General features: G+C 45.0%; 2 protein-coding genes across 4 annotated transcripts; both read right to left on the bottom strand.

Moving 5' to 3' along the window:
* Positions 1-3,716: 3,716 nt before the first annotated feature.
* SELENOO (selenoprotein O) lies at positions 3,717-16,428 on the bottom strand. The gene is made up of 9 exons (XM_032203257.1): positions 15,836-16,428; positions 14,736-14,939; positions 13,591-13,771; positions 10,124-10,254; positions 9,493-9,773; positions 8,994-9,144; positions 7,240-7,425; positions 5,993-6,149; positions 3,717-5,359 (listed from the first exon to the last, which is right to left on the bottom strand). The coding sequence occupies exons 1-9, from the start codon at positions 16,426-16,428 to the stop codon at positions 5,165-5,167; spliced, it is 2,079 nt and encodes a 692-aa protein (XP_032059148.1). The 3' UTR covers positions 3,717-5,164.
* A 12,093-nt stretch (positions 16,429-28,521) lies between these two features.
* On the bottom strand, positions 28,522-57,606 carry TRABD (TraB domain containing). Of its 3 annotated transcripts, none has more exons than XM_032208002.1 (10): positions 57,551-57,606; positions 47,375-47,437; positions 45,219-45,297; positions 42,463-42,629; positions 41,423-41,563; positions 36,409-36,519; positions 35,341-35,480; positions 32,952-33,124; positions 31,352-31,463; positions 28,522-29,105 (listed from the first exon to the last, which is right to left on the bottom strand). In XM_032208002.1, exons 2-10 carry the CDS (start codon positions 47,396-47,398, stop codon positions 28,928-28,930), a joined length of 1,125 nt encoding a protein of 374 aa, XP_032063893.1. In that variant the 5' UTR covers positions 47,399-47,437; positions 57,551-57,606; the 3' UTR covers positions 28,522-28,927. The 3 variants fall into 3 exon arrangements, with proteins under 3 accessions (XP_032063893.1, XP_032063894.1, XP_032063895.1); XM_032208003.1 differs by lacking the exon at positions 57,551-57,606 and adding an exon at positions 53,874-53,900; XM_032208004.1 differs by lacking the exons at positions 45,219-45,297; positions 47,375-47,437; positions 57,551-57,606 and adding an exon at positions 42,768-43,384.
* Between the last annotated feature and the right edge of the window lie 3,889 nt (positions 57,607-61,495).

The raw sequence follows: 61,495 nt of genomic DNA, 5'->3' as shown, positions 1-61,495 counted from the left end.
TATCATCGGATGCCACTGAGAAGACCCTAGCTCCATCCTCCTGACACTCACCCTTTACATATTTATAAAGGTTAATGAGGTCAGTCCTCAGTCTCCTCTTCTCCAAGCTAAGAAGATCCAGCTCCCTCAGCCTTCCCTCGTAGGGAAGATGCTCCACTCCCTTAATCATCTTTGTCTCTGCATTGGACTCTCTCAAGCAGTTCCCTGTCCTTCTTGACCTGAGGGTGCACTGGGTCTGGCTGGGATGTTAACTTTCCCTGCAGCAGCCCATACAGTGCTGTGCTCTGCACTTGTGGCTAGAACAGCAGTGTTATCACACCAGTGTTGTATCTGCTGCTGAGCAGTGCTGGCACAGCATCGGGCCTCTCTCTAACCCTCCTAGGGGGTGGGCAAAAAAGTGAGAAGAGAAACATCACCAGGGCAGCTGACCTAAACCAACCAAAGGGATATTCCATACCATGTGGTGTCACACTCAGCAATAAAAGGTGGAAACAGGAAGAAGAGGGGAGGGGTGGGCTCTCGTTGTGAAAACATCGGTCCTCCTCCCGAACACGGGCTGCGTGCGTTGAGGCCCTGCTTCAAGGACATGGTCTATCATCGCTCATTTGTGGGAAGTAGAGAGTAATTTCTTTCCTCTGCACTTCCACATAGCCTTTTTTTTTTTTCCCCTTTCCCCCTCCCTTTTCTCCTGTCCCTTTTTTCCCTTTAGTTAAATTGTTTAGTTAATAATAATCTTTCCTTAATAATAATTATTATTTTTCCCTTTAATTAAATTATCCTTATCTCAACCAGCGAGTAGTTCTTTACTTCTTCCCTCATCCAAGTCATTGATGAATATATTGAACAGCACTGGTCCCACCCAGTACTGGCCCTCGAGGAACTCCACTGGATACAGGACTCCAACTCATCTCCATCTCATTAACCACAACCCTCTGGCTTCTTCCCTTCAGCCAGTTCACAGTCACTCCCCGACAGTCCAGACCACACTTCCTCAGTTTAGCTGAGGGAGATGGTGTACGGTGTCAAAGGCTTTACTGAAATCAAGACAGACCACATCCACTGCTTTACCATCACCTATTCAACTGGTTATGTCCTCAAAAACAGGTACCAGGTTGGTCAAGCACAACCCTCACCCTCAACCATGGGACTGCTCCGCTGGGCTCATCTCTGCAGAGCCTCATTTCATCCCTGTCCCCCTTCACACCTAGTTTAAAGCTCTCTCAACAAGCCCTGTCAGCTCCTGGCCTAGAATCTGTTTCCCCCTTTCAGACAGCTGGGACCCCTCTACAGCCATCAGCCCAGGTGCTGAGTAAACATTCCCAAGATCAAAAAATTTAAATAAAAATTCCTGCAATGCCACCAGCCTCTCAGCCACGTGTTGATCAGCCAGGCTTCCCAGGTCTGCTCAGCATCCCTCCCTGCCACTGAAGGGATGGAGGAAAACACTACCTGCACGCCCACCCCACCCACTCACCACCCCAACCCCCTGAAGTCCCTTTTGAGAGCCTCCAGGCTTCTCTCAGCAGTTTCATCACAGCAGCCTGAATTATCACTAAGGGACAACAATCAGAGGGGTCAACAGGGACAGGCAGTTTCCCCACAACTCTTGGGGCCCAGCCAACCCGACGCTTTTTAACCCTACAAAGCATACACCCATCCAAACCTTGAGCAGCCAGCTCCTTCAGGAGAATGCTGTAGGAAATGGTGTCAAAAGCCTTCCTGAAGTCTAGGCAGACCACATCCACAGCCTTTCCCTCAACCACTGGGCACGTCAGACAGGCTTCTCTTCTTCTGGCACTCCTCCAACCAGTCTCCTAAACAGGCAAGGGCTGCCCTCAGGAAGTCCAGGGTAGCAGTCCTGCTAAGCCCTCCCCCTGCTTTTCCAAAAGTCAAAACCACTATTAATTTATGATGGCTATACCCAAGACAGCCTTCAATCCTCACATCACCCACAGGTCCTTCTCTGTTAACAAGTAGAAGATCCAGTGGGGTGCCATCCCTAGCTGGCTCTCACCAGCTGTCAGGAATTTATCTTCCACACACTCCAGAAACCGCTTACACCGTTTCCTCTCTCCCGTGTAGTATTTCCCACAGACATTTGGTAAGTTGAAGCTCCTCACAAGAACAAGGGTAAGCAATTCTCCCCCTTGCTTGCAGAATATATGATCTGCCTCTTTGGCCTGGTTAGGTGGCCTGCAAGAGACTCCCACCGCGACACACGCCTTGTTGGCCTTCCCTCTGATTCTTACCCTTGCACACTCAGCTCCGTCATTGCCACCGTTCAGCTCTACACAACCCAAACACTCCCTAAAATACTGGGCTACCCTCCCACCTCTCCTTCCAAATCTGTCCCTTCCAAAGAGTTTGTAGCCATCCATTGCAGCACTCCCACCGTGTGAGCCATCCCACCGTGTTTCTGTACCAGCAGCTGTGTCACAGCTCTCCTGCTGCGCAGGGGCTTCCAGCTCTTCTCTTGGTTGCCCACACCACCTGCACTGGTGTAGAAGCACTTCAGTTGGGCTAGTGATACCGTCATCTTTTTTTTGTGGGGGAGAAGGCTTAATTCCTGCATGACCATTCCTGGGCTCTTTTGTGATTTCTAAATCATCAACGTCCCTTGTGCCTTTGCTGCTGCATGGCTCTCCTACCCTACCTCAACAGGGGCAGCAGACCAACGAAGTTGGTCTGAAGTTTCTTCAGGTTGAACTCTAGCAGAAATATTAAGAGTGTAGTCACAGCTGGTGAACGTGCTGTATTTATTACAAATCATAGCATCATTAAGGTTGGAAAAGCCCTCCAAGATCATCTGGTCCAACCATCCCCCTACCACCAATGTCACCCACTAAACCACGTCCCTAAGCACCACGTCCAACCTCTCCTTGAACACCCCCAGGGACGGTGACTCCATCATATCCCTAGGCAACCTCTCCCAATACCTAACCACTCTGAGCAGAAATGTCTCCTCATTTCCAACCTAAACCTCCCCTGGCACAACTTGAGGCCATTCTCTCTAGTCCTATTGCTAGTTCCCTGTGAGAAGAGGCCAGGCCCCAGCTCCCCACACCTTCCTTTCAGGTAGCTGTAGAGAGCCGTAATGTCTATATTTTGTTAAGCCAAAAGCTTGGGCAGAGCTTCTTGAAAACATTGTTCTTCCCTGTGTCCCAAAAGGAAAGATATAAACTGAGAAACAAAATCAGCAGTTATGATTATCTTGGAGCAACTTTTTTTCCCCCCCTGCAACTAATTCCTTTTGAATGCAAGACACCCTTGGTTCTCCAGATTTGTCAGGAGTATGCTTGAAATGCCTTTCGAATTGCCAGCATATACCTTTCTCAGCCCTCAGTCCTATTTACCCAGCACTGACTTTGTTAGATTTTCCATTAAATAGTTTGGCCTCAGTAGCCCCCAAGTTTGGAGGAAAGATAATCCCTGATGACAGTCATTTCATCTGTCAAACTCCTACAAAAATAGATTATTTCTGGCATACTAGATTATTTCTAGCATACTGCACCAGCAAGTATTATTTATTGTTGCCCACTTCTTAAAGCAATTTCCTCGTTCAACTACACCATTCTTCCGTGGACTAGATGAAGACACCTTCAGGTTTATCCTTTTCAGTAAGGAAATGTTGCAGTGAAGAGTAGTTAGAGAGATTCTGATTTGTCACAGACATTCATCATCAGCTTCTCTAGGTCAAAGGCAAGATAGAAACAACGTTGACATTCAAAACATTGCCTATTTACTGTGGCAGCAACAAGAACAAACTGATTATAACAGATGGATAAGCACAGGCCAACTGTTCTCCCTGTTTTTCCTTAGCTCATGCTTTGAGGAAGACTTACAAGAGCACAATTCAACCTGAGCTAATACCAAACTTGCGCAGGGTTGGAAGAAAAATTTACCAGAGTGCACTTAAATTCACAGTGTAAAAGAGTAGCCTCTTTGGAGAAGAGAAACCTTTGCACTAAGCCAAACTTGCCCAAGATTTCAGGTATCCGAGAACAAAGCCCTTTAGAAATAAGTTCAGAAAGCTAACTAATGCCTTTAAACTATGGATATTTTGCTGACATTGCAATAATGACAACTGAATTCCCCCTGACATCTCAACAAAAGACTATCAATAACATTTTCAAGCAAGTCAGCTCCCATCCTCCTCCCATTATCCACTATAATCTTTTACACAAGCACAAATGGTATGTTCCAGTGTAAACATTTTCCAAAGACCATGGAAGCAAAGTAAGTGACCCCATTGACCAATGTGAACAGACAGCTACCCCACCTGCATGCTTTTTGTACAAGGAGACTATATTAAGAATACACAGACAACCAATCTGTATCTGAGTACTAGGGTCACTTCTATATGGCGTTGACGCTAATGGGGTAACTGCCTTTGCCTGAGTCAACTGCCTTACAAATTGCACCCATGATTTTAGCAAATGTTTACACACGCATTGTATGCAAATGTAAAGAACCTGAATGAACTTCACTATCAAGATTTTCAAGTGCAAATATACAGACTCCCTTAGTTCTGTTCTTTATATATTATACCTAAAAAACAAACAAACAAAAAAAAACAACCAAAGAGTTGATTCCCCCCCAGTCTCCTGCTTGCACACACTCTAAAATCAAAGATTAAATATCAATCTAAGTGTTCACAAAAAAATGAACTACTTAAATGAATCATGGCTTAAAACAAGCAACACTGAATCTATTCCTCCATTAAAGAGGACTGAAAGTCCCTGCATAGAAAAAAAGCAGCAAATAAATGTTAGAAGTACTATTAGTTAAGACATCAGACAAAAATACATCAGATTCCTGACTTGCTATTTTTGTCTTCACATAACAACTCCATTTGGATGTTCAAAAGTCAGTGTGCTCCAAAACAAAATATTGCTTTCTACGTGCTGTGTGGTATGAATAAAGCAAAGACTTTGTCTCAAAAATAAATATTAGTGACATATACAGATGGCTAATTGTTTTTGGTTTGTTCTGGTGACCCATAATTGGTCCAAAATAAGCACAGCTGAAGACTGTTTTTTAGGTGCATCCAAACATGGGGTTGTTTCTATAACCTAACAGCACTTTGACGTTCGCCTTGCTGAATTCTTCACTGCTGAAGGAGAATCAGAGTCTTCAGTTTACAGCAAAAAATAAAACAAGGCAGTTATGAAGATCATGTAACACAGAGCTCAGAAGCCCACAGTGGAGGTTTACTGCAATATGGCAGTCTGCTTCTGGTTGCTTGAGCGCAAGCAGCTGCCGCAGCTGTTGCTTCCTCCTCTTCCGTGTCTCCCTTCACCTCTGTGGAACTTTCAGTTTCTTGAAACGGATTCTCCAGGAGTTTCAATACATTTCTTACCTAGAGAAGAAACATAATATGGTTAAGAGAATTTAGAAAACGAAGGCAAAATGATGTAGAAAAGAACCTCAAACCAAGTAATGATCAAGTATATTGTATTTAACACACAAATTCCAGACATGCCAAATATGAAATGGATGAACAATATCTATATAAATAAACTGAAAGTAGTACCTGGCTGAATTTGTATCTGCATGGAACTCAAGCTCAAATAACTTAAAAGCACGTCTTAAGTACAAATTCTTTTGTCATACTTCTCAGAATATATTAATTCACCCTTACTCAGCATGTAGCAATCCACATACTGAACTCCACAGATGAAAGCAAAGGCTTTTAAAAGATACCATTCGGCAGTAAGGAAGTTAATCCCTAGCCATCTCCCGAGATAAAACCTTTGTCTTCACTGTCTTTAGAATGGCTAAGTGACCTGTCTTAGGACCAGGTTCAGACTCAGATTTTCAGTTCCTTTCTTTGCTCTGCAGCCATTAAAACCACAGCTCACTCACAAATAAGGCCAATTCCCAATGCCCTTACAAACATGCTAGAATGAATCTCACCTAGCATAACGTTCAGCAGCAGCAGCACCACCACAAATCCAAGCAAACCTAAATAGATATTAAACAGTAATCTTACCTCTGAGAAATCCCCATTTTCAGCTGCTTCTATGGCATTCTGAGCAATATAATTTCTCAAGATATATTTTGGATTGTTGGAATTCATAACCTTCACACGATCAGTATTCCAGGCATCAACGTCACTAATGCCTTCTATTTCTTTTTGTAAACGGACTCTGAAATTAAACAAGTAGAAACAACTGGTTTGGTTCAAGAATCACATGTAGAAGTCTCCCTGTTTCCTTGTCTTGAGATCTGTAGTTTGCAGTTCTTAAGTATTACATCACCTATAATCCTCTCAGTTTATAAAACTCAGCACAACAACAAAATAAAAAATGCCACTTCCTGTATCATTTGAAAGCAGCATTATGATCTATCAGCAGGTCATGATGATGCTCAAGCAAGTGGCACACACACTGCAGATTCCCCAAAGAGACATCGAGACACCTTGCCCCACACTGGTGGTCTGTTTGGCACTGCTCTGAAAAAACCTTCACATTGAAAGCTTGGCTTTTAAGTATTTCTGTGCTTGTTTATTGGTTAAAATGTTTAATGTTCTGATAAAATAAAAAGGACTTGATACAGCTAAGACTACCCGATCTGCCAGGTATACTTGCTAAAATTCTCAGACCCATAGGAAAATAAGATCACAGCCAACCAGGTGAGGAAAGAAGTTTTGCTGTGTAGATTAGGTTAGAAACAACTAATGGTCTTCAAGACATTTTCTGAATAGAAAGTCTCCAGCTAACATTGAGCTCTTAAGCTTCTAATTTATACCTGATAAAATAGTCTTAACTTTTTCTGGCCTTGACTTCTTTTACAGTTACTCTTTGATTGAGAATACTTCTATTTGCTTTCTATATTAGTATATACACTTTTTTTTTTCCTTTCAGAAAGAAAAAATGCAAAAGAGTAAGACATTTGGGTCAGCCAATTCTAGTTCCTGAGCACTTGATAGCTCGCAATTGAAATCAGGCTCCTGTGAGAATCAAGACCAACATTCTCAAAGTGCTTTTAATATCAACTTAATGCTAGTTCTTTTCTACACCGCCCCCCGTCCCAAAATATAGAAAAAAGTACCATGAAAACACACAGATGTCCTTTAACTTTCACAGATACTCATTTAGAGTAGTTAATAGCATTCTCAGTTGCCTGCACCCCACTGCTGTTTGTATACTTTCAGACAGCGTGTTTTTTGAGACATATACATTGTTATCAAACGAAATGCACAGCAAACATACTGCTAAGAATACTGGTAAACCTTACTTGTATTTTTCCAGCCATTCTGTCCAGTGTCTTTTATTTCTGCTGAGTAAATCAGCTGCTGTTAACTGCTGCAGTTTAGTGAATTGTTCAATGCGCTCTAATTCTTTATTTATATTAGCTTTTGTTCCAATTAGTGCAAATAGCTGAGGATTAGACTGAGCCAACATCAGCATCATTGACAGTTGTCTGGGAACAAGAGGAAAGAACACATTAAAGTTAAGCTGCCTGTCAAGAATCATCATTTTGCAACCATAAAGTAGATAAACATTCACAATAACCTGTGATTTAAATGGATAAGTTAAATACCAGCACTTCATAATTCACAAATTTATAACAGATTATGCTTGTTTCACTGTTCCCTCCCAGCGTTTAAAATTCAGTAAATTCAGTGTTTAATTCACAATCCTGTGATATGCAAAGCACAGTCAGTAGATCTGAAACTCTACCAGTTGGATTTAGATGCACAGTTCTCATCAAAACACCCTAATCTGAAAGGAATTTGGAATAAGGAATTTGACCTTGCACCTAGGTACCAAGATACCAGAGAACGCATACTTTTTTTTTTAAAAAATGTGTTTTTCTAACTGTAACAGCATTCAGTAACATACTGTAACATCACCTACTAATTTCACTAATACTAAGAAAAACAAATTATATGGAGAAAGATACCTCATTTAAATCATGAGACAAGTCTTTCTGTTTATTTACTTATCTAACCAACCTAAATTGGTTCAGGGAGGGTCAGGCTGGGTGTTAGGGAAAGGTTTTGCACCCAGAGGGTGGTCAGGCACTGGGACAGGCTGCCCGGGGCAGTGGGCACAACACCGAGCTGCTGGAGTTCAAGAAGCATTTGGACAAAGCTCTCAGACTCATGGTCTGACTTTTGGGTGGCCCTGTGTAGAGCCAGGATTTGGACTCCATGATCCTTCCAGCTCAGGATATTTTGTGATTACTTACTCCCTGGCATACAGCACAACTAATTATATCCAAATCGTATTTTCCTACTTTTAGTAAACAGAGATAAGCTGAGTGCTTTGATTTTTTTTTCAGTTACACAAAGTATTATCCAAATGCGACCCATGCATCTTACACACCCACATCCATGATTCCCATGTGTTGCGATAAAAGTCAGTTGTGCATTCAGTTTAATGTAGTACTGTGCCCCCCGCCCCAAAGTTTTACCTCTGTATCACATGATTTGTAGCTAATAAATAGGGGAAGAAAAAAAAAGGACAAACTTACAGGGTCAAACACATTTTCCATTTTCCACTGCTCCAAAAAGCAGAAAACTGCTTCAACTGCTTTTATAGGGCAGCAGTTGAACAAAATCTCCTACTTTAGTACACTCAGAACAGCTGAGCTGCAGAACATGAAACAGGACATGGACAGTACCAAACAGGTTGCAGAGTCTAAAGTGCTCATTTCAGTTATACTTGGCTCAGAGCTCTGGTGGCTGAAAGTGATTATTGGCCAACCGTACACAGGACAGTACTCTGGCAGCACACAGGAGTCATTATTGTTTAAACCCATTTCTTCTATAAAATATTTCTGTATTACTTCACTATCTGGCACTCTCTCATTGGCTCAGTCAGCAGGGAAAGGGGAGAAAAAGAATTTACGTTGCAGTTGATGTATCTGTTTAACAGTGAAATTCCCAAATTTAATATTACTAGAAAAAATAGTATTACAGTTTATTATAGTAATGATGAAACTTTAAACACTGGACAAAATATTTAGGTAAACAACAGTATTACCTTGGATCCATCTGAGGCTTGAAAGCAACTTTCAGTTCTTCCATAGAAGCACACTGACTTGCAAGCTTTTCTAAGAAATCTTCCAGTCTTGAAGGATCAAAATCTACTGAGAATGAACTCAGCAAGTAGAAAATATTTGTGAAGTCTCCACCTAAAAGAGGGAATTCTGTGGGTAATGGAACTGACAAATGGGCAGGAACACAGGTCCCATAATTCCTTCCTAACCCCCCGCAGCAGTGTGGGTAGCCGGGGTAGAGAGACAAATACATTGGTCCCTCAACGAGGGTGCAAATATGACACATGGAGTGCCCTGTAAAAAGGCAACAACTGCCACACAGGTCGCAAGAATGCAATTATCCTTCAGTCTTTTGATCTCTCAGATGACAGTGTAGTCATGCAAGGCTGCTTTCTTGTAAGGTCAGGGTGAAAATTACAACTTGGTGCAGTTATAAGGTACTTATGGTCTATGAAATAATAACTCGATGCAACCTTCACCAACCTGTGAGATGCATGGTTTCGAGAAGTTCAGACACCAGCTTACTATCTTCTTCTAATTCCAACCGAATGAGGCCTAGTTTCTTCCTCATCTTCTGCAAATAATGTTTTTCAAATTCTACATCGTATTCCTCTTCCAGGATGAGTTCGCTGATTTCCAGGGGCAGCTCTGGAACTAAGGCTTCAGCGAGCTTCCCTAGATTCCATTTGCAAATCTCTGGCTGCTTGTTGTAAGCATAGCGCCCTGTATTATCAGAACCATTGCAAATGTGCTCGGGGTCGTATCTACAAATGAAGAAATAGTTAGCATTCCTCTTGTTATCTGGACACGAATACCGTATGAAGCCCTCTAGGAGGCTAACAAGCCCTGAAAGGGAACAGTCCTCCTTGGACGGGAGGAACCCCACATGCTACAAGACCACTCTAACAGTTAGAGGTGTTGTCAACACAGTTATATTTCAAGGTTGAAAAGAATTACAGGGCAAATAGGACTAGCTTAACCTACTTTGCTGTAAAGTGGGTCCATAAATCTACTTGACAGCTAAGGTATTAAAGCAATAGTGAACATCAGCAGGATTGTTCTATACAGCAAATTGATATACACATTTTGAACACTGTCCACAGGCCACACTGACCTGTCCATAAACCCAAAAGGGCCATAGTCAATAGTTAGTCCAACTATGCTCATATTATCTGTATTCAGCACGCCATGGCAAAAGCCAACACACTGCCACTCAGCAACCAGTCTTGCTGTCCGTTTCGTTATCTAAAAGAAAAAACATTTGCATTTTTCAACACAAGGTATAAACATTCATACATTTACACACATTTGCTAGTCTGAATGAATTTTTCTACTGTGGGAACTCTGACTGGAGCAGACTCTGTGTACATGTATATGGCTTACAGACAAATATCTTGAAGACAGCTTGCCTCTCTCCTCCATTTATCAACTGCCTGGTTCCTAAATCTCCTATTTCTGTTTGTTCCCTCTTTTACCTACCAAACTTAACTTGAACGTCAGTTGCAGTGCTTCAAAACACACTGGAGACAGAACACAAAAATATGGTAAACCAACATCAGACTTGTGCACTTTTCTAGTCATCATGCAACGACATTCTTTTGCTTACTACTTATTTTAAAGACCCTTTAACTACAGACAGAACACAGCAAAAGTCAGAGAAATAAAATGAAGAACTATGTGTGACAAAACTCAGTGTAAAGTCAGCCTGCTGCTTTACTTCATATGTAGGAGTGATTTACAAAAAGGTAGGCTGCTCAGACAATAATGATCCTTTGCTAACAAACTTCAGGCCTGATAAGCACTTACTTCAACCTGCCAGGAGTAGAAAAAAAACTAAGAGCTCACCTTTTAGCTAAATACATACTCCAAGAATGGCAATTTTATTGAAATCTAATTCTTCACTGAACGCATGCTTTACCAGAGCTTTTCAGTTGCTTAACTGAGTGTTATCTTCTGTGGGAGCCTCAGCTGTAATCAGTGCATGTGCTCCAATCGTCAAAAATAACAGAGTAATATTTAAAAGTTATTTAATTTAGCCCATTTGTCGAATGCAACTGGACGTGTCCTACAAAACCTAAAATTCAGGAAGTTAATCTGGCTTTTATCTGGGTATTTCCAAATACCTTACTGAACTGCCACAAACAATTTTATGTAACCATTAGCTAGAGTCTTTAAATCCAACTGTTGTCATAGCTAAAATCACTTATCTTTCTATATAGCTATCAACACACAGAAATTTAAGGTGAATATTCTCTCCAGGCTGTGGTGCGAGTGCATTTTATTAAGGTTTAAAAATGATCTTGTTAACAAAGAAAATGTTAGTTTTATGCATCGGTGTCCAAACCCGTAATTCTTCCACTTTTTTAAAAATATGTGCAGTCAGATGAAGAAGGAAAATCAGAAAATTCTTGCTGTGGGGTGATCTAACAGGTAGTAAAAACTGGAAGTGATCATTAGAACAGGAGTTTTTGGTTCACTTTGAGATCTCAGGCTTCTACTTTTTCCAATACAAGGTACTCTGCACATTTCTCCTGAATTCTGCTTTACTGGAGAGTTGAAAGTCAGTTGCCAGAAGGCACTCCAAGTCACAACATGTGTACAAAACTGATTATAAACCAGTAAGGGAAACACACCCTATGTGATGGCGCTGTGCCAGAAAGATGATAAAGTTTAGGAAAAAGAAAGAAAAAAACAGGCAGCCACAGATAGGATAAAAGCATTCCAGCAGTAAAGCAATTTGTGACTGCTGGATGCCTTTCTATGAAGGCATCACACTGCCAACGTTCTGGTCAAAATAAATGCGGCTAACGAGAGCACCTGAAAGCAATTAAAGCTTGGATGCCACTCAAAGATGGGTATATTGATTAGAGACAGCTTTGTGTTCACTTTGACCTTCAGCTTTTTTTAATCACATTTTTCTACTGCTAGCCATACTAGAAAACAAGTATGGTATATATAAACAAGAGCACTCTCTTAAAAAACACATTCATGCAAGTTTAAACAGCATCTACAAGTTATTTTAGAAGTATAGATAATGGTGGTTATTTTCTGGTCAGCACTGCCAAATGCAATCACTTGGACTTTTTTCCTCCTGTTCTTCTACAGTACAAAACGAAAAGATAAAAGCATGGCAGGGAAGGGACAGCACTACCCTGCTATTAAAAAAGACACCAGTGTTTGGTAAATCAGGCGAGGCACTGTTCAGATGGAGATGGCTATGGAAAATCTCCACTTATGGAGACAAAACATGACAATACAACGCTGGGACAGACCCAGACTGGGGGAGCACAACAAAAAAGATAAGAGATTGAGGAAAATAAGGAAAGCATGCCAAGATGAGGGCAAGAAATCAGTAGTAACTGGGCCAGGGAAAGAAGTTAGAGGCAGAAAGAGGTGGGACTGACTTGTGACAGTGAGATACAAGGGGATCTGAAGGGAAAACTATCTTTGTTCACACATACTTCTGCAAAGATCCTGAAATCCCATGTGTTTTTTTCCTACTGTCAGAAAATGAATGTGCTAACAGCTACAGAGCAGTACATGGTTGGTGACAATCTGCAGTCATCATTGACTTCATTAATTCACAAGTGAGAGGTCTGTCAGCAAAGTTAACCTCTTCAGCACCCAAAGGTGAACTAAGCAACTGCTTGCTTTTTAAAAACTAATGCAATTATGCACAAACTCAAAACTCACACAAGTTAGAGAAAGCCAGATTTTAAGCCTGCCTTTCATCTCCTCATTGCTCTGTTATGAACATGCATCACAGTGCTGTCGCTCTCTAACAGAGCATTTCAGATATCAAAGCATCACAACTGTTTTGACTTAGACTAGTCAAGTATGTTAGACTCCTACAAGTATTCAATAAGCAGAATAATTTTAAGTATTACCTTCCTATTGGGATAGTAATATTTGAATGTCACCTGAACTTTTATGAATGGTTCTCCAGTAATTGTTAAGGTCTAAACATATACATTAATTGAAAATGCTTCAAAACCATTTCTGAGAAACCATCCAGTCTCTCCTCTGGGCACAACAGAATCATCCATCACTACACCACTTCTGAGACACATTTATCTCACTTGACCTTACTGTTCCCCAAGTTGGAGGTTTTGCAACTTCACCAGGAAAGCCGTCTCACTGCTTGACTGCCTTTAAACATTCAAATTTTGAAGTATGAAGTTAAAGTGACATGCAGTCAGCATTTCTGTCTATGATTTGGAAAATAAGAGACAGGAAGTGACTCAACATCCTCAAGGTTTTACAAGACAAAAACCTCAGTACCATTAATTCATCACCTGACAGTCAGGGCTAGGATTCCCCCTAGCATCCTAAAATGCTCTTAGCAAAATGAGAAGTTTTGGGAAGCTCACCGAGAGCCAAAAAATCATGCCTTACTATTAAAAAGGTAAATGATTAACTGTTTTTATCAGTTTGGTCAATATCAGCACTGCTTTCATCAATAAATACTTGTATTAAGAGTGTTTTTTCCTAAGAAAAGAGCAGTTCAACCCCGGTGCCTGCGATCATTTTCTGAGTTTTTAAACAAAGAGGAATTTTTGAAGAGCAACTTATCTTTCTTACCTCTTTGAAGAAAGCAGCATTCCTCTGAATATTGTTGTCTGAATAAGCCTCCTGGATTTCCGGATAGAAAGTGCCGATCACATAATCAAGCATTTGTATTCGAATATCATTTCTGTTGACACTAGGACCCTTGCGTCCTGTATATTCATCAGTAGGTTTAAAAATTTCAAAAGAACCAAATCTGTTGAAATAACAAAAACATGTTTTTAGTATTACTTCTTAGTATTATTTGATCTTATTAGCTTCAACTGATATTAAACATAGTAAAAAATTTACTGTCATTGCAATATCATCTTCAGGGTTTAAGACTAATTCTTCAGCAGCCTGTGAGAAAAGACCTGAAGCATTCTCACACTGAAACTAAGGAAACAAAGTTACTCAGTGCGAGGAAGCAGATACATCCACATGTAAACAAACAGATTAAGACCCTAGCTAGTACTGAAGACCAGTTCGCTAGAAGTTTCTTAAAACTGCTTCTATAGAAAAATCCTTATCCTGAGTGAATACACAGAAACATGACTTAAAATACTAAACTTTATATCATGTACATATGATGCATTTTTCCATACACACGTGCACAGACATACATGTATTGATGTGTATTCCTTATGCCTCACTTTTCCCTAGCATGATGTTGCCTCCCAAGGAACAACACACCATCCCAAAGTCCTGCTTTGCATTGGAGCAGGAACTCTGCACACATCTCAGGCAAGGAAAGTACTGTCTTAAGGCTTTTACAAGATACCCCCAAACCTGGGAAGTACTGTATCATTACAATAGCTTGTAAAGTAAGGGTAGAGCTATAATCCACCAACACTACCAATATCTAAAAAAAATCCCCTACATCTACATATTCCTCGCAGGCATAAACATGAAAAATCTCTTTTGAGATCTGCAGAACTTTCTACGACACTCACACCCCCCTGGTCCCTAGTTAATGTTTACCTGCCAGTGTGCACACATCTCATCCACTGGGCTAAAGCAGCAGCTTTCTACAGCCTTACAAAAAAGTTACAAGATTCAACAACAAGAAACATGCAGGTGCTGCAGGTGCTGCTGTTATAGAAATACACTTAAAATTATATTTTTGTGCTTGACTTTAGAAGAATAGTAAAAAATAAAATAAAAAGTAGGCTTCTCTCTACCTTAGAAATGTAGAAGCTATTCTCAGAACAACTGTACACTTTTCTTTTTTTGGATTTCCATCATAAAATATGTCGCGAACAACTTCCGAGTCAGATGTCACGCAGGTTCCAGCCCTCGTTGTTGGTATTCCTAGGTGAAACATGGCCTCGCTACACAGGAACTCTCGTATGCTTGACCTCAGGACTTTACGACCATCGGCTTGCCTGCAGCAAAGACAGTGACAGGACTCAAGTCTTCTGGCTATAAAGGAAGGAGGACTCCTGCTTCCCCCTTAGCCATGGAGAAACAAGAACTAAGATGTTAAGTGCTCTGCCTGAACTCACACAGCAAAGTAGTGGCAGGTATGCGATGAAAACCAGATCCTTAGAGATCTCTGAGGATCTCTAAGAGTTCAGATTTGATAAATACACTAGCTATCAGGATCACATATACCAGAAGAACGCTTTTCTAATTACAGATATCCCTTCTAATTGCTAACTTTGTTTTTATACATGCAATACAGACTTCCCAAAACTTGATACATTCTGGACGAATATAATGTGTCCTATGGTATATAAACTTATGGATATATTACATAACACATCACTAAAATAAATTCAGACCAAAACTGCCTTTCAACGCTAGTAAGCTTTTAAAAAAATCAATTTTTGTAGTATTTACCCAATACTTTAGCAGTCCTTAATCAGTATGCTGCAGAAATTAAACAAGCACTGCAGCTGTCCGCTACCAAAACCCTGTTTTTTATTGATCACGGTGCAAGAAGAGCAAAGCAGAAAGCAACCAGTGAAACAAGTGACTTACAAAGTTCACATCATTGTTTCCTATTAATAAAGCGGCTACCACTGGGCCTTTTAGACACTGTTTTTTGGACTTTTCAGGATGAAACACGTAGGAAAGGATTCAGGCCATTCAGGCCACCTCAGGAGCCGCAGCGTGAGAGCGGACACTTTATGCTCGCATCGCACCGTGAATTTTCGCTGAGTTTTGCTTGGAAAACCCTCCCACAGCATCATTTCGAGACGCAGAAGGGCTGGGAGCAGCCCCAACCCCTTTCCATCCCGGGCTGCGCACCCCCAGCAGCGGCCGGGGCTCCTCTTACCGGGAGAAGGGGGTGAGGCCGGCGCCCTTCAGCTGCATCTCCCAGCGGCCGCCCCGCGGGCCCAGCACCTCGCCCAGGTACATGGCGGCGCCGTCGCCCAGCTGCCCGGCGAAGCTGCCGAACTGGTGGCCGCAGTAGCAGTGGGCGGCCGGCTCCGAGCCCGGCAGCAGGCGGTTGCCGCTGAAGTACAGCGCCGCCTCGGCCTCCTCCCGCTCCTCCACCTCGGCGGCTTCCAGCCCCAGCAGCGCCAGCGCCGGCAGCGACATGGCCACCAGCCGCGGGTTGCGCAGCGGCGTGGGGCGCACCCGGCAGAAGCAGGCGCCGGGCACGGCCCGCGGGGCGCTGTCCTCGGAGGGCTCCACGGGCAGCGAGCGCAGCGCCAGGTTATCGAAGCGCAGCGCTCCCAGCCAGCCCCCAGCACCACCGCCGCCGCCGGCCCCCGGCTCCGCTGCTGCTCCAGCGCCGTGCTCGGGGCTGCCCGGCCGTGCCGAGGACGCCGCGGGGTGCTGCATGGCGGCGCCGAAACGCCGAAGAGACGCCGGGAGGAGCGACGGCAGCGAGCGGTTCCTCCCGGTGCGCAGCGCCGCCGCCATTCGGCGCCTCCCGCCCACGGGGCGGTCCCGCAGCCATTTTGCACCTCCCCCAACGGGGCGGGGCCGCCGCCATTTTGCACCTCCCCCCTGCGGGGAGCACCGCCCGACGGGGTTCGTGGTGTTGTAAAAGTGGGTCAAACAAAATACCAGTTTTTGGGAAGACAAAGGCTTTTTCAGAAGACTCAATTTTTAGGGAGCAGACATTCTTTAGAAAGCAGGCGTTCTTTAATTGCGGCGCTGGACGCATAGGGGATGACTCCACTTAGTGCGTGTGCCGAATTGCCCAGTCTCCAGGGGTCAATTATACAGTCAAAACATACGTGTGCGTTCGTTTTCCAAAAATAAAAAATAACATATCCACGCTATTTCCCAGAACTCGTTTAAGTAAGCGTGCGTGTGTGTTTCTACTGGTGGTCCTTCAGGTTTTTCCCACGGGGGTGTTTAAGGAGAGGTTGGACGTGGTGCTTAGGGACATGGTTCAGTGGGTGACACTGGTGGTAGGGGGGCGGTGGGACGAGATGAACTTGAAGGTCTTTTCCAACATTAATGAGTCTCTCATAGTCAATTTATGCATGCGTGCTAAGCTAGGTCCTACACACATCCAAGGACGTGCATACCACGAGTTCCTCGCCTATCTTTTCAGACACATCCTCCAGCCTCGGGACATCATTTACACCCAGAGAGCTTCTAAACTTCTTTTTAACTAAACACTGTAAAGGTTTGGCCTCTCTCTTCATAAAACATACCAGATTTGGCTCCTTTATCATACCACGACGAGACCCATCCGTCAGCCCGGGGGGTCGCAGCGAGGGCGGGCGGCCGGCCCCGGGGGAGGCGCTGGAGGTGGTGCTGAGGCGGCTGTGCCCCGGCACCGGCACCGCCACTCCCCGGGGGTACAAAGAGCCGTGATGCGGGGCCCGGAGCCGCCATCTGCTGGTGGAGGAAGAGGAGGAGGAGAGGAGGAGGACGAGGGGGTGCTGGGGACCGCTGTGTGGTGAGTGAGCGAGGGGCGGCGTTGGTTGTGTCCGGGGGTTTCCTCGTAGTGGTGCAGGCAGGCAGCGCCCTGCCCTGTCCCATCCCATCCCATCCTGTCCTGTCCTGCCCTGTCCCATCCCATCCTGTCCTGTCCCGTCCCAAGTGAGGGGTGCAGCAGGCCGGTGACCCCGAGATGTCGTGGCTAACAAGGGCGACGAAGTCGAAGGAGAAGCCGGAGTCGGAGAGCTCTCAGGCTCCGGAGGAGAGGGGGCTGCTGGTGCAGGCAATGCTGGAGCACGGGCGGGATCCTTGGGATCCCAAAGTGGTCAGCCAGGATCCCACCCTCCAAGCTGCCGAAAGGCACTGGTTAAGCTACGTTGCTGTGAATCACCCTAAAGGAGAGAAGAAGTGCTCGGCCCTGCAGTGGCTGCTGTTCGATCTGGCCAGTGTCTTGCAAGCCACGGTGGAAGAGAAGGAGCAATGCATAAAGAGCCTGCAGAACAACCTGCAGGTGGCCCAGAACGAAATCCTGGCGCTGCGCTGCGATAAAGCCCTGCTAAGCGAGCAGGCCGAGCAAGTCAGAAAAATAAAAGAAGAACTCCGGGCAGAGAGTGCCGATAATGCCCGGTTAAGAAAGAAAGTGCAGTGCTTGGGTAAGCTGTTATCCCTCGGGAAGGGCTTGGACCAGAGGAAGGTAGCGGCTCTGAGCGAGACAAATGGCAACCCGGAGACGTTGGATGGGGAGAATGTGGAGAACCAGGAAAACTTGGCGGGGCAAGGGGTGGGGGCCAGAAAAATAAAGCCGGAGGAGGGAGATGGAAGCCAGGGAGCGGGGGATGTGTCCAGAAAAGAGAAAGTTTGGAAGAAACAGAAGGAGGGGTGGCCGGTGTGGGTAAACAGAATTTGGGCTTTAGAACAGCACACACCTTTCACATATGAGGCGGCGAAGCGGGTGGTGACAGCCATAGGGCTGCCCTGGCCCAAGGTGGGGGCGATCATCAGAGCCTTGCCCCCCGAAGAGGCACTGGGGGGAGAGATCCTAAGGCTGGTGATTAGAAATCTGGGAGAATATGAGCCTCTCAAGGATAACATGGAAGGGGCACCCTGGGCAGATGTCCAGGAGGTGTCAGCCTACGTGTGTGGGAATGTGGTACTCCGGGTGCTAAAGCAGCAGGAGAAGCCGGTGACCGCCGACTTCGACATCCACGGGGTGAACGTGGAGCAGGCAGACATAGGGGTGCTGGCCTGTCGCGCTCCGGAGCTGCATAAGGGGTTTTTCATCAGCCTGGGGTCTACTTTGATCGGCCGTCCCCTCCACGAGTGCATGGACACGTTGGAGAACTTGGGGACCCTGGTGGGAGCAGAGGGCAAAGAGAAGGCAAAGAAGAACGCGGTGGGGGTAAAGACAAGGACGTACATCCCTAGAGGGATAATTTGGAAGTATTTAATAAATCAGGGAGTGAACGAAAGGGAGCTGGATAGTCAGCCCACGGGAGTTTTGCTTGCCAAAATGAAAAAAATCCTTCAGGAAAAGGGGATGAAACAAGAGGAGATCTGGGAAAAACTGAAGCAAACGAAGCTGTCACCTCCTCCTCCTGTCCCAAAGAGAAAACTATACCCGTCGCTGAGGGACCTTAAAGATTAGGGGTCCCAGCCCCTGGTGTCAGTGGGATTAACCTCCACCTCACTGACTTGGTATTCAGGCGGAAGAGGCTGTGTGGAGGTGCGGTGTCTGTTGAAGGGGAATGGGAGGTTACAAACACTTTCTTAGTTGATACGGGATCAGCATTAGTAGATTGCTGGGGTCTCCCGCTCCTGAGTAAATCAAGCTGGATGTTGGGAGTAGGAGGGGGGAAAATGTGGGGGGGACAAGAAGTAGAAGTGCATAAGGGAAGATAAACTGGATGGGCGGATAATCCTGGTAAAAGTAGGGGGGAAAACGCTTTAGGAAGGAATTTCCTGTCTTAGTTCACGGACATCTGTCCAAGGGAAAACTTACGGTACTGCTGCTTCAGAAGATGAAAAGGTGATGTGGGTCGTGAAGTACTGGCATGGAAGTCAAAACAAAATTAGAGGTGATAGGTGAAGTTGTTCCAGCTGGAGACCGCCGCTTCCACTCCCAGTACAGTGCAGAAGCTCAGAAGGGTCGCAAGGAGGCTCAGGAGGCACAACGAAGGTGGAAGAGAGTGGGATTTAAAATCCCGATTTTCATGATCCCTGTAGAAATCCAGGGACGTGGGGTATGTGGACGGTGGAACCCCCTTGCACTGAGTTGTAAGTTTGTGTTGGGTTCTGTCTTTTACCCTGGGAAAGGGGAGTGTTTGAACAGTGACAAACTGGTTGTGTGGGCCCCTTAGAGAGGTGAAGGAGGGGGTTGTGTCAGTTTGTGTTTGCTGCCGCCGATGCAGCAAGAGGGGTAGAGGCCGTGGCAGTCTGTGCAGCTGCTGCTAATACCCGTTTGGTGTCTGTGTGAAATACTGAACATGCTTGGTCCTCCGTTCTTAATTAATTTGGAAGCCACTTGATGGATGCACCAGTACAGAGTTTCCTTGTAGGGATGCGGCTGTGTTGGTTGAATCTTATTTCCTGCTACCTGCAGTCCTTCGGGATGGTGGGAAGAGCTGACAGCTCCACCCAGGTGAGACTGCAGCTAATGGACAAAGGAGGAGGGCTGAGGAGGGCTGAGGTGGGACGAAGTGCTATGTGTGTGCTGGGCCATGTGAGCAAAGAATGTGCTAGGTACTGGTGATGGCCCTTGTGAGCTGGTATATGGCTGTGGCCCAGAAATGGAAAAAATGGGACAGTAAACGGGCTGAACAGTGCCTCAAACACCAACTCGATCCTGGAGCAGTCAGCTCAGCAGAGCATGGGCTCAGGCAGCTCCCTGGAGTTACACAGCTCGTGAACAGAATGCCCATATAAAAACCCACGACAATCAAACCCCACTGGGAAACGTGGTCCAAGGCACACCCCACATACCAAGGAGAAGGCCTAGAGAAAATTCAGGGGTAGTTGTGGCTCTGTTCTGGGGAAACACAGTACTAACTGGAAACAAAGAAAGAAGTTTCGTGGGTAGATGGGACTTGCTGCCAAGGAATCAGAGTGTTTTTAACTAACTAACAAGGGAGATTGAATTTTTTTCAGAGACACAGATGTTGCTGTGGGATTGATCACAGGTGTGGAGCACAGACAGCCTCTGCAAGGACCATCTTCTTCGTGGTGCCCATCGTCGTTTTAAGGAGCATCACAAAAACCATTAAAACCATCTTCTAGGTGTAAGAGCAATAGTTTGGACATGGAACATCACTGCTGTTAATAACTTTAATTCCTTCATGAAAGATGTCAAAGGAATCTTAATGTGAGACCCTGAGACAATGGGAATGCTTGGTTTCTCAGTAATCATTTGTTAGCAGGCCACTTACTTTCGGCCACTGAGCATATCCAAAGCTAAAACCACGCTGTCCATAGGTAACCACAAATTTTAGTTTGAGAAGATAAAGTGAAATGGGCCAAAATTAATATTAATCCTGTAATTTGGGGAAAGAATTAGGGAATTGACATGTGAGGCATGCACAGTTCTAGAGTACATCCAGAGTGTAACCCATATAAATGTAGGTTGTGCCTCTCGTGGTGGTGGAGTCTCCATGCTTGGAGATACTCAAAAGCCATCTGGAGATGGTCCTGGACAACTGACCCTGCTTGAGCAGGGGTGTTGAGCAGGATGACCTCTAGAGGACCCTTCCAACCTCAGCCCTTCTGTGATTCATTGTATGAAACTGGAGGGAGTTTTGAAGCATGTGCAAGGTAAATTGTATATAAGGTTCTACCTGGAGAAGGGAAGGCACTGGGGAGACCTTACTGCAGCCTTCTGATAGCTAAAGGGAAGGATTGAGGGACTTCTTGCTGAGTAGTGACAGGACAAGGGGCAATGGCTTTAAACTGAAAGAGGGTAGATTGAGATAAAAGGAAGAGATTCTTTACTATGAGTGCAATGAGGCACTGGAACAGGTCGCCCAGAGAAGCTGTGGGTGCCCTGGATGTGTTCAAAGTCAGGTTGGATGGGGCTTTGGGCAGCCTGGTCTAGTGGGAGGTGTCCCTGCCTGTGGCAGCAGGGTTGGGCTGGGTGGTGGATGAAGGTCCCTTCCGACCCAAACCATTCTATGATTCTGGACTGGTAACAAACTTCAGGCCACTGTCTGATGCACCAACAGTGGTAATTGCCTGCGATGGCCAAATTTGGCATGTGGTAAAAGCAGCCACCAAGTTTAAAATAAAACAGCAACAAACTGAGGGATTGAATAGCATCTCCGTCCATCTATTGCACTCCAGCTCAGCTGTTAGCTACTGAAAGAACAAATAGGTGGTCAGGTGCCTTCGTAATGGTTTAGCTCCTTTCTACAAAATGTATGTACCACTTTTGTGCAATCTGCTGGGGACCACGGGAGGGTATTTTTATGTGTCAGTGGAGCAAGTCTGCATGGGAACTGCCGTGGTTATTAGTAGGAGGGCAGGTTGTGGATGTGTTGCCTCACCTCTAGTGGGACAGAGGGAGGACAACGCGACACCTGTGGCTGCAGTTGAGCAGGGGTGAGGTGTCGCACTTGTCTCTGTGCCTGGCGGTGTGTGTTGACATCCTGTTCTCAAAAGCTGGGTTCTGTTCCAGACCAGAGGACTAATGACATCTGTCTGCGAACTGATGGTCCTTGCTGGGATGAGGTACTCGGACAGCAGGACAGCACGCAGAAGGATGCCGGGAAACTGGAGAGCGGACAACAAATTGCAAGTTGAAGGATTACCTTAAAGAACAAGGAACTGTTAGAACCAGACTGATAGCAGATTGTTACCTGTACATTATTGGTATGGCATTTGCATGGATGGGTCACCAAAAGCTGATGCTATGCAGCTCATCATCACAGAATCCTGTACTTGCTATTAGTTATGACAGCATTGTCCTTTATCCTTCTGCACATGCTCTGCTTCTTTCTAAAGGCAGGAGCACACCGACGTGCCCAGGTCGACATCTCACACACGCTGCTGTCCTGACAGCCGTGGTGGTTTCCAGCCGGAAGGGACTGAGCTTACGAGCATCCAGAGTGGTCTGCACGTCCTTGGAGAAGGTCGGTCAGGCCAGGGGGTGACTTGTGAGTGAGAGGTCCCGCTGGAGCACACGGCCCCGTGCAGCAAGTGGCCTAGGGCAGTGCACAGCCAAAGTGTAGAAACTAGGCACCTCTGCTGCAGCTCTCTGGTGTGTGAGCTGCCAGACAAGGTCTTGCTTGTGCTTGGTGTGAGCTTGCAGAAGGATCAAGGCTAAAGTGGAATAGTTGTGTCTAATAATTGAATGAGGATGAACCCAGTGGGAAAACAAAGAGGTGGAGCCATGGGGAGCTGGGCTGCGGCAGCAGGAATGCCCGGCTGTAGCACTGCGTAAGACTGTGCTTGCCTCAGTGATGGTGTCAGGAAAAATACGTTTGGGTGTGGCTGTAGCAAAACCGGGACCAGTGGGGAGAAAGTTGGGGGCAGGCTGTTTATTTAGGAGGGATTCGGGTGGGGGAGAAGCAATGTGAGGGTGACAAAAAGGTGGACCTGAATGAAGGAGGAGGTGTAAAACCCACCAAAGACGACCAGAGGGCGTGTGCCAACGGCAGCGGAGTCACCTACAGCTGGTAGCAGACCCACGCACTGGAGGACAACTCCTGGGATCACTGCCCGGGCTCTCCATTAGGTCTCGGACGTGGTGTGGCGGAGCAGACCTGCACCTCAGGACGTACAGAGCTGTGCCCCGTGCTGGCTCCTCGGCTCTGAGATCTACGGCTCGTAGCTGTGCATAGCGGTCTGCGTACCCGTGTAACTGAGCAGTGGTACGTCACTTGGATTACCCATTACTCTTCTGTTTTGCCACTTTCCTTGTAGTGTGTTTGTCAATAAACAGTTTGCCTCGGGTATGGTGTGGGTAGCTGCTCTGGAAAGGGATATACAAACCTCGGCACTCTCAGAGTGCAGCCCGTGCCACGAAGCGTGGTGTGCCACAAGCCTTCTAATGCACCTGGGCAGCAGGAGGCCTGGACATCCCAGGAGGCACGTGTAGGGCAGTGCCCAAGAACGCTGTGGTTAGTGGGCCTGGATGAAATTCCTGGAGATGGAGAGGAACCATCTGGGCTCAAAACCATCACGAGAAACGAGCTAGGGCATCTCCCGAGGTTAGGCCTTACACAAGGGGCAAACTAAGCCTATCCTTGACACATGACAAACGAAGCAATCCACGGTAATTCCAAACGTGTAAAACAATGATTTAAAAAAATAAGTAGAATTCAAGTGTAATGAGGCAATTCTCTAGCAGTGTAATCCTCGTGTAAACGGGCACGCCAGGCTGCTCCCTGCTGTGGGTTTTCCTCGCGGCCCCCCAGCCCCCTGCACACAGCGGCTGCGGGCGGCAGAGGGCACTAAGCCATCGCTGTTGTGTTTTTCAGCTCCAGCAGAACGTGAATAAATCCGCAGCTCACAGGAGGTGAGAGACAAGGCGGGGAGGGACGTGCAGGGAGATGGAGAGAGGATGCTCGCTGGTAGTGCACGCCTACAAGCCATCAGCGCTCATCCCTTGGTAAATCACAAAATCGTAAGGGTCTGAAAAGCCCTCTGAAATCACCTGATCCAACCATCCCCCTGCCACCAGTGTCACCCCCAAAACCGGTCCCCAAGCACCGCGTCCAACCCTTCCCTGCACACCCCCAGGGACGGTGACGCCACCACCTCCCTGGGCAACCCGTTCTTGGCCCCAGAGACTTTACAAAAATTCCCTGGGGCTGGCAGGTGTGCGCGTCACTCCCTGCAGAGACACTGCGTGCTAATAGCACGCACACGGATCAAAACATCCCCGTGAGTTACGGTGCCCAGTTTGTGAAACCAGCTTTGTAGCCAAAAGGAGGGATGTTTTACCAGGGAAAGGATATTGCTTGGCTGGGAGGAGATGCCACTTACACTGAATTCATGGTCTAAACACAGCCTTTTTTCCTAGAAGTCTGATTGCACGCCCCCGCCCCCCCCAAAAAAAAAAAAAAAAAAAAAAAAAAATTCTCAATGCATCAGTCCTGAGGATTTAGGATGAGAGAAGTGTGAAAGTGGTAGCATTTTTTCCCCTTTCTCAACCTAACACCACTAGAGCTTTCCTGGCAGCACTTCCAGGGACAGGCAAAACCCCATAAAAGCAAAAGCGAACACTGATTGGGGACGCTCCCGGTACAGAGCAGGGCCCAAGGGGAGGTCCTGCCAAGGAAAAGAGCACACACACCACCAGTTGCCACTCTTCTGCTTCCTGGGAGCGAGGATAAGGCCAGCCCCATCTTTGCTGCTGTCCTCTCCACAGAGAGGGGAAGCTTCATTTGCCCCACATTGGTAAGAGCGCAGCACGCAGAGGACAAGGGGCAGCTGTACAGGCACTGGACCCATTTCAGGTTTTTTGAGCTCCTTGTGTTCTGTGTTTGAACTTTTCAGTGCGCATTTCAACAGCCTGAGTTCAGTCCATCAGTCAGAGCTGGTGAAGTGACCCTTCCCCTGCAAATACTTCACTACATGCATCTTGCAATAAAGCCACTCCCAGAACACTCAAGTCTAAAATTAAAGTTTATTTCAGGCTTAGGAACAGGAAAATATGTACATGAGATCTTTGAGTTACACAGGTGATGGTGCTTCTTTTCCCACTGTAGCTCCCCTTCCTGCCTGGCACTTTGAGAGAATTAATTTGAGAGATTTGTCAGCGCTTTCCAGATGCTTCACAAAACACACAAACAGCCTCTGGGGAAAATCTGGGCACTGTTAATTCACCTCAAAATCAAATTTTTAACACGCTTGAACATAGAAAATAACACATCATAAGCACAGCCTTGGGCAGCCGTACGGGGGCAGCGCTGGTGGCCACGCAGGGTGTGGGAAGGGGGCTGCTGCCCCATCCCTGCTGCCGGCTGGGAATTCCCCGGGAGCCAGCCTGCTGTGCGGTGACACGTCAGCCACCAGTCTCGGGGGCAGTATTTGACAGTAACTAAAAAAGAAAGTGTTTACTCAGTGCTTTTTTCACAGCCGCAGCTCAAAGTGCAAGTGCTGGAAGCTTTTGCCAGGTCAAGGGCCACAGAACTGCACCCGCAAACCTTGCTTCACACTTGGGTACTGGCAACAAGTCCGGCCGCTGACCGAAAAGTGTGCAAGCAGCGACTAATGAGCCAGTGCCTTGTACGCACAGAGTGCTGCCTACTAGATGCATGCTTCCAGTATGAGCACAGGGTCTTCTCATCAGCAGCTCCCCACCCCTTCAAAGCTACCTGGCTCCGTTTGGAAGCTCTGCTCCCAACCCCACACCTCCTCCGCTTGAAGACTCTTTGATCGCCATGCAGAGGGCAGCACCGCGAGCACCAGGAGTGGAAATATGGAAAACAAATGCCTTCAAGAGAAACGGTGGTTAAAATATTTTATTTTTTATATCATAGAACATACTGCTGTTTACTTTAAATCACTTTAGAGTAAAGGCACACATTGTTAAAAATACTTCAGATTTACATTGCATGTACAAATGCGTGAGCAGGTGTACATGTCACCAAAAAAAATACAATATGGCTTCGTAAGGTTGAGGTGGGGCTGGGACAGTTCAACATGTATTTAAGTTTTACAGGATGCTCTTAACACTGAAAGGACTGACTAGAACAGAAAAGAATGGACCTAAAACACTGATTGTTACATAGACAGCATAACACATTGAATATACAACGCCAAGCATTCGTGTATGGATTCGCAGGACCAGTGGTTCTGCAAATTCATCAGGCTTTCAAGTGCCACTGAGTAAACAGGGCAGGCATATGGTCTGCCAGTTCGCGATAGTGGGAAGAAATCACAAATTCTGTCCACAAAACAGCCTCCTTTAAGAATATGCTGATATGCTTTGAGAAAAAAAAAAAAAAAAAAGAAAGAAACGGACTTGAGATATTAACTGCAGAAAAGGACTGAATAACAAACGGATAACTTACACTTCTGGCTAAAAAACGTAACGCATTAAGCCTGCAAGAATGCTCCATGACAATCATTTAGCATTAGTCCCACCCAAGTTTAAGGCTCATATCTAAAGTTTACCGTAGATTTGTTTTCTTTTGTGTAAAATTACCTGAGCACAGATATCAAAGATCTACAGAGCTTTTAAAATATCTGCAGATACCTTAAAAATCTGTAGGTATCTTAAAGCGAGATATCAATATCTTGATCTCTACACCAGTTTAAGAGATCTCAAAAAAAAAAAAAAAAAAAAAAAAAGAAAAAACAACCACAAAACATCAACCACCTTTTGGTATTTCAGTAAAGCCAGGAGAAGAATGAGCTTAAGCTTTTGCTTTCATCTCTTAAAAACGTACATAAAGCGTAATAGAGTTCTTCAAATAGGACCGCTTAATTGTAAACAATACATTAAACCTTTACAAAAATCAGGAATCAAAAGTCAGGCAGTCACTCTTGTCTTCTAGAAATTGTTTATAAACGCTACTTTGCATCTTGCTAGAGAAAGCTGGTGGTTTCTGAAGCACTGACAGATGGAAAACAAAAAGGACCTGACTCCACTCCAAGAGCGTGTTACCATTTACACTCCTGTGCTGAAGCAGTGTGAATTGCTGCTGTCCTTGTTTGCTGAGGTGTGTTCCCTGCACACCACTAAGGGCCCAGATCCAGAAAAGCACCTTGCATTGTCTTAAGAGCTCTGCAGGATTGGGTTAGATTTAACAGGTTTAAAGACAAACATGCGCTTAAATGATTTGCTGCACAGAGACTCGTAAAATTTGCCAAGTGCAAGGCAGAAAAGCATCAGGTTGCATGGACAGACCAGCTCCCAGCCATCACGGAGAGGGGCATCAGACCCTTAATTTCATTTAAAAAGCCTGAAAACGACAACACTGCGTGGAAGATACATGTACATACTTCCAGCAAACAACAGACTGTTTAGGATGATTTCTGACACAAGGCTCTGGAAATTCACCCTACTAAAAACCGTTCATTGATTTCATCAAACCAGCAAAGAAATACAAAGCACACGATCACCTTTTCCTCCTCTTGCCTCAAACACCGGTTCTCATTTTCCAATCCCAAAAGAAATGAATATAGATTAAAAACCCCACTTCAATCAACGAGCAACTGTATGTGAGCCTGAGGAGCAAATGGGCTTCTTCCGTTCAAATACACCAGGTTAAAACTTTGATATGACGATTAAAACTATTCGCACTGCTGAACTGGGACTAGCTGATTGCAGAGGGCACTTTACAATCATCGACAATCCTCTATAAAGGGTACCAAAACCTCCTATTAAGTATGAGCCTAGGATTCAAAAAAGACAAAGAAATAGATGGATGACAGATGGCTGTTCTGGAAAATTTATAAACATCACAGCAGTTTGAAGTACCCATAATTCTATGTATAAATAGCAAGTAACCCAAATAAAATGCTACAGCTAGTTTGAAAAAGCTAAGTTGAACATTGCTTTTCTATTAAATAGATTAAAATATTCATCCACTGAGAAATCACATCGATAAATAAAATATTTTCATGTATCAAAAGTGAGGGGCAGGTACTGTCAATTCCAGACTTCTTGTCCCGGTAATGGAAGGTCCGAGAAACAAAAGTAACTTGTACAGTAGTTCTAGCCTCTTAAATTTACAACACTGAATCCAGCAGGATTTGGCTAAATAATACAATTTAAATAACCTAATCTAAAGGAACAGAGTGTCCTGTAAACATCTGACAAACCACATTGCATTCTGATGGTGTGGCTGTACCTTCTCTACGCAGGAGAGAGACGATTCAACTGGTGGCGGGAATGAGGGATGCAATCGAAAGGCAACATTTCTGTTCTTCAGTAAGGCTTGTAAAAATTGGAGCAGTGTACGTATGACAGCCTGTAAAATTCTGACATTTTTGGAAAGCTCTTAAGTTTAAAAAAAGCCTAAATGTTTTTAAGTATAAAACACATTGAGAAGACGTCATCCTAAGTTATGTTTAAAAGTGTCTGGCACCAGAAATGACCACTGAGTATTATTATACCCACGGGAAAAAAACAAAAAAAAAGAGAAAAACCGAAGAATCATTCAAGTGTCCCTGAATTTCAGAGCAGACACAGCCAATTTGGTTACTTTGTGTTGTTCTGTTCCTCCGGGGAAAAAAAAGTCATGAACATACACTCTTTAAGCTGTCTGTACTACATCATTACTATATATTATATATATAGTAATTATATATATATATAATATATATACTCGTGTACCTATTTCATTTGCCTCAATCTGGAATCACGTGGTTTCATGCAACACACCAGGAATCAAGCTTACTCATTAGATCATAGCTGGTGTAACATCAGTATCAAATCTTTTACTATACAGCAATTCAGCTTTGCTCAGCAAGCACCTCTGGGCTAGAATCCTTATTTCCCTCTTCGTTCAGTCTGGTTCCCATCTGTTGCCTCCATCGCTCTTGTCAGCCACCTTCTTCACATTGTGCCTCCACGAGGCGTTCAATGCTGAGACCGTATTTCTGTCAGCTTCTGGAGATAGCTCTGTGCTGCTGGCATCGAGAGAATGAACTGAACTGTCCTTTGACCTATCCGGTAGCAGCCATATCCCATCAGTCCAAAAACTGTTGCTTTTACGACAAGTTTGAAAATCTTACTCGAAGCTGATGGAGGAGGCACGCTGCAGCAGAAGATGCAAAACAATGTTAACGCCTGCACAGCTGGGAAGAACGGGCATTTCCCAACCAAACCAAGAATTGTTTCTCCCCTCCCTCTTAGTGCAGGAGACTGGGGGATCAGACGTGTCATGAATGAGCAATATGCCCTTTCTTGTTCAAGGGCTACATCCAAATTAAATAATAATAACAGAAATAATAATAAAAAACAAAGCTATTCCCAGTTATGTTAATATAAGCTAATATTACCTCCAAAAGAGCTGGCTTGAAAACGCAGCCACGTGCACAGGACCCTGTACCTACACTAACAGGCTCCACGGTACCTCAGCTCACCCCACACCTATAGCAGGCAAACATTGCAACCCGCATAATCCCCTCAGTGACAGTTCTCTGCATGACATTTCAAGGGAGTTCTCACCTATTTATGTTAAGAAAATGTTCCTAACGTATTTAGAAGCAGTCAGTTATAGTAGTACAAAAACATTATGGGCACAGTCCAATCCTGTCTGATGTGCTGACATTAGGATGCAAGGGAACCGAGTTTAGATCCATTTGCTTAAATTAGGGCAAAGTTATTAGTGGTAAGATTTTGCATGTTGAGGGAATATACAGGAAGAGCTTCAAAAACATACACATTGAACAAAGGATAGAGTAAAGGCATCCCTTTGTGCCTTTGTACATGCTTTTGTATCTACTCTTTGCCATTTCCAGTCCCTCAGTGCAATCTAAAGATCAATTCAGAGCCTAAAGTGAATAGTAAGATCTGCTCAGAGTCAGGTTCAGTGACAGAATCCAAAAACTGGAAGTCCGGGAAACGTGTATGTTTTGATTCAGATGATTCCCAAGACCATTTTGTAACACATAACACAGACTGTAAAAAAATAAGTCTTTAAAACTTCTCTCCTTAGGCAGATGAAAATCACTGACAAAAAACATAAATGCTCTGCTGCTGCACTGAAACAGCATAAAAGGAAAAAGTGTTTAATGAGAAACAAATCCTAATATAGTAATCTTCTCTGCATAATTTGCTTTTTATTATTTTAGAAAGTCAAACTAAAGCAATATTCAAGTCTTGGGGAAGATACTGGTAGTTCTTCCACTTAGTTATGCCTTAGCATGGTAAAGTCAGTCAAGTCAAAGAGCATGAGCTTTGATGAAACAGATCCTGTAGGTAAACATTTAGACGCGGTCAGATTTGGGGCTGTTCAGTTCTGAAGTGTCAGCAATACAACCAACGTTAACCACATAGTTACATGTATTCTTGCAAGTTAATTTTACAGGTTATTTGAGAAGGTGCAGAGGGATATGGATGTCTAGTTTGTGGGCCCAGGCTCGGCTTAGCCTCAGGAAAGACTTTGGCAAGGCTCCTGCACTCTTTCCATTTGTGGATCCAGATACCCCAAGTACCTGGATTTTACTCTCTAAAGCTTATTTTAGATGCCCAGGTACTCCATTTAGCCAGGGCATGCTATTGTATTTCAGAGCCTCTGATGAAACAGGAACACTGAGGTGCTTACATAAACACAGCAAATGGCTGTGATAAGATAAAGCACTAATATTTGAAAGGCTCTGCTATCCCAAACCACTGCAGACCGGTATTACCAGATCGTACTATAACCCCTCCTACATTTCTGACGTGCTGACCTTCGTGGCTTTGTAGGATACAGTCTGAACATTTTGGTTCTTTAGCTCTTTATTTTATAGAGCACACAGATCTATTTTAACAGCTACATTGGAGTGAGTTCTGCAGGCACGTGGCTTAGATCAGCCCGTGTTGAGCATATTCATTAAAACTTACTATTCCTTGATATCCAGTCAAAAAGCAGGTGATAAGCAACAGCAATAATCTTGCCAGAACCCACAGTGCCTGGCGCAACAAAAGCTTTGAATCTCACAGTTTGTATTTATCTAAGCTAGACTGGAAGCCTCGTTTTGTCACCTTCTACAAGTCTCATCTGAAGCCTCATTTGAAAAGCCTTACACGTGGATCAATAGGTTTTCTTCCTAAACAAGGGCATTTTCTCATCTTATTTCCCTCAATAGCCAACCAATTACATTCTTTTTTTCTTTGACAGTTTCTTTTCCTTTGCTGCACGCACAATCTGCACAGCCTGTCAGTGAGCTGACAGGGCAGGGAGTACAGCAGAGACATTTTTTTAAGCCACAACAACCAAGAAAACCCCAAAACCACTCACTGCAGACTTTCAGCAAGAGACGCTGTTGTGTCAGGACACAGGAAAGGACGACATACCTCATTATTTCCTGGATGTTCAAGTCAGAGTTCCAGTTCTTTTCAATTCCAGGTACGTGACCCATCCCAACCACACCAACTACAACAGCAGGGATGTATCTTCTAGGTTCAGCTAGGAAAGAAACAGAGACAATGGAATGCATCAGTAAAAGGACTGGTTTCTAGCTATAAACAAACAGTTAATAAGCAAGATTACAGAACAGCATTTTTTAAGCAGCAGGGGCTCCTCGTCCTACATCTTAGCAGCCAGCCACCATTAGACCACTTCAACACAGGCCAGTGCTCGCTCTCACTTCTGCTACCAACAAGATTTCACAACAGCCAGTGAAGTTGAAGTGTTCTTTCTGAAAGTTTTGAGGTTGGTTCCTCTCCCAGTGGAAAAATTGGCACCATGTCACAGTGAAAATAATTAACAGAAAAGCTTCTAAATAACGCACATCTTAACAAAACCACCTCTGGCACTGCCTCATTTACTAAGAGACTGAGACAGAGGACTTATCAATCAGATGATACACTTACGCTATTGTCTTTTGTGGCCCCACCTTTTATTTCAAATCCTTTTACTGCATATAAAACCCCTTCGGTTTCACAGACATTCACTGAACCAGTGATCCAGAGACTTTGATCTTAAGGCAAATGTAACAAAATTAAAGAGGCAGGTAAATTGCTATACAATTTTTGTGGCTCATGACCCACCAAGGACCAGCAACTAAACAAATTTTTCAGTCTGCTCCTTAGATCGAGTGACTGAAGGCATCCATGCCCACTTCAGCCACGCCACCTGCACTACCAGTGATATTAGTGTTTGGGGAAATCTCATTAAGGCAGCACTGAAGTAATGCTAGACAAGGGAGGTGCAAGAACACAAATTCAATCCCCTCGCTTTTTTGTGATTTTGCAATCACAAGACTGTGCCAGAGGTCTGCACTGAAGTGATTAAAATCAGTAACTACTTGAGTATGCATATATACACACACACAAATATATAAAGACAGGCACGTATACATGAATAAAGGAGATGCAGATCACACATGGCAGCAAATTACTTCCAAAGGCTAGAGAAATAGAATTATTTCTTATGCTTACAACTCGCTGAAACATGCAGAGTCTGTATTTGTCATAGACTCAGGAGCTCCTAGGAGCCCAATTTATCATAAGCAAAGCATGATGAATGCTGAAATTAGAGATAATTAGTTTAGCAGGAAATCTGTGCCTGAGCAGCTATTGGTGACAGTGAATTTGGTGAGACAGCGAGACAGGGAACACATGCCTTGTCTGTCCCATGCTGTGCTGCAATACCAGACGCCTGCCTTTTGAAGAAGTTGTCAGGCTAATCAGTGTTTTCCACTTTTCAATACCATAATGAGAAAAGAACCATCATTTAGAGCCTATTGCTCCGTGGAATTTCTTTGCTTCTATAGGAGGTTGCAGCAGGAGTAATACGCCTTTTAACTTTTCGAGCAGTGTCAGCTTCTGTGACATGCAGCATCTGTCTCGGATAAACCCACAGAACATCACAGATTTCCCAAGAACAACTGAAATTTGTAATAGCACACAAAAACCACATTGCTGGTTATGTTATCTGCTTTAAAACAATTACTTTCTGAAGCTCGAGGTAGTTCTATCTGCTTTGCTGCTTGCTTCAGCATGTAGGTCAAGTAAATATCCCGTTCAGAGACAATCGTTCGATGAAGATCAGGGAATTCTCCAATCATTTCTGCCATCATCTGCTCCAGCAAATCCTTCTGCTTGCATTTCTCCACATCATCTTTACTGAAAGAGAGGTAATTTTTCTCAGTATCGATGTCACACTTCCAAAGCCCAACACACACCAATAAATGAAGTGTTGCACACATCCACATAAGCCCACGCTGGACAGTTGTCCTCTCCCAGAGCAAAGCAGTCCGCACAGGCCTGCAAAGCTGGAGACTGATCAATGCCTCTGCAGCGAGGGCACAGGAAAGAAGGGAGGTCACCTGCCTTCAGGCACTTCAACCGAGTATTCACCCTTCCCAGTTTAAAAAACTGACTGCTCAACTGAGCAAAAGCACCAGGGCTTCAAAGCACAGAGTTATCCCGGTGCCCCACTTCCACTGTATATTCATAAGCTTAAAAAAAGGCAACGCAGCACTCCTGAGGAAGCAGATCTGATCGCTGAACGCACAGAGGCTCTATTTAAGGAACAAAACCACACGCTGTCAGGCACAGTCTGCAGGGATGGAAGGAGTTCTGCAGCCCTTCTGTCAGTCACAGCCTTCAGCAGGGAAGTAAAAGCTATCAATCAATTCCCTGAACGGAAGAATAGAAACGGGCAGGAAATAAGAACTGCAGGAGTGAATTTAATGAGCTTTTGTGTTATTATTGTTATTATTTTACATAGGTGCTGTTAACCTTCTGTTTGCAGCCACAGCTGAGGTCCAGTCATGGTTTGTGGCACCAGGATCATCTGGTTTTGCATCACTCTCTATTCAAGAATGATGTCAAGAAACTTCTTTTTAATACACTTGAGATCAGAAGGTACCACAAATGGCAGAGACAACTGAAGAAAGCCTTGCTAACTTTCAACAGACCACAGAAACAGACTGACACAAATCGGATTTTCAAGTACTCCATTTTCAGCAGAATCTCATGTTGATGGCTGAGTGAGCTTATCTACGCAACCACCCCCAGCAGCTTCCTAATTATAACCACCTCCCCTTCTCAACTCCTACCCACGTTACTTTTAAAATCATCGATGCTGCAAATCCACCAGTTGTACGGTAACAATTGGGGTGTTATGTTAAAGGTATAGTTAAGCACAATTATCCTATTTTTTCAGCTGAAAACTGAAATTATCTTGGGATGAATGAAAAATGTGAGAATTTGCTGAGAAATACATCCTCCAACACCCCCCAGAAGCACGCAAATAGCTGCATGTTGGTATTAGTCTATTAGTTAACAAAACTAATTGTAGTTAATGGATTGGAAGTAGGCCAAACTTTTACAGATGAACGTAACAAGTATTTACAGGAAACAACAATTAAGTAAACGCTAAGGCTGGGAAACAGAAGACTCGATTGTCCTTACTACAGTTTGAGCCCTGGCCCAATTTCACGTGGCTGAAAAAAACTGACATAGATTACTTCATGAGCTGCGTGGAGCTCCAGTCACAGGCACGGAGATCCAGGGACCACGTGCACTGGGAACCCATTTCTGGCAAGCCTCCCACCACTGCAAGTCTGGTAGGAGCAGATGGAATTTAGGAGGACAGCTGTGCGTGTTCTCACCCAGCTCAAGCAAGTTATCTCACACCTACTTGCGTCCAGAAGCAAAGAGGAAGCAAACTTGGCACAGTGGTTTCTTGAAAGGGCAGAGGAAACCAAACAAAGCAAGAGAAGAGCCATCTGAGAAGCATTACCCTAAGGCAAGAGTTCCTAACAGTGTCCCTTTATAAAGGTCATGTTCATTTAGAGTCAGACACATTGCCCACAAACTTAAAGGGTTTTCTCTTGTTCCCCAGCTCTGCTCAGATAGCAGATGATGTTGACTCAGTTCTTGAGCTGCCCTGATCCAGATGTGACTTAGCACAACAGGCCCAAGCCCTCTGGAAAACCTAAGGCAGTTGAAGCGAACATCCAGATTTACAATACCCACACGGTAGTACTGGGAAAAACTTTAATTTCTGCATTAAAAAATATATTTGAAAAATATTTTTAGTTATTATTCAATTATACACAGCACTGAATCTTTACTTCAGTATGATCCACAACCTGGACATAACGTATCCAAACACCACTAAACAAAGAGGTAACAGGATCAGAAAGCCAGCTTTCTTTAAATAACCTGGATTACTGATGTGTAGTTCGTATATTTATCTACGTATATTCGTATATTTATCTAATTTAAGGTTTTCCCACATCAGGTTGCGTACCAAGACCTTTGAGCTCCTACCAAGTCACACTGCAGAGCTGACCAATTCTCTGATAAACACACGGGATGTTTATTCATACCTGATTGGGTCAGATAAGAAGCAAAGGCCCCAAGCAAGCTTGACTTTCTGCCAGAAAGAAAGTGCAGCAATTGCTCTCTTAAACGTAACAGGGATGGGTCTGTCTCCAAGGTGAAATTTACAGAAAGGGACTTTACTAGCCTGGAAGAGAAGATATAAATTAGTACTCAAGCTGTACTAAAGGCATGGTACATTGGTACTAAGATAATGTTCATGTTATTATGTGATTTAGCTTAAAAAAAAGAACAAGTAGTGTCATACTTAAACATCAAGAAATATTTTGGCTTTTCAGTAAATAAACTTTCCAATATGCTCCTTCATAAAGGAATACATCAGCTAAAAGATGCAGTAGGTGTTACAGGAAAAAAAATGTTAAGCTGTAATTGCCCTCTTCATATGATGGGGCTCAATACCTTTTCAGGTCTGAATGAAATCCAAGGTAAAATGATTTTGGATGTTTTGCTTTTAACTAGGTTTGTGATCCCATCAAATCCTATTACTTTGTCACGATACGATACATTCAAGAAGGAGCTTATGAAACAAAAACTGGTGCTGGGTACCAGATGGCAACGCCAGGTGAGCCTTTGCTGTAGCTGAGGCTGACAAATTTTAGCACAGCAGAGAACTTCTTGGAAAATCTTTACTAAGCATACCTGTTTAAAAACCTCATACACACTTCTGAAGAGGATAGAGCAATAAATCTTTCTGGATGAATTAGAGTAAGTTTTCATTTACTAAAATCCTGACACCACAAATGGTATGACCAGCATCCATATCCCAAATTCAAAAATAGTTATCCAAGAGAAACAAAATAAACTGAAACAAATACCATCAGAATCATCACTTATCATTTAGTCTTTTTGGAGTTGTTTTCATGTCAGTTAGGGCTGTGAACCTCTGTACCTTTGAGTATACTTTGAAGCTGAAGATGGTTTTTACCACTTCACAGACTTCAGCAAAAGTACAGCCAGAGTTGCTCCTTTCTAGTCATTGAAAATGCCTTTATTTACTGACTCTGAGAGCAAAAGGCCAGGAATTTGACCTCGGAAAAACCATTTCAATTTCACACCTCTTTGAAAGCCTCCCTGAATTCTCCTCCTGGGGCCATTCCCAGCTGTTCTGTGATGTGAGCAGACACTTTCAGAAGCAGCATTTGCATCAATCCAGACATGACTCCATTCTGGCAAAAAAAAAAAAAAAAAAAAAAAAAAAGGAGAAAAACGTTAAAAAGAAATACCAACATACTGTGTGGATTTCTTAGAATAATGTACTGTTCAGTCATGAAAACATTAAATATCTTAGTGAAGAATAGACACTGACGCTACTTTTTGGAACGAATTCACTGATCAATACCACTCTTTTGTTTCAGCTTCTATCAGTTGTGAAGTGGCTTTTCACTCCAGTGTGCAGCCAGACTATCCTCCCTTTCAATTAACTAAAAAAAGGATGGGAAAGGACAGGAGAGCAGCCAGATTCTTCAGTTTACATTCATTCTACCTGATAGAAGAAAGTGTCTGAATGGCAGAACAGCTCATACACTACATTTATTTTTTCTTGATCTGGTTACAAGAAAAAAAAAAAAGCAAAGCACATTCCATTGAACACACAATGAATGCAGTCGCATTAGAGAGATAACTGAGAGGGAAATAGTGGTCTAATCATAAACACTTCCACAATCCCAGTGAAGCACTGGGCTGAACACTAGTTAGGTTAACAGCTGTAGGAACACAGAAAATTCAGGGTTGTGCAAGAATTTGATGTGCATGACTTCAGCACACGAAATTTTAGAAGGAAAACCTCAGTGCTGGGTCTGATGCACTCCCACAAGCACACTGGAGGCTCCTCCTTGCACAAAGAGTCCATTATAGAGACTTAAAATCCAGAGTTCTTTATTGAAGACAAGGACCTGATCTCCTACATACATTTAAGCAAAATTTTCCTTTCCTAGCCTTTCAAACAGGGACGAAAACACCCCTGGAAATCCACTCAGAGCTGTCCTGCACCAGTTGTTCTTACAACAAAGACCAAGTGGCTGAGTGTTACCTGTCTCCAAGAGCACCCCATCCCCTGTTACACATCTCCTGCAATTTGGCACCAGCCCGTACCGCTACTAAAAGGTGCGCATCCCCCTGCCTTGCTATAGTTTAATTTTCTGCTCTACCAGCAGCTTCATGTGACTAAAGCTGAGGTTACATAGGACAGCTTGAGTGAACAAGACTGCCTGAAGTTACCAGGGGAAGGTCCTGGTCTCCCCTCCCTGCTGCCACGGACATGCTCTAACAACCCACCCAGCGCGAGCTTTGATGCTTGTGCAACCTCTCCCCGAGTCGTAGGCAGCTCCTGCAGATAAGCAGATTCAGGAGTCACCAAGGACCAGAACTGGCAGGAGAGAGCAGCTGTTTTCAAAGCCAGTTGTGCAGCCGCTTCCCCACCAAACAAGTAAGCTAAGCAGAAGGGCAGGGCACTGGGCTCCTGGGGAGGGACAAGAAGAAAGAGAGCAGGGAAAATAAAGGTCTTCAGCATCCTCGAGACTGAGAAGAGTCTGGGAGAGAAGGGTTTCCAGAAGTTCAGGAAAAAACAACTCAAAGAAAACGAAGAAAATGCAGCCTGAGGTCATTTGTGGGCTCTCACACCCTTCAGGATCAGATTTTTGAAGTCTGCATTTTACCCAGCGATGGCTAACAAAGGGCTGCATCTCTGAAGTGTGTCTGAGCCGTTCTTGCTCTTAACCTCCACAAGACCCAGTGCCTGCCACATTCGCTCAGCATCACTGAGATAAGAGGTGACAGGCAGCAGCACGGAGCAGCAACCAGCACCAACCGGCCAGAAAGCGTGGGGGATAAAGAGCAAAATGCAGGAACAACACCGGGAGCAAAACACCGAGAGGTTATTAGCAATACCAGGTTATTCCACGCCTGATAAAGAGAAGATGACTGCAGGAGAACAATAAATCCTGCGTGGCTGGCACCCACAGCTCACAGGTTAGCTGTGACAGCCACAAAGCAGTGCACACATGGAAGGAAACGGCTGCTCAGGCAGAGGAATGCCGAGCTGTTAGCACACAGGGCAGAGAACGAAATACCAATTTTATCAGCCTGACATTCCACAGTCAGAAAGCAAGAAAAATGAGGGGGATTATCAGGAAAGGAACAAAATAGAAACGTGCTACTGTACCATCGTAGCTGGACTTGTGCCTTGAAGACAAAATATGTGAACTAGTAAAGTGCAAAAGAAATACCAAGCGTAGGGGAAGAGATCAAACACTGCACGCTCCTGAGGTTTGGGAACAGATGAGTGAGCAAGGTAAGAGCAGAGCTGACATCATGACTAGAATGGGGACAGTGAGCAGGATGGGAGAACTGGAATACCCTGGCAAAGTGGGACTGCAGGTTCTGATGCTTTTCTCCAGGCATCTGCTATTGGCAACTGTCAGAGGCCTCCTGGAGGACACAAACCTTCCCTCGGGCTCAGCACAGCCACGCTCCCGCTGTTATGGAGAGCACAGCCTGATGAGCGGGGCTTGCAGCTGCCCTGACTCTGTGACAAGTTGCAGATCCAACACCGACTGCAGAACTGCAGGCAGGAACAAGCAGCGTGTATTTTAGACCTCGGGGTTTCTTCTTTACGAAAAAAGAAAGAAAACCAACACTAAATGGCACGGATGCAGCCCTGTACAAACACAGCCTGGCTATGTGGAAACTGGAACTGGTTTCCCTGCCGCTGCAAATCCACTGGAGGTTAGACTTCAGGCACAAGCTACTGCAGCCCACGTGGGTCTGTATGAATATGCTCTTCACCTACCAACTCCCAGTATATTTTATTTAACAGCTAATCCTGCAGGTTACCTAAGCACAGAGGGATGCATTATGCTGTGCAAGAGTTTTTTCACTGGCCAGAAGCACAATAAAAATCACTATGATACATTCCTGCAGAGGTAACTTGTCCTAAAGGAGTAGGTTAAAAAAAAACAAGTCAGGTTGATCTAAAGGTTTGACAAAGGAGAAAGAGGGCTGGTGGCAGCAGGGAATACGGTTTCCCACCTCCTCCTTTGTGCCAGGACCAGCAGACAGCCACGTAGGGACATACAGCTAAACAGCAAGCCTTATTCAGGCTGCCACGTGCTCCTGGGAGCTCTGCTATGGACACAGGAAAGCGGAAACATGAAGCTGGGGAGCAGGGATGACAAAACCAGCCTTACCAGTTCGATTTAAGCCACCTGTTACTCTGCAGCTCAGGTGATCCACATCTCAGCCAGATCCCAGTCTGCACTAGGTTGCTTTAATGGAAAGCAAACAGGTGGCTCTCTGCAAACCCCAGGAAGGGTTTTGAAATCGGAGGTGGGGCTGGAGGGAGGCTCTTTTTAACCCACAGCACTTGTTGGATAAGCTGTGAATACCAGGGATCCACAGCAGGCCTGCAACAGTTTCATCTTAACACTCTGCCCATTTTCAAACTTTAATTATGACTAATAAAACGTAATTTTACTGCTTAAAGTTTATACAAGCAGTTCTAAAAAGACACTATTCTTTTGCTGATTTGGTATTCCAGGATGAGAGTAACAAGCAGTTTTGACTTCTGGTGTAACTTCTGGGTCTGGATAAGTTTTTATTTGTTAACCTGTTACTATTTGCACTATCCCTTGTGAGGAAAGACATTAAGATTGAGCTATGACAATAGGGGAAGGATCCTTGTGTTATTCTCTGGTTTTGGAGCCAACACAGCCTGCAGTTCCTACTGGCTGCACAGAGGATCACTTCCAGTCCTGGTAGAAACTCCTACTTACAAAGCTGCCATCATGAATTTACAACAGAGAAAAAAAATCTGCTATTCTATTTCTGTTGCCCTTTTCTTCTTAACAGAGGAAAAAACAACTTAATACAGCACAAACTGCATTTAGCTTTGCCTAAAGATAAAAAAAAGCTTCCATGCTTGTTTACTGGGTCAGAATATCCACAACAATCAGAGCAGCGTAGTCGAGAAGATGCATTATTTTGGTTACACGCATCAAAACCCTCCACTTTCCCCCAAATAAACAGATGGATGCAATAATTCCTGCAACATGCAAGTGTTTTGCAATCTTCTAGCCTTTGATGGAACATAAGGAAAGAAAACAGGAAATGCACATTATTGCCTAACTGTGTGAGTCACAGAGACTGCACTGAAACACTACGTGCATGTACACAAACAGAAACACATTAAACACAGCACACTTGTCCCTAGCCACTCCTCACACTTCCTACATGGAGGAATTATATTCCCACAAGAGCTGCAATCCTGAAAGTTTCCCAATGACATCAATAAAAATAATTTATGAACTTGTTCATTCAAACGGGCACTGGAAAAAACTTTTGACTTGCCCAGATACTACCATTGCACCCAAACATCCCATCACCATTTTAAAATCAACTTTGTGTTAAAATTACTTAAATGCAAGCTAACGAGGTGAAACCGAGAACTACAGGACAAAACTTGTTTTGCACTCCCACATCCAAAACAGCGCCAAACTGCCAGACCAGCTGCAGTTTGAAGGATAATAATCTACTCTTTGCTGCCCAGCTTTTCCAAAAGTCTTTGTCAAGACCTACAGGCAATGAGGAACTGCTCAGAAATTGAGTGGAATTAATAAAAAGACACAAAAGAGAAATACACTAAGGTGGAGGAATGCAACCATTTTGGACCTAACTAGGTCCCTGCAGACAGTATCAACATTAAGTGCTCCTTGTGATACAGTTGCAGATTGCAGGGGTAACAGCCCTATTTAAATGGACCAGTGGAACTCTACAATTAAATACTTAAATTTGTGTCCTGGGAGCGGAACAACTGTTAAACACAGAAGAGTGCTCCTGAGGTCAACACTTGGCCATACGATCCTGTGGTGCAACCTAAGCCCCCAACATTTGAGCTAAAGACAAAGCACCACTCTTAACTTTGCCACAGTCATGGTACCCTCTAGGTGCTAAGTGAACTTCTGGGTTCACCCTGCTGAACACCATTAGGCTCCCAGCTGGTGGGAGGTGTTTTTAGTTGCAATTTGACAAATCACTCTTAGCACAAACCTTTAATTCTCACTGCGGGACCCATACCTGCTTTATAGCTTGCTGCAGTTTTTCCAGATTTATTTCTTTGGCTTCTTTTAGCAATGTCCTTTCGTCCATCTTTAACATGGAAACTCTGTACTGGCACAGCTCCACCACAACCACATCAGGCTGCACTTCTTGTATTGTCTGAAAAAGATGATTTCATTTACACCAATTTAGGAAAGATTAAAAAGAAGTGCAGCCAATATAGATATTTTCATGAGGAAAAAGGACCTAAAAGCACGTTCCAACAATTATTTTCAATTAAATAGCAATGAAAGGGTAAGACTCCACCAAATAGCTATTTATTAAGACAAACAAAGGAAGAAAATAAGTGAATTGATTTAGCTACTGGATGTTTTGGGACAAGAATAGGGAGAAAAAAAATATTCTGGGGAAAAAATAGATCAAGATGTCTAACTTTTTTCTTTCACGTTAGAAAAGTCCTTTTTGTTTGTGACCAATTGCAGTCTGATTTAGAACAAGCTTTGTAAGAGCCAGAGTTGATGGTTCTGGCACAGGATTCCTCTCCTTCTGGCACCCAGAGAATAACGCCAGTCTAAACTGCAGACGTTGCATGAGGTGTAGTATGAAATAGCTCCTACTTTTACTAGTGCTTCAGAGCTACTTGTACATTGGACTCCATTCTCACATTTTGGGCAGCACGGTTTGACAACTCATTATACATCCCATGCACAAAGAAGCTGAGAACTCCTTTCTGTTCTAGGCTTTGCATCCTCTTGGCACACTCCCATCACATGCAGACACACTGCTGGTGTTATTCTATATTCTTTAGAGGACAAAACGAAAAAAATGGGATTGGAGAGCAAAGCATTGCTTAAAAAAAGTACTGAGATGATACAGGTATCTTTTAGTTCATCCCACCGTGCTGTCAGCCCTTCAACATCTACTTTGAGAAACAAAACCTGGAGCTTGCAAAAAAAACAAGTCAGAGAGCTGGACTTTGCTCTGCTTTGTGACATACTTCATGATAAAGTTAACAGCATTAACACCACGCTGCTAAAAGGCTCCCACTTCCTACCTACCTTCACTACATCCTTTTTGCTGCTGTCACTGAAGTGGGCTGTTCCAACCACATACACTTTAGAACCATCCTCGGTGTCGAGCTCAGTCACAGTGCTTGGTAAAGAAGGCTTTTTCTGCCTCTTCTTCATCTTCATCTCCAGAAGGATTTTAAATGCCTCTGCATCAGCTAGAAAGGGCAAGAAAAAAAAAAAAAAGAAAAGCGCACATGACTATGAAATGCAAGTAAAAAAGACCGAAAATAAAAATGTCACCACTAAACAGCAGAGCAGAGCTAAAAGGCCATGATTTACCGCTGTAATCTTACATTCAATTCTGAGGCTACATCATTGAGAGTGCCACCACTGGAGAGGCTGCCTCCAAGCATGGGTCTCAGTCCAGGTTTCCTACCCTGTGGACACTGGGACAGGTTGTCCACGCAGTTCAGTAAGGGAAAGAGAGAAGCTGTGTGGCAGGTGAGGTGGATAGAGAAGCAAAGAATACTTAGAAAAGGTATACACCAGGTCGGGAAAAAAAAGCATTTCTTAAATTCTAGAACAAAAACGTTCCCTTTCATAATTTTATCTGTATAAACAACAGCAATATATTTATACTGGTACAAATATGTTGGTAAAGTCACCTGTACGTACTGGATGGAGCATGTAGGATACCTTCCAGTACCAGTCTTAGCCTTAGCCTTTAGCCAGGGATCAGCATACAATTGGAAATTAAACCTTAACAGGCATTTGGGTCAGGAAATCAGTGGTTCTTCTCTGGTGTCAACAACAAACTGATTAAGACCAAAATGGTACAACACGAATTCAGGCCATCTGTAAAAAGCTTGCAGCAGAAAACTGGAAGATCTATCGATTCCATCACAGTCGCTCATGAAATGCCAGAAAGCCCAATCAGCTGAGACGGAGAAGCTTCAATTTTACATCAGTGGAAAATACAGTTAACTTTGTGTGAGTTTTCTTTAAGTTTCAATGAAACTTAAAAAACAAAACAAAAAAAAAAAAAACGTATCAAATAGGAAAATAGAGTTTTGTTTCCAACCAACTCTGCAGCAAGCTGCTGCAGAAGTTAACTGAGGTTTGAAAGGGCAGAATCTAGGAATAGGATCACAGTCCCAGCAGAAAAAGGTCAGCAAGCAGTTTACAGGTGGGATGAGAAAGACAGAGAAAATTACAGCCTCCCGTGACATATTCTTTCTTTTCACTCTGCAGGACAGATCTGGGGCAACATGAGCACACCAAATACTTATCTCACAGGACTTTATGTCAAAACCAAACCAAAACAGAACAAAAGCCACCCTCCAACGTCCTTTCAGTTAGCATTTTAGCAGCCTACTACTTCCTGGTCAATACCCAAGAACATGGTGTGTTGCAGTCAGTATGGTCTGATCGAAGACCATGTTGCTGCCAAAGCAGATGGTGATGCTAAGGAGGCGGTGGGGAAGACATGACTGTAAAAGGAAGGAGAAGGGGTAAGGCCATTGCATTTGTAGCACTCCCAGTCACACAGTCATAAAAGCAGCTGTTTAGAGCAACCAAGATCTACCTAATCAAATTGCTTGTCTCCCACAGCAGTCAAAAGAGTATCTGTGGAAGAGTAAGAACCAGGGAAGCATGCATGATACTTTCTCCAAATACCTAGCCTCCAGGCACTTATGGTTGATTCCCTGAGCTGGAAGGGGTTTCTACATATTCAGTAACCCTTAAAGGACTTCCTTTCCTGTTGATTTTTCCAGCCTCCACCTCATACATATGTTCAGAACCAGACTGTATTACGTTTCATGTGAAGAAAAACCATTACAACAGTGAAGTAACGGATGTTATCAGTGAGGATATATTCAAGGAAAACATTCTCAGGAGCAGCTACAGTTTTTTATGAAACCAAACTCTATATATAGAGGAAAAAAAGCAACATAAATTAATGTGCTTCTTTAGGTCTGAGTGCCTTTCCCATAGCTTTACTTAAGGCTCTGTTCGCTCCCATGATTTTCTTCTCCAATCTGCAGTCCCAAGGGATTATTCAGCAACTTCAGCATTATAATAATGCTGCATGCTAATTTGCCCTAAGGTGGTTCTTTGCTTGTTTTTTTGCCAGAAAACACAATCTGAATGTTCCTATTGTTCAGAAAGGAAGACTGTATATATTAACGTCACAACATTATATCAATAAAGAGAAAGCAAATCCTAAGTAGCCTTTATTTTTTCCTCCTGAGAGAGGAATGTCTGTTATTATCTGATCCTAATCACTAAAGGGTAAAGGCTGATACCCCTCCTGGGCTTCACAAGACAGTTTTGGCTGGAATACTTCTATTCACACATCCTGCAGGCTTGGCCTTCATATCAAAAAATTACCGTGTTGGAACGGGCAAAGGGTTCCATCTGTAACAGCTTATTCCACTATGTAACACTGTATGACAGAACACTGAATCAAACAAGGACTTATCTATCTTTGGCTCACAGAGCAAAGACCAAGCATAAACAATAAATGAACATCTCTCTTAAATAAAAAAAACGATTTGACTTTTTTTTTTTTGAAAGCATGGGAACAGCGAACTGACCATTAATATAGTAGGTCATTGCTCTTTTCAAATTTGTTTTTTTATGCATGATTTGTAGAAAGGCCCAGTCAAACAGATTAAGTCATATACGGCCTCGTTCACGTCACCCTTTTGCACTAAGAGCCACTAGGTAAGGAAAAGGCAGGGACATTTAGCTGAACACACTCCCCGTGTGGCATACCCTCCCCAGTCAAACCAGAAACATACAGATATTCTGTGATACACTTGACGTTTCCTTTGGTCCATCTTCTGGTGCGTCAGAGGAGGACATTGGATCTGCAGCAGCCTGTATGAGACAAAGTCAAAAGGAAGCCGGGAATTATAATGAAATGTTTTAATACATTTTTTCCCTTGTGGGTTTGCTTGATTTGAACCTACATACAATATGCAAGCAGCTAAATAATTTAAGCAGTCTCAACAGTGCAAAACATTTGTGGTTTTATAACTGTTTTTCTCCTAGCTACGTAAATATGAGAGACAGTATTTATACCTGACACAGAATTAAAAAAAAAAAAAAAAAATGACTCTACAATAAAAAGAACAAATTTATCTCTAAATGTACTATAGTTTTGTGCTTTGGAAATAAGAATGTGCCCTGACAACACCATTTCTACTTATCAAAAGGCATATTTGACTTAACTACCAACCAGTCAGCATTCCTTTTGTTAGTCTTGACAGATTAATCAGCTCTCAATACACACTTGCATTCAAGAGAAGTCTGCCCAAGTATTTTAACATGTGGGCCCAACCTTAGAGATTCTGGCCCTATACTCACTTTCATGCATATCAGAAACCAGAAAGATTAGAAATTAAGCATCTGCATATTTTTCCTCCCTACAGGACAAGACAGTAGTTGAAAACACTTCCAAAGACCAACATTAAAATGCTATCCCTAGAAGTACACGCCAGGTCTTCAACTAGCAAAGCCAGTCTTATCTGTAACTAATGTGCAATTTTTAAACCCCTTGCAAAGAATTCCAACAATTCAGCCTATGTCACCCAAGCTGGAGAAGCAGATAGCGCAGGAAAAGACTTCAGAATCAAAGAAAGCTCAACTATAAGCTATCGTTAGGCAACTGCATTAATTCTAAGCTGAATCAAGATGATTACCAGGAGAATTTGGAGTTCCTTAACAACATTAAGTCAAGAAGTTAGTGACAGCAGGTGAATCCATAATGAATGAAGTACTTTCCAAATGAAAGGCAGTGTTTGTGAACCAGCGAGCAGGTGGCCAGACTCTCCCGAAGGATGTCAACTTTTTAGTGGCAATGACTGGTTTCATTAACTTTGTACTTAACCTGGCCAGTTTTAAAACAGGAGTCTACAAAGCACATCCAATTGCTGAAGGCTTTCAACAAGAGCACTTTCTTCTCATATTCTGTTGTGTTAGACAGCAGTTTTCAGATAATGAATTCTACTTGTCTTACCACGGCCCCACTGAAGGTAAGGCAGAATTTGTCATTGCATTTTACGGAGTAGCCAAAAAGTACATCTCTACAGTACAAAGTTTAAAACATTCACAGCAACACATTACCCTTTCACTACAAAGCAATGTCTGTTCATGGACAAGTGCAAATTGCAGTTACGCTCACAGATCTAATTTAACACCAGCTCAGATTCTGATCACAACATATGGCTCGACTCTAATGCTTGCATACCTAACTTTAGTCACAAAAATATTGTTAAAAATGTATCAATATAACATATGGAATTAGCTCTGCCGCTTGTGCTGGCTTTGTCATCATAACAACAGTGGAGTGGAAAAAACATTAAGGACCCCATTAGGAGTCTGCCTTTCACCCACCCAATTTTTAATTAATTTATTTATTTTTAAAGTTAACACATGAAACTACATTCTTATATTTTGTAGCAAAAAAAAATTCCTAAACTTCACCTACTACACCAGACAAAGGTTTTGAGATGGCATAGATATGAAAGAAGAGGAACAGAACATGCAGAAAGAAGCACTTGAGTTTACTTGGCAAGGTACTTAAGCCTTGTACAGTAAGATTATTTATATACAATCAAGTTGTGTAATTTAATCACAAAAGACATCTTTTCTTCAAAAGGTTTAAACAAATAGGCTAGCCTGTTTTGTGCCATGCTTCACTTACAACTAAATTAACACAGAAGGCCTTTTCTAACTGTTGCAACTGTAGAGAAAAGGACCCTAAAAAGAAGAATGTAAATGTGGCAAAACAATAGCATTGAACCTTTCACCCCTGTTCTTAAAATAGTGTCACATCAGTTGTCTGGATCCCTGACTTTGTAAGCCTTCCCAAAGCATGAACAGGACTGATTCAGAGTCTCGACCTTTCCTTCAATTATATCAAGAAGAAAACCCCTTCAACTCCAATACCTACCTCAGGCTGTTGCTCCTCTTGCATCCCTAGACTGCAGACTTATTTTCACCAACCTCACAAGAACTGTAAAAAGTAAAACGGATGAGAATTAAAAATTGATTACAAGACCCAAAATATTCATTTAAGAATTGGGAAGAGAGCGGGGTGGGAAGCACAGGCATTTCTATAAACTCTCTGACAGAAGCTGAAAAGCAACAAACTGAAGATGTTTCAAAATCTGTCAGAAGTCACCTTTTCAACGCTGCTGGGAAAAAAAAAAAAAGGCAGTAAAGCCGAATCGTCTTATTAATCCAATTTTTGAGCTGGCCCTAAAACCAGAACACCACCCTGTTTTTCCACACACACACACACACACACAGAGAACACTTGGAATAAGAATGAATTTCATGGGAACTCAGAATTTGCTTTTTTTGCTGTCCTAGATTCTGCAGAAATGCCCTTTTCCTCCAATTCATTCTTAAGCAATCAAGAACACGGGGTGGCTGTCAACAAAATGTTTCAGCAAAAGCAAAAACCTTGGTCAGCCAGGTCAGTAGTTCAGCCTCGTCCAAATGAACTGTGTTAAGACAGCTCTTAGGTGAATTTTAGGAATCATCTGTATTTCACTGCTGCAAGGAATAGGAAAGCAGTCAGCCTTAATACTCAACTAGGAAGCCACACACATTATTATCTGGTCTGTGTCATGGTATCACATATGAGTTTACAAATACATCAGAGCCAGAACATCAGAGAGAGCATGGCTATGTGAAAAACACCAGAAATCCCATTTTCAAACCCTTAGTGAATAGTTTCCATTCTTTGTTTCAAGACTCATTCCTCCACATGTATTCTTCAAGTTCAGAAGTTACCCCTGAAGCTGGCAAAGCACTAGGGTTTGACTTTGATGGTATCCTAAGGGAATTGCACAAGATGCTGAACTTCTGGCCAGTGCTCATTCTGCTTATCCTCACAACTAATCTGCTAATAATCTAAGCATTTGTGGAAAAAAATGACACTGCTTTCTGGATTACCTCCCTCTTACCTGTTCTGTACACACAAACGGCATTTTACTACCCAACAGACCAATTTTGCTGCACATGCTGGGCAGCCTTGCACACACCAGTGACACCTTGCAAGGTTTTATTAGATTTCCCACCTTCCCTGCTCTCTCTGCCTGTAAAGAGAATGAGCAGCACCTCACTGAGACATCTGGTCCTTCCTCCTGCATGTGCATCTCAGGGATGGTCAAGCAGAGAGCAGTTCTGGCCAGCAAATCGGGACAACACATTTATAGCCCTGCTCTGAGGAGCAGAGGGACAAGTTCAACTCCTGCCCTGTGCACAGGTAGGAGGAAAGATGCCTGGCACCCAGGCAGCTGCATTTTCTAGCATACAAACATGGTGGCAAAAGCCTCCCCTTCCCCAAATCCGAGAAGTTTGATGAGTCTGATCAGTGTTCTCCACCCTGGTTTCTAGTCTTGATTTTGAAGCAAGTTTCATTGCTTTCTAGCTTTGCTTAAAAAATGCTTCTCTAGAAAGAGCATTTGGCTGGAGAGCTAGCTGTGTGCACATGTAATTCAGACAGCTGGCACATCTCTACATGGTACAGAGAGGCTTCAACAATTCATACCTTCACATTGCCCATACTAGTGGTCACCAGCAAACTGGAGACCACAGATGCAAAGGAGATGAGAAACCCAGAGTGACCAAAAACCTGGCTTTGCACACTCTTTGGAGCAAAATCTGAGAAATCCAGCAGAGCTCCATGTCCTGAGCAGGCAACAACTGCAGATAGCTCTTGAGCTGTGAAGTAAGTACCTTGTAAAAACAAAAGCTGCACACAGTCCAAAAGGTTCGGTAACACGCCATTTATTGAAAGCATGGAAGAACCCTGCACAGGCAGCATTAAGACATTTTCTTCAACTGCCCTATGGCTTTTGCTACAAAGCACTGCTTAAGTTTAACCCTGTGACCTTGCCTTCCCCCTTTCTAAAGGGTCAATTGCAGGAAAGCTGGATGTCAGAGCAAGCTGAAATGGTGGGTGAAGCCAAGTTGCTCTTTCTTCTGTGAGCATTTTCACAATTTGTGTCCTGCAGACAGCTCTGCACAGGCACAGCAATGGGGCCCATGGCCCAGACAGGCACAGGCCCGCCCACTGCTGCCTCAGCCTGGCCTCAGCCTCCTGGTGGCACCACGGGCTGAGGTGAACGCAGAGCCTGTCCCGTCTCTGCTGGACCAGTTTAACCATTCCTGGACTTGTGCAGCAAACCAAACTGGACAGACATAACTTTCCTTTTCCCATCCCCAGGGGGTTTTAAGCTCCGGTGGCCAAATACCTGTGCAAACAGCTGTGGCAGCAGAACTCAAGGAGCCACATGTGGCAGAGGTTTGCTGAAGGAGCCACATGTGGCAGAGGTTTGCTGAAACCAACGCTGTCCTCTGACCAAAAAATGTACGTCCAACCACATCATTTCAGGGTGCACTTTGAAACCCAGCCCTGAACTTGGCTCTTAGTTGGTTTACACACAAAATACTGAAGTGTTTTTCTGTCAGTGGATTAGAGGTCCCTAGGCACGAACTGAAGTTTAGGCTTGGTTGAAGGCCTACCTCAGTACAAAAACGTGCCTCTTACCGACAGCAGTGCTGTTAAAAATAGTAAACTGCAAGTTTCAGCTGAAGAATAAACTTCTACACAGAAGCACCAAGTGATTTTCCACCCAGTGAGTGATATTTTAGAAAGCCTCGCCCTGCTCTCACCACAGGTTAAGTGATGCATATAGTACTGGAAAGCGCGCTTCTCTGAACTTACTCATGACAATTAGCACTTTTTTTTTTTTTTTTTTTTTTTATCTGAAACACACAACCTGTGGAGAGAGCAAAGCTGGTCAGCGTGTTCCCAGCTCCACCATAATGGGGTTCTGGCCTCCGCAAGGAACCCACAGCACAGGGCCATGAGGGACAGAGGGCGACAGGTCCAGCCACACAGACAGGTGAGCCTCTCACCACTTTCTTCTAGCAGGTTCCTAGGTGCTTAGACCCGCTTCACCTTCCACTGGAGGTGGAGTTTTCCACACAGAAGACCTGTTCCTGATCTCCCCGCCTCAGGACATGCTCAGCAACTCAGGTTACTCAGTCAACATGAAGAAAATTCCTACAACCTGCTGGTGACAGCAAACCGAGCTAACAACTGCCATGAAAATCAGTGTGCTCAAGCTCTTGCTTGGTGTGAGCCACGACAGGTATAAAACACCTGAGTACCAGGGTACAGACATGGCCAGGTACTGAGCTGGCCACCACCCTCAGCAACAACATCAGAGGAAACAGGCACGTTCTGGAATCTACTCTGGTACCTCGGGCTCCAGGCTGACCTGGCACACCCATGTGGAAAACCCACAGTCCCCATACCTCTGTGTATTCAGAGGAGATATCTGCATCCCACAGTACTTGAGATATTAATACCGAAACCTCTGAGAAAGGACTAAATGTACCCTGCTGTTACAGGCAGAAGGAACTGAAGCATGTGAATCTGTAAGCACTTCCTCCCACCGTGTCCGACAGCAAGAGAAAGGGTGCTGATTCACATCAAATCCTGGCAAACATCTGGAAAAACAAAATTTGAGCATTTCCAAATCATTTTGAGCTTGATTTTTCAGCCTCATAGCTTATTTACTTATTTCAAAATTCAGCTACTCTTATTTCTTTAGGAAGTTAACCAGGCAGCGCCTGTTTGTCTGTGCTTGCTAACCCAGAGGAGGATTTTAAACGAATGTGGCAGGGAGGTATGAGTCTCGGTAATGATGAGGGATGTCTGCACAGCACCAGGGGAAAAAAAAAAGAAAAGAAAAAAAAAAACAAGACTACCAAAGTTAAGGGGTAAGGGGTGGAAGGGGTGTAAAAGAGGAAGTGGGCAGAACCTGCCAGGCAACAGAAGCAAACTCAACCGCAGGTTGTAAAGCCATAGGCAAAATAAGCTCTTTGGACAATTCTTTATTGTGTTCCCTAATACATATACCGCAAGATCTCAACCTCAAGTTCCTCTGCTTACCGTAGGATTTGGCAGGAACATGCAAAACTAATCAAAACCTTCTCCTCCAGCTACTTCAAAGGCCCGTACGGCGCCTTCATCAGATAAGTCACACACTGAAAATCTTAGAGATGATGGTGCATTTCTTTCAGACAGAGCGGCAGATGTAGCTCCTAGGCACTCCTAAAGATCAGAGATTACAAAGTATTTCTGTTCTCTTATCTACCAGGAGACTGCCTTATCCCGGAATGACTCCTGTTGACAGTGCCACCAAGAAAATTCCTGGAGCCAGAAGAAACAAAACAGAGCCTGACCTGGAGCCTTCTGAAGCTGCAAGTCCGGGTTTTGCCTCTGCAGTTTTCTTGAAAGGACTATTTGATGACTGAACCCCTGATTCAGCCACCTTCTGCCCCCTCCAGCAAGTGGTATTCTTGTGTTTGTTTCACCTTTGCTAGCCCTAGGGGCCCTCTGTTCACTGGGTGATTAAAAGATAGCTCATGTATTTACCCATGAGCAAACACAGCCCTTTCCTCAAGTCTTAAGATGCCCAGGCAATGAAACAGGAGTTTTTGAGAACACCTAATGACCAGCAAGACTAAAACCATCTTACTGGCAGGCACCTATTTCCATTTCTCCTTGTCCCACCTGTGCACACAGGGCAACCACTCAAACTGCCAGCAGCACTGGGGAAAAGGGGCTATACTCTTCCCCTACACTTTGGGGTTTATTTTCTTTCTCCTGCAGCAGCTGACAAAAGGCAGAGTGAGAAAGGCCTCCCTGCCACGCTACTTCATGTCAGTCCTCCAGCTCCCCTCAGGTTGAACAGCTTCAGCAGAGCTTCCTCTGCGTGAAACCTGCTCATGAACTACTGGCTCATTTTTCATACTGGGCAGCCTGAGCTGACCAAAGCGTTTCAGTTCTAGCTGCATATTTAGGCATGTGAAACTCATAGCTCCCCGTCTCAAAGAGACAACGGGTATGCTCACAAACCAGGAGCTCTGTCATTGATAGTCACAGGCTCTAGAACACCAACTGCCAGTAAAGAATAAACGTTGTCTCATTTTATTTCAATTTAATTCCTTTTTGCTTCAGTGAGAAAATTCAGATACATCACCAGGTGTGGAAAGGCAGTCCATCGAGGTAACCTCCCACAGCAGGGCCGAATCTGATCCTTTGTCTTCTCTAAGTTTGCTTCCTTCAGACAATGATCCAAGTGAATCAATAAAAAAAGCTTTTATAAAAATCCCTCATGTTCCTACCTATGCAACAAGCTAGTCAGCTCCTCTTTAAAAAGATTTTTATTGAATATTTTCTTCCTTCTGAGCGAGGCAGAAAATCAGGCACAGCATTTGTTTCCCTCATGTTGACGCTGCAAAAGGGAAATAAGGTTCTTTGCAGTCCTATACGGTTGTTCCGTGTTTTCTGTGACGCACAGACACCATCAGAATAACTAGGACAAAATTATGGGCTGCAAAATTCCTACAACTTGTTTCACCTGGTATTCAAAGAGAAATCCAACAGTTCTTAGTTAAATTTCCCTCCCTTGAACAAATCTGTCTGTACTGTTGCTTTAAATACTTACAATGTTCAGCAGCATTGCAGAGGGTACCCGCAGCTCTCGGTACGTGGAATATTAATCCTGCAAACTCCGAGATGGGATTAGATGTACTTCTCTGTTTTACAAACACGGAACTGATGCGCACGCATACTTCAATACATCTACAGATCCGGCCTTTGGGATCTAAGCAAGTAGATAGGAGATTCTTGGAGCTCTCTAAGCATTTCAGTTTTGCAATGTGAATTTTCCGTTGTTTTTAAATCCTTCAAAGGAGGATTGTTCCCCTATCCCATCCCATCCCTGGGACAGGGCTTCCTCATAACAGCCTGCCAACGTAACTCATTTTTGTTCTTCTGGAGTCACTGAGGGAAACACAAGAGTTACGCCAAGGACTGAACTTGCTTCAAGGTCAAGCTGATGAGCGCTGACAGGAGGTGTTCTCAGTGAGCTGAGAACCTGGTACACCTTGCTTAGTGTGTACCAAACCAGACCTGACCCATGCTAGACTCCAAAAAGTGGCAGACACACACATGTAACTGTTTCATGAACAGCCTCCTGACCCAGACCTCCAACACCAGCTCTCCTGGCCAGAAGACGGCTGTCTGCTCCTCAGACACAGCAATAAAGCCATACTTATGTCTACATGCATTCAGCGTGCTGCATTCCTTTCATATTCTAAAGCTGCAGTTTCTCTAGCGCTGGCTATCTGGCTCAGCTGGAGCAGCCTGCGTGCGCCAGGTTCATATCATACGCTGCATAAACACCTTGTTTGAATGCTGCTACCCATTAACAGGACAACTCATTTTATGTAAACACAAGAGGCGTATCAACACCTCAGACCAGAAGATACAACCTTTCTCCCAGTGACAAACCACCAGGCTCATTACTCACTGTCTGGAATGCCTACAAAGTATCCTCCACAGCTCCCATTTAACCTACCAGGAAGGCTAAGCCAGCCCATAGATCCACGCCTTTGTTTCAGCACCATCTGCAGCAGACGAAGTGTTTGAGATTGATGAGACTTCTCCCATGCTTAGGCTCAGAAATCTTGGTAGTGTTTACAAACAAACTAACGCTGGCTCCAAATGGTGTCTCTCCTCTGTTGATAGACTGCTTGTACTCAGAAGGATGCATCAGCTGAAAGGAGGCTGCCAAATAACGCAATGGCCACGAATCCAGGAATTGGAGCTTATTCCAAAACCATCACCAAGGTGACCTACTCCACATATTGCACATATTTCTTTGACACAACCCACGCCTTTGGAACTTAACTGAGCAACTGGTTCTGTGATCACAGATGGTCGGCGATTGCAGGCCTGGTTTCTCGTGACTCAGACACCTCCAAATACAGATTTTACCCTTTGAGCATGAATGAGACGTTCCTGCAAAGCGAACCCTGCCGATGCACGCTGCCTGAACTCAGGTACCTGCATGCCGAGGCCAACATCCGTCTGCATACTTTGGAAGCAGAAATATAAAAGTCAGAGAGCTTCTTTCCAAAGGAGGTGTTGGAACACGAGAATATCTGGCCCAGGACAGTGATGCACTGAAAATACTTTATCTGATGCACTGAAAACACTGCCTATCGTTCTGTGTCACCGAAAGACAAGAAGGCATTCCCATGTCTGTGCTGACAGAAGCTGCTGCTGTTAGGCTGGCTGGGGCTACTCAATGAACTGAATGAATCCGGTGCAAATCAGAACGCTAATGCAGGGCAGAACCGAGCATAAACAACGGGACAAGTCTGTACTGACTGAAGGGGCTGTAAAGGGGTTGCTACATTTAGAAACACGAGGCAGAAAGACCCAAGCGATGCAGCCCAAATCTGGTCAGCCACTCCGAAACTCGCACTGTCTTAACCTATAGTTTTACTCCACCTGGATTCAGGGAAGAGTTGGAGCCAAAACTATGTTATTAGACTCTCCTAGATCAGCAGACTGGGATAAGATACCCAGCCAGCTTATCTCCTCCCTCCAGGCCACTCGAAACAACCCATCAACCTAACAGCACGCTTGATTCTGGGAAACTCTCTGCAGAGGTCTCCCAAGCAGGGCAATGGGAAAACTGCACGGCTGCTGCACGCTCAGTTTCTCTGTAGCCCCAGGAGAAGCAAATTTGTTCATCCCCTCTATTCACTACCCACAAGCAGCCAGGAAAAGAGGAAGGTAGAGAAGTTCTGCTACAGACAAGGAGCTGGTGGCTCCAAAACAAAACAGCTGCAGAAGCCTTGTTGAACTCTGCACACTTTTATTCCAGCGCAGCTACGTGTTAGTAGCCACCTGGTGACATGCTCAGGAGCTGGGTCCTAAGAGTACTGGCAGGCATTCATGGTCATTACTTTTATTACAAGCACTTAAATCCAATCCTTATGAGTGTAAAATTGGGATTTTGTAGGACAAATTTTTGACCAGCTGCCAAATACGTTATTTATCAGTGCTCTTCTGCTTGCCCCTTCCATCCCAGTCACCAAACAATAGCTGGGATCAAGGCGATCAGCATGATCAACTCTTTTCCAAAGGGATTAGGCGATCACAAAAGCTGCAAACATTGCTACACGACACGGGCTCACGTGCCTGCAGCAAGCCAGGAGACTCAGCTCTGACCACAGCAGGGGGCTGGAGGACCAGGGTCAGGTTTCAAGGCAGACCTACCCCAGACAAAGCACCAGGAAGGCAAGCCACCTTCAGCCAGGACCCCGCACCGACACTAACCCTTCGGTCCTACAGACACACAGTAATTAGAATAATAAATCTTCCCTCAAAAGATGATTTCTACTCCTATCTGCTGCCCTCAGAAGAGACAAACCCCTCCCTCGGCAATTCCCGGTCCCGTTTCCCGACACACAGCCCTTTTTTGGTCCCACCGGTACCGTCTGGATGTACCAAAGGACAGCTCCCGGTTGTGCAACAGGCCAGCTACAAATCCTACCTAAGATGCAGTCTCCGTACATACCACACAGGTGAGTGGAGACCATTTTTCAACTTTGTCAGTGTTTGTGCTGCTGTTCAGCTCCAGCGCAGGCCTCTCTCGAGCGCGTACACCCTTCCTGCACAGACACACGCCTCTCAGCACAGATCAGCGCCGTGCGATCCGCACAGACAAGGTTATTGCACACACGGCCTGCGGGGCGCAGCGAGTGGAAGGCGGGAGCTGCTGGAGCTCCAGGGCCATCGCCCCCGCAGCTTGCTGTGTGGTGTCACCAAGACACTCGGGCTCTTACGGAGGTGCTGTGCCCGCATCCCTCAGCGACTTCAATCAAAATGCATAGCACATCAGCTAAAGGTGGAGAAAAAGAACAAGGATGGATGCGAGAGAACGCAGACACTGACTTTTAATTTAATTTTAAGAGAAAAGGAAGAATTCGTCACTGAAGACACGCACGTTTTCACACAAATCCAGATTCCAGTTATTATTAAAAGTCAGGTGTCCCCCCCCAAACTCATTTTATAGATCGGGGAAAAAAATCACTCCTACTTCTAGAGTTAAGTCCAAACGCGTAACTACAGTACTAACTTGTTCCCAGCACCTGAGATTTGAGCAGCCCCTCACACAAACCTGCAGTAACTGAAGGCCTGACCTCAGCACTGGTGTGATCTGGTACCAAATCTTCTGTGAAGGACCACCGGTGCTTCCAGCCAGCATGGGCTTATCCTGGCAGGACAGGGAAAACTGCAAAGCCCCTCGTTCCTACTAGCACTGGTTGGTGAAGTACGTGCTGGATATCACACCAGACAGCTGTAGCTACATACCACTCCCATTAAATCCGGAGCACCCTTATCTCTGGCCTTCTATCTTTCTTTTTCTTTTGTTTTCGTTCTCTAGGACTGCCCCAAATCTCTTCACTTTTGCCAAGTAGCAAATTAGGAATGCTTTCTCAAGAAAATACTATTAAAAAAAAAAAAAAAAAAAAACATTCAGATGAGTCTCTCACAACTAAGATGCCAACACCACTGTGTTTTATTCACAGCTGTGGTGGCAGCAGCAATATCTCATTGTATTTGCCCTGTGGAAGCCAGACTGCACTGAAGCATACCTACAGCTCTCCTGCCGCCCAGTTCAGCAGCCTCTGAGCCCACAGCTCAGACCGAGCGCCAGACGCTGCTCAGACTGCCTGACAAACCCAGCCAGCAACTCGAAACTCGAAAGTCTGCCGTCAGCCACTAACGGCAGGGCACGAACAAAGGCCGCAACCATAACCCGGCGCTCTCACTGACACTCACGCAGCTCGAGACCACTCAACGCGTGGGCATTCCTCCCTGACCGCTTACGGCCTACCCCCCTTATGCAATTAAAACCACGAAACCTTGATTTTTTTTTTTTCCTTCCTCATTTCTCTGCCAGCTTCCCAAGCAGGATCGCCCCGCCGGGCACCCCCAGGACACGGAGCAGCGAGGCCACCCCCGGCCCCTCCGGGATTTGGGGGCCCCGCGGCAGCGCCCTCCCAGAGCCGCCCCTCGCAACTTCGCGCAGAGTTGCGCCAACCCCAGCCCAACCCAGCCGGGTCTCCCCCCTGCGGGGCCGCCCCGAGCCGGGCTCGCCCCCTCCGCCGCCCCCCGGGAGCACCACGCCGATGGAAGGCGCCCCCCTCCCGCCCCCCTTCCCCGGGCCCCCCTCACCTGTGGCGCCCGCCCGGGGCCGCCGCTGGCGGAGGCGCTGCCGGGTGCGGGGGGGGCGGTGGCAGCGCGGGGCTCAACGTGCGGCATTAGTCAGTCACAGAGGGGGCGGGCCGGCGGCCGCGGGGCACTCTGGGAGATGTAGTCCGCCAGCGCCCGCTGTGTGCTAAGGGGGCGGGGGCGGCGGACTACAACTCCCAGGTGCGGCTCGCCCGCAGCCCGGCCGCCATCAGGCAGCCGCCCGCCCGGCCCAGGCTATGGCGCTGCCTGAGGGCAGCGCCCTGAAGCGGCGGGGGGCGGGCGGTGACGGCGGCCAGCGAGCGGCTGCCCCCGGGAAGGGGTTCGGGAGCGATGAGCCCGAAGGGACTCCCGGATAGCGGCTGGTGCGGGCACTGCCCTGCCTCCTGCCCTGCCTCCTGCCCTGCCCTGCTCCTGACGGGTCACGGGCGGTGAGAGTGTGACTGAACCGCCCGGCAGCCCGAGCACCGCACCTGGCACAGGTTCACCAGAACAGAGCTGCGGTGCGAGTCACACAATCACACGGAATCACACAATCACACAATCACAGAATTTCTGGGCTGGGAGAGACTCGCTCCACGTGTACATCCCAGTCAAGGTTGTTTTAGGAGCGGGCTGAGGTCCGCGAGCACGTGGCACGGAGCGATCAAGCACAGACATGTTGAGGCAGTTGGGAATTTCACTTTCCGTTTTGTGTAATAAGAGTTTCAGCGTGCCGTAGAAGCACACATCAAGCTGTATGAAGGGTAGCACTGACTTTCAAATTACACATAGTCAAATAAAGGCATAAGATAGGCAACCCTGAACTTCTGGAAAACATACAAGCGAACAAACAAAAGCCTAGGACGATGCCATAAGATTTTTAAGATTTTTCTGGGCATCCAAGCGCGCCCCGTCCCAGCACTGCCAGTTGCAGGTGCACCTGCTCCCCGCTACCCTCAGCTGATTGCTTCTGAGGCTGTTCATAATCCGGCCTCTTCCAGGGATCAGCTTTGCTCAGCCATAAGCTGCCCATGACACGGGATCCCCCACTCGGCTGCAATGTGCCAGGTAGCAGTTACATCCCTGTGTAGCGTTGACTAAGCAGCATGTGACAAAGCTCAGCGACCTGAATCTCGTCACACACCCGTAATAAGTCCCTTACACAGCCAGTCACACATTTTATCCTCATTCTGATTTGCTCAACTAGACAGTGTGCCAGGCATACCCTCAAACCTCAGTTATTAGCAGTGCAGTGTGTTGAATTCAAGCTATACGTCTTAAATTATACCTTATCTTTTTTTTTTTTTTTTTAGCTGTGCTTCCCGCTGCAACACCACTAGTGTCTTGTGCAAACTTTGTGAGCCCTTTAATAGACTACAGACATGTTCCCAGGCTTCCCACACTTCACCTGCAAAGATCAAATGATTACATTTGGTTAGGGCTGGGGAGCACTGCCTTAGCCTGCAGAAAACATCTCACCTGATCTGATCTGATTTGGCAATTCCTTTGCTAGTGGGAATACCATGAACTCTGCTAGCCTGCTTTTATTTTGTTTATTTATTTATTTATTTAGTTAGTTAGTTCATGATGCTGCACCCTGATTATGTCAACAGTATCAGTGCTTTCACTAATAATTACTTCAGGCACTGCTTTGCCTGCTGGCTCAGCAAGAGCTGGATTGGTTGAATGTGCCTTTACAGCGACCACAGTAAGATGCAGATCTCTACCATGAAGCAATGCCACTGGAGACTCTGCCTGCACTGTTTCAGCCCAGTCTGTGGCACACAACATATTTGAAAGCTGAGAGGGAGCACAGAGATGAGAGGAAGTTTATCAAACAGAACAGGCCTTGGTACTGCTGTGGCCAGTGATCCCAGGGGCACAGGGCTCCATGGCTCTGTCACCAGCAGACATGCTAGGATGGTTTGAGGTGCCCTCTTGCCAGAACTCGCTGGCATCACTGTCTGCTAAGTGGCCTAGTATAACACATAAATCTGTTTCTTCAAAGTTTGTGAACAGAAGTATACAAAGATACACTTTGTATATCTTCTATCTTCTTTAAATGTCATCATGGGATTATTTTGAGGCCAAGGCTGGATGCCAATAGTGAAGAAAGGGCTTGACAGCTTGGATTTCTCCAGTGCTTCAATTCTACTTAAAACACTTTTTTTTTGTTTTGTTTTGTTTTTGTATTTAAACTGAAAGTGAGCCTCACTGAATAGTTATCAGCCACAGCATGGTACATTTAAGGTAATTTTATAAATGTGTGGAGAGTCAGAAAGGTTCCTTATGCATATGACACTGCTGTTAGGTGTAGGTGTTTCCAAGAGGGGGTGGGAGCAAGATGTGGAGCTCAGTGCACTTGCCCTCCCTCTTTCACTCTCTGCTTTGCTACCTCCCTTCTACTTCCACCCCTTCCTCTCTCTCTTATTTCTCTCTCCCTCTTTCTGTTTAGGAAGTGACAGCAGTGACTATGACATTAGCTGCAGTTGCTCTGTTATCTTCAGCGACCTCTGCTTCACAGAAAACAGAGACCTTGTGAGACATTTGAACCAGCCCCTGAGCAGGTTACAGGGTATCACCTGACAGCTTGCGGGGTGAGCATTTGTCTGGCCTGTTCACGACAGATTCGTAAGAATTTGCAGTACCAAAGGATTCACCCCAAACAGTCCTACCAATAAAAATCCCTAGCACTAGGAAGGTTGTTCAAGAGTCCAGCACTAGTGTTGGCTTGGATGCCAGCCCACTAGCTCTTGCTGTCCTTGCTGCAGGTGAGGACAACACATTCCCCAGGTCTTTGTAGCAGTCTTCACCTATTTAAGTGTCTTCATGTCTTAATTTGGCTTCTCTAGCCCAGTGAGTCTTAACATTTTCCTTGAGTCATGGCCTCTAGACAGCAGAGGTGGGCACTGGGCTGGGGCTGGTGCTGCACACCATGGTTTGGGGTGCTGCCTGCTACTTGTTAACCACGCTTGGAGCTGGCTTCAGGATCTATGTGCCATATTTGCATTTCAGTTGCCTGCCTCATTTCAGGGGTTACTCTGTGAATTTTAAAAGACAAGATCTTATAAATAATTGTTTGATAAGAAAAGTTATTGTCTTTCTCACTGTTTCTCCTGTCATCTGTGATGGCTAAAGAGTTTGTCTGGCAGTTTTGCTAGCCTGTGACTGACAAAGCAGAGGTTTCTGAACAGAATATAACTCTCGCCTTCACTTTTTGTGTGTCATGACTTTGGGTCGTGTGTATCCATCCATGTCTATGTCGTGACCCCTCTTCCATCCTTCCCACCACCACCACCCCTGCCACCAATTCTCCAAATGCCTCCAAGTTTCCTTTCCTCTGCCTTCTGGTCCCTACGTTTCCATCGCTTGCTGCTGCCCCGGTTTCACCCCTTCCCCTACAACAAACACCACGCTGCGACATTTTTAAGTATAACTGGGGGCTGGGACACCCATGGCGGGCCACCAGGCGGGGGGCACCGCGTCGCCTCCGCGCTGAGGAGAAGGCTCCGGGAACAGGGCGGGCAGGGGCCGCGCTGGAAAGGCGAGCCCGGCGGTGCAAGGGGCGACTGAAAACAGCCGAGGAGGCCCGGGGGGGACCGGCTGGGTCCCGTCCTGCGCGGATAGTGGCGAGGGGGGCGGTAGCAGCGGGGCTGCCCCGGCCTCAGCCCGCCTCGCCCCAGCCCCGGGGCCTGCCGCGGAGACGCGAAGCTGTGGCGGCCTCTGGCGGCCCGCGGGCGTCAGCAGCTGCGGGGCCCTGGGCTCTGTAACTGGGGGTGTCCCCGCTGTGTTAGCGTTCAGAAAAGGCATCCGCAGGCCAGCTCTAATATACTTAGTTCCCTAAGCACAGAAGCACGGTGTAGATTTATGTTGCTCCTTGAACATAGCTGGAACTGGCTCCAGGAAAACTGGTTTGAGAAATCGAAAGAGCCACGCCGCATGCTGGGT

This window comes from Aythya fuligula, chromosome 1 (assembly GCF_009819795.1).
Source record: "Aythya fuligula isolate bAytFul2 chromosome 1, bAytFul2.pri, whole genome shotgun sequence".
Taxonomy (NCBI): domain Eukaryota; kingdom Metazoa; phylum Chordata; class Aves; order Anseriformes; family Anatidae; genus Aythya; species Aythya fuligula.
The sequence above is the reverse complement of the archived record's forward strand: the minus strand, read 5'-3'. Positions and strand labels throughout refer to the sequence as shown.

What these genes read in the sequence shown, in the direction of transcription:
- TRABD (XM_032208002.1), bottom strand. Translation starts at nt 47,398, where the DNA reads ATGCAAGAGGAGCAACAGCCTGAG. An exon ending in AAGAGGAGCAACAGCCTGAG is followed by an intron (nt 45,298 to 47,374) that starts GTAGGTATTGGA and finishes TGTCTCATACAG; the next exon opens with GCTGCTGCAGATCCAATGTC. An exon ending in AAGTGTATCACAGAATATCT is followed by an intron (nt 42,630 to 45,218) that starts GTATGTTTCTGG and finishes TGCCCTTTCTAG; the next exon opens with CTGATGCAGAGGCATTTAAA.